The following is a 56,450-nucleotide window of genomic DNA, read 5'->3' on the forward strand; positions in this document are numbered from 1 at the left end:
TCTATTTTGTAAAATTATTCATTTTATGTGTAAAATTATTCTGTTTATACTTTCTTTTTATTTTTTTTTATTTTTCTATATTTACTGTGGTTGTTATCTTGTTTTGTTTTTAGCCCTGAAGAAGGCTAGAAACTCTAGCCGAAACGTTGGTACATTAAAATAAGTTAATCGTACTTATTTGTGTTTTTCATTGACCGCACCCCCAACCATCTTCTCCTCATTCAAAACCATATTTATTTATTTTATGCCGACGTTTCGACCTGAGTTTCAGGTCTTCATCAGGGGTTATGGCGTAGAAGATAGGCCTGTAACTGAACCAGTTAAGCAGGGTCTAATAACAGCCTTATTTTTTTGCAGATTTGCAGCTTAAGTCTGAGCGAGAGCTGCGGAAATTTCAGTAGATGGTACAACCTGTAAGTCTTCTGGCGGGCCAGCTTGAGCCTCTCACTAACATGGATGGAGAAAGTGAGATGGCGATGGAGTGTGACTCCCGATAGATTAAGGAGGTGGAGATCCGTTGGTCGACTTCGTCTGTTTTGAAGTGAGTAGGCAGTGGTTTCTTACCTTTTTGGTATGATATCACAATAACATCTGTCTTGGCGGGGTTCACCTAGATTCCAATGCGCTTGAGTTCAGCAGCGATGGTGTTTGCAGTTTCCTGAGCATGAGACAGCGCCGTTGGAGCATTTAAGCTGGCGGCGTAGATCCCGATGTCATCCGCTTAGGCAGCAACCACTGCCTTCGGATGCTGGATTGATACCACCGGGGCAGTGAAAAGCACAAACAGAATTGGTCCCAGTATCGAGCCCTGAGACACTCCACAAGTGGTAGGTACCTTGTTATCCTAGATCCCGGTTAATTTGGTTCAGAAAACACTCTAGTTTTTATCAGTAAACGATAAACTTAAATCTAATATTAAATACAATGTTACCGTAGGATTGTTAATGTTTTTGTATAAATGATTTTTATATCTTTTTTTGTTCAATTTCTAGGGAAAAGGAAACAAAAAACAGCGCAAACTACATACCATTCGTTTAACTAAAAATTAACATAATATTCGAAACTTAAACTGATAGTTTCTGTTACGGCGGGTAGGGGTTCGAAAGGAACCTTTACTAGCCCAACCGTGAAAAGAAAAGAAATGGTCGAATTTTGTTATTTTTTATTTTCAAACAAGTAAACATAATTAAAGAAACCAAAAAATATATAAACTAGAAGAAAAAAAAGAAAGCTTAATAATATTACAAAATGAAATTAATCGAACACAAAAAATATACAAACTAGAAAAAAAATAAATCTTAGAACTATTGCAAAATTAAATTAATTAGACAAAAAGAGAGAAAAAAAAAGTCTTATTTCACCGGTGATTGGTGGGGCCCCTGTTGAGGTTTTCTGAGAGGATGTTCTCGCGGAAGTAGGGACGTAAGGGACGTACGTCCGCCCGCCTTGTCCTCTTGGAGGATGAGTTGAAGTCCGCCCGCCGTGGCTAAGATGATTCAGCTGTCGAAGAGGAAAGAGACGATACGTGTGTGCGGTGAGACGTTAAGAAGTAGTCTGAGTGTTTGCAGTATAAAAAACAACAGAGAGCGGATTTGTTTTGTTTTTTATATCGTATGTCACATAGTCGATTACCGATCATATGTTGGCCGCAACAGTTTCGAATATTATTATTATTCAAATACCGAACAAGGTTGGTTTCTAATAGTTTTTCATTTAATCACTTAAATTTGATCTCAAATCAAGGATTTTTTTTAATAGCCATAATAAATGTGAAATAAAATGATACTTTAGGCATTAAAATTAAAAACAGAGATTTTAGAGTTAAATTTTAGCGTTATTTATTAAAGGATGATATGACTTGAAAATGAACAAAATGTAGTATAGTATGGTAGATATGTAGTTTGAAATGGTTGGGTTTTCATATTTTTTGTTAATTAACTAGGAATATAAGTTTATCATACCATCATCCGACTATAGTGGAAATTCCTATACGAAGAAGATTTTAATAATTCAAAATAAACTATAAGAGCATAGAGAAGAAACCAAAAAGTTGAATTAAAACTGCAATGTGAAGAAACAAAGAACATAAAACGGTTACTTATAATCACTAAAGATGTATTGTATTTTTTTTAATACAACTAAATATCCAAAAGGACTGATTTAGTACGACTCTATAAACCCGTTGTATTTGGATACACTCACTTCTAATCTTCTGTACTATTACTATTACAAGAAAAATACTTTTTGTGACAAAAATTAATCTCAAGTTAGTTAGTGATACAATCGCTTATAATAATAAGGTTCGATGCCGATACAATCAATGCCCTCTAAATACAGCTGTCCAGTGACACCCATCCAAACAGAAATGTACTAGGTCAGTCTTGGCGCAATCCTCCCACCTACGTTTCGGTCGACCTCTTGGATGCTTACACACATGACATGTCCATTATATTCTCCTACAATTGTATGACCTGAGTGATATATCAATTCTGGTTACCTGACGCTTTTGAAGGAGGATAATGAATGCTACTATGCCTACTGGAGTCAGTGAAGCAGGTGACTTAGAAAGAAATTATGTAATTTCATGGTTGCTCTGATTAACGTTAATCTACACCAACCTAGTTTCAATAAATTCTTGTAACTGATAACTCTGGATAGTTTGTTAAAGTGGTTAATTTTTTTTTAAATTGTTATGTTGTTGGTCACACCAATGCACACACGTTTTCCGCATTTCCTATTGTTTGACCGTAGTCCAACTAAAAAACATTATAATACCAATCAAGTTATTAGTATATTAAATCAAATGTTTTGTGCCAATCCAATTTCTTTTGTCCCTTCACAATAGCCCCGATGAAGACCTACAGGGTTGGTTGAAACGTTAGTCATCAATAAATTTTCTTAAACTATTTTTTTTTTTACCGCAGCCCTGCGGTCTTTTCATAAAATAAAATAAAATCTTTGTTTATGACGATAAATTATGTTCCTTTCATTTCCGATGATGGATATGTATAGACGAAATGTTCACATATATTCTATAGAAATCAGTAGATATCATAAGAAAGCATGAATAAATAAAACATAAGAAAACAAAAAAAAAATTATCTTATAACTTATTGAATTTTCAATTATCAGGAATATATATATTTTTTGCTGATATAATATGCTAGCCTACAACCGCCTTCAAATTGGATTTTATATCTTCATTTCTAATACATGATCAGCATCTGATTAACTGAGTTATATCCAAAATTTATGTGCAAAAATAGAAGGACCAGTCACTCGAACTGACTCGACAGAAATTGTCTTCTGTTCAGTTTTTCAAACCTCGCCTTATCTACAGAACCAACTTTTAAAACTTCACCCTGTTAAACATCATCATAAAAACAATTATGGCCTAGTAATAGGATTTTACTATACCTAAGCTATGGGCCTTAGCGTTGTGAAATAAAGCCTAAGCCTTCCTCATTAAATGGCCTATCTAATACAACAAATATTTCCAAATCGGACTGCCAGTTAAATTAGTGCAATTAAACAAACAATTCTGCTTTATAGACCAATATAAATTAATAAATTTCACTTAATAAACTATAAATCTGTAGTGGTTTTAAATGTATATATGCAATTCACCACAGAACTCCAAACTTATTTTTGTCGCCACTGAATTGTTAAATAGCGTTCTAATAATGAAAATATAAAATTGAGTTTTAGATTGATTTGACACTAGATTTACATCCAGAAACAACACGGAGAAAAGAGAGATAGTCCTAGCATTCATTGTCATAATTCGTTCATCAATTCCTGAACATCTCTTTTACTTCTGGAACACCAAACTTTATAATCATAGGAAATGCGCCGGATAGTATTATTTCGGAATAAAATATTATAACTTATACATCATACAGTAAGCTGTATAACAAAACCATAAGTTCATTTTTTTATTAAAATTTTATTTACATAATTAGAAGGACATAGTCCGGATTGTGGTAAAAAAAAAACAATTAATAAATAGTCTAACTATTTATTACTGGACAACGTTTTGACCCACTGCAGGTCTTCATGAGGACTGTTGTGATTGTTGGGGCTGTACAGAATGAATAAATAAAAACAATTAAATTCTAATTTCAATCAATTCAATTTTTTTTATTCATCTTATATACCTCCACCGATCCGCCTTGCAGTCGTGGTCGAAACGTTGGTCATTAATTAATTGTTGAAACTATTTCTTGATTGTTTTTCTTGCCCATTAACCAGACTTATTTACATTCGATCAATCATCTATATATAATTATATAATCTGACATTATAGAATATAAATGTGTATTTTAAAACGGATAGAGACAAGAAATGTTTGAATGCAATGATTATATTCATAATTATTGTAAATAACGAAATAAATATACCTGTAACTATTATAAAAGCTAATATTATTAAAGCCTGTACACTTTAAAAGTAATAAGCTACGAGTATAGGAATGTTATTCCAGTTCAGCTATTCTAGAAATAACATTTTCTAATATTTCGTTATTTATAAATACCCGTTATTATACCCAACAGTAGTTGGGTGTTTATTTTATTCAATTTTAAAATAATATATTCCTTTTTTTTTTAATTTCATAATCCAATTGATAAGCCGTTTTTGGACATATTTTTCAAAAGAATCCTTCGTACATTGTCATAAATTTATTGAACTTGATTTATTGAACTCGAACCTTTTAATTATACAGCCTATTTACATTATATAGTTATATGGAACTATTGAAGAATTACACTCACTGTGATTAATAGCTGAGGAGCTGACAATAGCGAGGCAGAGGGCGAAGCAGCAGACCCGGAGCATTGCACACTGGAACTGTTACCGGCAATGCCCCCTCCTGGCTGGCTCTTGTTCTTCACGCTCTGTCACCTTCCTCCGGATTCTGGACCAGAAACTCCAATATATCCTCATCCAAGGACGAAGAAAGGATACTTCCACATCGCGGTACAACAGTTCTACCGCTTACCAACACCATATCGTATGCACATTCTGGTTTGTAATATTGGAAAGGATCAATTTAGTTTAGAGAGATCAATGAGGGGAAGAGGGGAGAGAGAAAGGAAAAATTTACCCAATTTAGATTTCACAAATTATCTCTGGTCTGAGGAATATTCCTTGAAATTCGCCCTTTTCCTATCATTTTTTTTTTTTAAATTACCATTATAAATAGCGTTTATAAGAAATTGTGTGCACAATAATCTGGCCTTTGAGTAATGTTTTACCACAATTTTGGTAGTTTGTTGTCGGCTCTGAAATCTCAAAACTTTTCGTGTTTATTAACTGGTATGTAAATGTCGTGCCTCATGTTGAGTTACAGGTTTGTTTTTTTTTAATATATTTAAATAGTTTGTAATTAAAAAAAAATAGGAATTTTTATTAGCACTCTTTTGAACCTGGCAATATGATTAACGTATTTTAGCTAGCAAAACGTAGATTAACCCTTTTAGTGCCAACTGATACAGGATCGTTCGTTATTATATCTAATCTACTGCAAATACTGGAAAATAATACCTAATATATTCTTAAAAACCAAACTATCTAAATAGTATTTATGGGCCAATCTCCCAAAATGCCAGAATTACTGTCCCCAACATTCTAATTAAAAGGTATTGTTAGAATATTCTTCTTCTACTTCGTCTATACCCTTATTTTTATACTAAGTCTTCTAGGCTTGGCCCCCCTTGCTACCAAGACCATAATTTTATTTTTTTGTGATTACTGCTTTCTACTTAATACTTTAAATGATCGATGGAGGAAATAACCAGATGGATAGTCAGAATCAACAGAGATGCGAAAGAGCTGCTTACAGCAATCTGGAAAGCAATAGCCCAAGACAAGCAGACATAGAGAAGGCTGGTTCGGGCGGCGATCTACAAGGTCTATAGTAAACCGAGAAAATTAATACTGTATTTTTAACCTAAATTCATCACGAGAAGAAAAAAAAAGTGACATGATTAGGATCTTGATTGGTCAAGGCTAGGAGGCCTCGTATGGAAATAAAAGAAGTTTGGGTCTGGGATGCTCCTGTCTTTTGAAAAAATAGACATTAACATAAGAAAATAGACTTTGAACTAATTTAGCATTAGTTTTAAAAATGCTTATTATTTAATTTAATTATGATATAATTTAATTATGATATAATTTAATTATTAATTATTAGCAGATAAAATTTATTAAGAATTCAGCCAGTGAAATATGATTTCACTAGGTATTTTCATCAGAGCAGAAAAGTTTAAATAAATATTTTGCCATTAATTTCCAATTAAGTCATCTTATAAATAAACCTGATATCTCAGGAACTATATAGAACATACGATGTCTATTTGTAATGAAAACGAAGCTTTTTAAAATCATCTGAAAGTGGTTTATAATAATTTTCTCCATAGGATTAGCATTTTCCATGACATTAAATAAAATAAAGTCAAAAATTGTGATTTCTTGTTTTTGTAAAAATTGTATGTCGGTTACTAGAAAAGTTTAGAGAGAGCTTAATAAAGCCTCAAATTTGAGCAAACTAACTCTATTTTAAACAAAGTATGGATAATGTTGTTCTTCGTGTGGTTGATAGTTTAGTGTCCATGGAATGAAAAATTAACGAAAATTTTAGTTTTTAGTGAATAAAATATACTTTCGATCGTTGAGATCGATTTGACTATTCAACTTACACTAAGTTGCTCTGTGTATGTCGACCATGAATGATATCAACCTCTCTTAAAACATCAACTTTCACAGTAATATATATATATAGATATATATATATTGATTATTGATCACCAAACGTTGTATAGCATAAGAATAGGGAATTTGTTTAAATTAATTGGTAGTTCTAATTCCAAGAAGTTTAAAGTCAGTTCAGCTTTCTAACCATCAATAATGGTAACTCATAAAAAGTTTAAGTATCTTGATTCTGCCAAACATAAAAGTGGTGAAATCCAAAAGGAAATAAAAGCAAATCCACAGGCAGGAAATGCTTGTTATTTCTCCGCCATGAAATTATTCGGTTCACATCTGATGCCCAGAAAGTAGAATATACTTAACTATTTCTACCATTATCCTACATACCTACTTCCTAAAATTCTTCATGGATGCAAAAGGAGGCCGTTTACATTAAAATAATTACATTGTGCCTGAAAAGGGGCTGTAGTTGAAATAGATAATAAACAAATCATTAACAGAAAAGCTTTGATTTCTTGCTTTTGATAGATGAATAAAAGAATTTGGTTGGTCTGAACTTATAGACTTTGTACAAGAGCCGGGAAGAAAAAAGGTAGTTATCTCACCCCAATTTTTGATTACTTTAATAAAACTGTCGGAGGAAGAAAAACTGCCGGCTGTTGCAAAACCTAAACATCATTCGGAGCTCTAAATCTTAAAAACAACACTAGAAAATCTAAGCCAACGTTATTTAAATAAGAGTAAATTTTCTGAAATATTAGCCCTAAAAGAGCTATTTACATCCAATAGTTCTCGAGATATAGCTTTTTAAAAATTTGGAGAAATCTATATCTCAGGAACTATGGGACGTACAGATATCTATTAGCACTCAAATTAAAGCGAGCTTATGGACTATAAAGAAGTTTATGACCTTTACCTTCGTAGGAATAGTAGTTTTCATGACATTTGCTAAAATCAATTGATTTATAATTGTTCGAACAATAAGATTGATTTATGAAAAACTTCATTTCATAAACCATTGGACGTACAAATGTCTACCAGCGCTCAAATTAAAGCTAGTTAAAGTTACTACAAAATAGTTAATTATGTTTATCTTTGTAGGAGTACTAGTTTTTATGATATTTAACAAAATAAACTCACAAAATGTTAACTCTAGTTGTTCGTATAAAATGTTGGATTTTTAAAAAAATATATCACTAGATCCATAAGACGCACATATGTCTGCCAACACTCAAAATCAATGAAATTTAACTTACTATAAAGTAGTTTATAACACTTATCTTCGTAGGGGTAGTAGTTTTTATGATATTCACATATGAACATAAATTTTGCAAATGAAAATTGGTCCGATAAAATCAATTTATTTTAGCAAATTTCATGTAAACTATTACTCCTACGAAGATAAACATCATAAACTACTTTATAGATCATTAAACTAGCTTTAATTTGAGTGCTAATAGACATCTGTATGTCAAATGGTTTTTGAGATATAAATTTTTCAAAATAAATTCAGTAACTACTGATCTTTCAGTACGTCCCAGACAACATTTTTATGAAATGTTGATTTTTAAAAATCTATATCTCGAAAACTATTTAATGTAAATAACTCTATTAGGGCTCATTATTTAGAAAATTTACTCTCCTTTAAATGATGTTTTCTTAGGTTTTCTTGTGTTGTTCCTACCTTTTAAGATATAGAGCTCCGAATGAAAATTTTTTTTTTTTATCGCTTTGAAACAGCCGCTATTTTTTATTCCCCGTATGTATACTTGGCAGACTCATCAATTTTGACTAGTAATTATACATAGTTTTCATTAAAATAATAAAAAATTGGGATGAGATAACTGTTTTTTTTCTCCTCTTGGGCTCTTGTACTATAGGTTTTGGCGGAGTTCAGGGTGCCAGAGATTTTTTGTTGAAAAGAGGGACTTCTCGGCATCCAACATCTTGGTTTGTTAATCTTTGTTATGATTATAGATAACACAGGTCTTCAACCAAACGGTTGAATTAGATCAAAATATTTGCACGAGAAATAAAGGTTCAAATTGATCTAAGATATTGTGGAAACAAATTCATTCTCCTCAACAAATTGAAAAATCTTATCTTTTGTTTCTGTTGGAAATCTCTACATACAAGGGTTTCATATCCTCAAGCCACATTGAAAAAATATTTCAACATACAGGGAAAATTATTAGTACTTTTTATTATACTTAAATTATAAAAATACCTGTAATACTATAATGTAATTTTGAAGGCTCCTAACAAATCTTTTGATTGCTTTTCCTCCTAAATCATTACCAAATAATCCTCACAAATGTACATTATTTTTTAATTTAAAACTATTAAATAAGTAGATAAGTAGTTTCAATTATTTTACAAATTAAAATAACAGTAAAAAAAATATACATTTTTTTTCGATTAGAAGGTTTATCTTTTTATTTTCGCAAGTTTTTGTGAAGAAGTCCTTCTTATAATTGGTTTGTCGTACACACAATGTTTTTTTATCAGTGTTATATTGATATTGAAAATACCTAAAAGAAGTCTACTTCATAAAATAATTAATTTATAATAAAATAATTAATATGGATATGGAGCACAATGTATCTTCTGAAAAGACAATTCATTCTGAAGATGGGGAAAAGCCCCGAAACGTCAAAAAAGGAACATTTTGTGTGTAATAATAAAATCATAAGAAAGACTTTTCCACAAAAACTTAGAATATAAAATATAACTTCATATGAAATAAAACTAACAACGTGATTGCTATAGATTTTAACTTGAAATTTGTATTACTCATTTATACATTGGCCTAATTCAAATGTGTTGTTAAAATTAGGAAAACTACGTTTTTTTGTCTCTTTTTGATAATAAAAATGCAATATATATACTGGATCTAAAAGAAAAGTCATTATATAACAAAAATGTGTCAAAAAATTGAGTTTTTCGGTTAAAAATAATGTTAGTGTTCGGTTGTTGCTAGATCTCTAGGATTTTAGCCATTCTGTGGTGCCGCAATAGTTCATTTTACTTTATGTTTCTGAAATACCAATGCTCGGATGGGTCTTTGTCAATAGAATATCATCCGCTAAATGAAATTGAAAGCTCCGTTGTCGAACTCTACGTATTTGATTCAGTGCAACAATGCTTAGCTATGAGTAGCATCAGCAGAAAAGGTTATGCGTGAATATCTTTCCCAATATGATTATAATTTTATCTACATTATTCATACATCTGAAAGGCTTAACTGTACTAAAAAACATATTGGTTGACTTTTCCCGGTTTTCCAGGTCTGGACACCCTGAATACTTCCACGAAATAAGGATTTCATTGTTGAGTCTCGTTTTGCCCATTGTTTCTCCTAATTGATTACAAATTGACAAGTAACTCAGATGTCGGTTTTTTTTGAATATGTATTTTGTGGGAAAATATTTATACTTAAGATACTTTTACTTGAAAGTGCATTACAGCCAATAGTCGCTGATAATTTCAAAAAACTATAACATTATTGAAAAAATAAAAACAGCCAATAGGATAAAATTTCATGATCCACAAAAAATAAATAAACAGTATAATAATATTTAATATTACTAATTAGATAGTAAACAAAAGAAGGAAAATTAGTGCAGACATAAATGACAATTTTACTCTAACTCTTACTCCTTCCATTATAAACTCTCTAACCGCTCAAACCCCCTAGTTTCTAATCTTCCATTCCTGACAATCCTCCGAGACGCCTGAAAAGAAGATGGATGGATGGATGATATGTAAAATATCATTAGAGTGCTACCAATAGGTAGTTTCTCTACACGGCTGTAACACTCCAATTTAACTTAGATTAGATTTACTAAATGTATTATAATGTACAGTTGTAAATAGCAATAAATAAATATTTAAAATAAAAACTCTAACACTTCACTAATTTAGGTATTCCCTATGCATGGGCGTAGGCAGGATCAGGATTTCGCCAAGGGGGTGCAGGCCTCAGCCCATTACACATACACATACATATATTCCACTCTGAAACGTTGATTAAAAGAAAGATACTTAATATCTAATTCCGCATTCCAAGAAATACCCCCGCCATTTTATTTCTACTTCGTAAAATTCAATCATTACTTTTTAAATTTCTATTGCCTATAATGACAATAAACTATTGAAAATGAAATGACTGTATTTAAATATTTTACAACAAGGTTTACCAATGGCTCACAAAATGAAAATATAAGGCTGTTTTGCACTTATCTCTGATGATTTTTGGGATGCCACCAACTTTCCGTGTCATCACTTTCCTTATTATAGCATGTTTCCAGAAAGGAACCATGTATCTAAGAAGTTCACTATTTTTTTTTGGTCACAAAAATCTAGTGGGGAGCCGCGGCTCCTTTTGCCTACGCCCATGTTTCTGAGAAAATTGGTTATTGTGGCTTAGAGTTACCATTCAAGCCGCCGGTAACCACTTAACCCCTCCGGCTCGTAAACAAACCGTATTTTTCATATTACGGTCGCTACATACATAGAATAGAATAATGCGGAATGTCTCATTGGCTTCAGTGATTAGTTCTACTATTAGCTATAACTAATCATTAAAAAAAAAAAAGTCGTTTTAAAAAAAACTAATATATTCGCATTTTATGATCTTAATTATTCACTGGATAAATTTAAAACCCAATTAGCGAGAATTCTATATTAACAACACAACATGCTATTTACAGATTTAAAATCTTACTTTTCATCCTGGAGAAAACAACAGGTAAATTCTACTAATTTTGGTGCTTCCCAAGAAGTCCTTAAAGACATTTATCGACGCAGGAGAACGTATCCCTACTGCATCGTAAGGTTGTATTACACCTCCTCGATAAGTCGAAAGTACAGATAGTACACAACTTCTGTATAAAAGACCAAATCATATATTTCCTCACTACTCTTATTGAAGCTGCAGCAATGCCATATTCGCTATGGGTATTATAGCAATGGCTTGACAATAACGATAAGAACCGAGGAATATGGTTGAAAAATCCAGCTAGCAGCTTCACACCCACTCCTCTTCTCTTTTCACAGGTTATTTTAAACCAAACTTATGAATTTCTTTCTAATTTGAGAAACATTTCTGAAATTGGTGCCTCATATTAGCGAATGTGGCAGTAATTAGGGTAGGCTTACATTTTGTCGTAAATATCAAAGTTTACGGTCCTTATGATTTTGACGTTCAAGAGCCAAGCTATGTATAAAAATGTATATATTTTTCAGATTATTTATTTCTCATTCTCAATATACATTATCAAAATTTCTTATTATTCGTTACCCAAACATTATTATATACGAGTCTAGACATGATCTAGACAGAACAGGACCTTGCGGAAATACAGGTTTTTCTAAAATATCCTGTCTTGTTCTAACGGTTACCTAAAAGTTATAGAAATGGAAACTGCTCCACGCATTGTACAAGATTAGACCAATCAGAAAAATCGGTTTGAATATTCACCTTAACAATAAAGCGGAGAGTTTGATACAGTTTGTTTTGATATTAATACATATTATATTATGATATACATATTATATTATATTAATTATTATACAGTAATATAAAAAATGTCTTTCGAAATAAACTATAAATTTCTGTTAATTCTCAAATCTTGGTGGTCTTTTTCAATGAACGAGGTCAAAGCGACAATCCATGCATTTAAATAAGTTTTAATAAAACATAATTGTTTCAACTTTTTTAAAACGTTATAAATAATCTTTTCGCGACGGGTATGGTGTTATGAAACAGATTGCTAACTTATATAAAGATTTTAGTTTTTTATTAATCTCGTTTTTTGTGTCTGCAACAAATATAAAATGTGTAAAGTTTTTTTTCTTCTAATTGGTACGAATGATAAAAAAGTCATTAAAACAGTGCAAAATTCATATGTAACAAATTTTCAAACAACTTGGTTCAGCGTTAAGTCTGTAGGTCCGTCTAATCCTGACCAGAACGATAATCTGACCTCGGTTCGCTAAATTCAAATTGTGATGAAAACTTAGACACTTCTTTAAATTGCTTTAGGGTATATCTTTGTCAAATTTCATCTTACAAGACCTTATATTTCTGGAAATCCAGATATCCAAAAACCCGTATGCTTTATGTCGGGAAAATATTGCGTTTGCTGGTTTTTATCATTTTTCATGCACGTCATTTTGCTTTATAAGATGGAACACTGCCGCGTTGATAAGTTTTAAAATATTTAACCTTACACCAACTGATACTACATACCATCTATGTTATGAAATATCTCAATACCAATATGAATTGATGAAAGAATTATTCGTTAGTTAAACACGTAACTGATCTGATCTTCAAGACGGACATTGACAAAGACATCAGACACTTTTCCATGAATCTTGAAGAAAGTATAAAGGAAATACTTTTACTTTTATTGACCGACGAAAGCGGAAAATTTGCGAAACTCTAATATTTATATCTGGTAAAACTAACGTCGACATAATATTAATCCTAATTGCGGATTTTAAATGACTTAATGAAAAGAAAAAAATAATAAAAATGATAAAGATAGTATGCTTCTATATCTGTCTCAACTTGAAACAGATACAGCTTCCCTGAATTGTCCTAAAATCCCACAATGCTACACACACGCACGCACGCATACACATTTATGAACGTAAACACACATAAACCTTTTCGCTTTAAGGTTATATATTGTGAAATATTTGTAGAAACAAAATAGTCTGTTATTTATTTATGTTTGAATACTTTTTTCCATTTTCATGTTTATTATTATTAGTTAAATCATTTAAATTGAAAATAATAAATTAAGTTGTGCATGATTATAGTTTTCAAAAAATTTGTTTTACCATTTTTTTGTTTTTACGTATCATATTTTATTATTATTGTGCTGTGTGAGGGTGGAGCCTCCAAATAAAAGAAATTCTTCATTATAAATGCCATTAAAAAAAACATTTCATTACAAAAATAATTTGTTTCATAAGTGACATTTATTTCATCCATTAGGTAGTGACGAAGACACCTACCAAAAATTATTGAAATTAATATAATTAAAAAAATATATTTAATTGAAATAAGCTGAGGCTAATGAGAAAAATGCACTGAAATTCTCAACAATTGAATGGAATTAAGTTTTCGTAAACTGAAAAGAAGTTATTAATACTTTATTAATGATAGTTTTAAGTCAGAAAATTTTAATTAAAGATTGTTTCAAATTTGAAAAATTATTAAGAAAGGAAAATACTAGATCTGATAAAATGTCTTCTTAATTTTGTGCTCAATTTCTGTTCTAAAAACAAGAATTGTTAGAAATTGTTTCATTATGCTATGTTTATTATTAACATCAATAAAAAATAAAATAAAATGCAATCTTCTCTTTGAAAATATTTCTATACGGTCTCAAAATCTTTTTATTTAACGCAACTAAAACAACAAAATAATAGAACCCGTAACTATAAGAAGAAAAATTTGAAATAGAATAAAATTTAAACAAACTTTATACACATAAGGCATATTAATATTAGAAAATATAAAAATACTATTAGTAAAAATAAAAAATAAATTTAATATACATGTATATAACTAAAGTATCGGCGAGCCCAAAATGTTAAAAAAGAGAAAAGGGTATAAGATATGACACGCTTGAACTTCTGTAACAGACTGCCTTTATTGGGTTCAGCACACATATATACATATATGTATATATACAAAAGATATTTATATATATACTCGATCAGCTGATCTATTCATTCAGCTGACATCGAAATAACAGCTGATTAGCTTTTATATATATACATATATGGAATTGGAAATTGTTTTTATTAGAATGCCCCTCCTATGATCAATATTAAAAATTACGGCAACACCGTATTTGGTCAATATAGTGAATACATGTGGTGTATATTGCAAGAATAATATTGAAATATGTGATAGATACCAATTTCAAAAATATTGCCCCAATAATCTTGACCCAGCTAGAGTTTCGCTGTGACTGAAGGCGTCATTCCGTCCAGTTACAGTTTTACTTCTATTTGAGGAAATGGAAGGGGGTTACCACACGTTCTTGTCGCAAATTCAAACTTTTTTGATTCGTCCTTCAGTTTTCGGACAACCATCCTGATGAGAACATTAATTTCTTATGAACCCTGATGAAAAATAATTCTTGACAGACCAGTAATGTCATCTAAAACTTAGCATTATCATTCAAAAGGGCAGCAGTAGCAACATCAGCGCAATTCTGATTTAGAACAGATGTTCTTAGAATTCAAAGAGAAAAAACTAGCTCTTCTTGAGTCCGTGGATGAAAATATTCTTCATCATTCACTTTCTCCTCTATAGAAATGGATTTAAATTTGTAGTACGAATATTGTTCTCACACAATATAGTAAAATTTATTAACTGGAAACCAGAAAAAGGAAAAAATGGGCCATATCTTTGCTCCCTCCAAAGTATCATGGAGTAAAGTTTGGCGGAACTCATCCTGTTTACACAAGAAGTTATTTGTTTTACTCCACAACTGCACATTTCCAACAAGTTTCCTAAAGACTCTTGCAAGGTATTCCTAAAGATCTAAAGTAATCCTAAAGACCTCTTGATCTTGATCCTGTAGTTCGCCAAAACATAGGAAACTTTGGAGGCCGGAGAAATTTCCAGTGGTTTTATAAGGTAGGTAGAAGCATATCACTAAATTGAATAAAATATAATATTAGTACAATGTGAAATACAGCGTTCAGCGTTACTGGTAACATCACATTCACCCCTCTTACCGAAGCAACCTACAGTCCACCAACACTCTTACAGGATGTTTGACCTAGTTTAAAAAAAAATAAGGAAAAGCTAAGATTCCTAAAGATCGAGATGGCTATGAACAATTAACCATCTGAACAATTTCAGCCAAGTTTTAATACCTGAAAAATTCTGCATCTAGCATTGAAGAAACTCAAACAAAAAAAAAATATGGTGGGATTGAGGTGCGAATATATCAAAGAAATATCTAGGTAGGTAGCTCAACTATGAAAATATAGAAAGAACTGGGGATTCTAGGAATAGAAAAGCTCCAAACAACATCGGTAAATTTAAGTTGAGATGTTGACATCAGAGAGTTGAGAGTACTGTATTTTTTATTAGCAAACAAGTATAGCAGTAACATCTTTCAAATGATCCCATATCCATAAACTGACTTGAATCCCACCATCCAGTTTAAGTAAATCGGTGAACATGATTTCTCTGGGAAAGAGATTCAACCTTAAATATTTCATTTTCAGCTTGCATACCACAGCATGGTCGGCGGTAGCCATCTTTTTATTCAGAACAATAAATAATACATTTCATAAACAAGTAAATTCCTAATAGAAATCAATAGCGATACGTAGTATAATAAATATATAAAGTAAATAACTGAAACAAATTCTGTTTCTGAAACCACAAGCCGCCTCAGAAAAGCGGATAACAAGAAACATTACACAAGAAACTCCATTCTTTCTTTTGAAGATAACCCGCGGAAATGTAGAAAACCAGCATGACATAATATTTTGCGTCGAATGAAAACCTTTAGTTACTTCGTAAGTTTTTTTCTTTATTAATAAAATTTAGTTTTACAATTAAAAATTGAGAATTTAACACAATTTATTATAATTATTTTATCTTAATTTTGATTAATGAATATATTGTTAATTTAAAACTATTTCTCATCCATATTATTGGATAAGAAGATTGTTCGATATAAGGCCTATGGGGTTGGGTTTTTTGGAGGTATAAGATAGGGTGAGGGGCATTTTAATTAGGTGAAAGATCTAACAATCTACACAAATCAGTGCCACCTATGGTAAACAGCATGGCAATTGCCAGATCATGAGTCTAATCCCTTACAAGTTGGAGCCCGAATACTCTCCAGGGACATCTGGCCTGTTCTCACTGAGTCACAAACCTTAGACGTATAAGATGTGAGGCTAGAAGCAGAAAGCAGAGCGTGGCACGTCCACCATGGAGACAGGACACCCACATCAGCAGATCACAGATCGGGTGACCCATCCCATAAAGGGATCATATCACTAGTTAGAGAGAACTGGTGTTATAAATTTCATGTGCAATAAGCTTTAGCATTCTAATTTGAATAAGGAAAGGAACCGAATATCCTTAAAACATTATAGATATTCTTATTATCAAGTTCTTATATCCTCGGATTATATCAAATAATAAAATGTAATAATAAATCACAAGAAACACCTATTATTTAATGATTAGTATACACGTAAAAAAAACATCTAGCACAGCTAACAGCATGTGGCATTGCTGTAGACACGTTATGACTAGCGAAAGTAGTCCAAGCCCCCATTAATATTCTGGTTTACATTTATAATCAAACACTCCGGCAACTGTGAAGAAACAATGTTTATTGGTGTTTTCCTGGATTTGAATTGAATATGTTAGTTGGACAAATCATTTTCAGAAAGGAGGTGAAAAAAAAAATATTCCAATCATCTCCAGCTTATTATGGATATTAACAAATAATATCTATTTGAAATATCTGTATCCTCAACATCAAAATATTCCAATATTTGATATAGATGTCAAACATTGATTACGATAATCCAAGTATTTACATCGTTATGTAACGATATTAGTGAAAAAATTGATACTTTTGGGTAACTTTTAAAAATAAAATATTTAAATTTTATTTCGATATCGATATTCAACGAATTAGTGTAGATGTCCAAATTAAGAATTCTAAGAATGTTTAATAGAAATATCAATATTTCTTTATTACCAAAATTTTAAGGAAGGTTTAGAATAAAATATTAAATTTTATTTCGATATCGTTATTCCAGATTCTTAAAAATATCGATATTAAAAGTTGGCAACGATATTCTTGGAATATTTAATAAAAAATCGCTATTTCATTAGTGAAAGCTTTTACAATTTTGAGGAAGCTTTGACAATATAATATTTAAATTGTACTCTGCTGTTGCATAACTTGGCACTTGATATCAATATTACAATAGCGAAAGAGAAACTTTATTCAAAAAAAGTTGTGTTGATTTAAAAAAAAAAACACACACACACACACAGCATACTTACTTAAATCTATTTAGACAATTTTTTTCACTCTTACAAAATATAAGCATAATCCAGTTAATCATATAAAAATATTGTTGTATATGACTTTTTTTTCATCACTTTTGTTTTTTTTGTTAATATTTTTTCTTTTCTCTATACTTTATTCTTTTTTTGTATTGATTCCTTTTTTTCTTTTTATTATATTATTTTTCTCATATTTTTTCTTCTAACCTGATGTATCTTTCCTCTTTTTTTTTCTCTCAACATTAAAATAAATAATAGAAACCTAGAGTTTATTACATAAATAGAAGAAAACTAAAGTTATCTTACAAATAATATGCATTTTAAATAAATAACAATTTAAACAAGGAATATATATTTAATAAAAATAATTGATATTGGAATATTGTTGTCAAAAAAGGTTGATATCGATATTAATAAGGAATATCGGAATGAACTTAATAATTTCTTAAAATATCAAAATCATTTGATACTGAGAATGTCGATATTTGAATTTTGATTACAACAGCCTCACCAGAGAACCAGATTAGGGAGGAAACGTCCGCAGAAGAAAGTTCGAACGATGATAGACCGATGGAAATGGAGGAACAGGAGGATATTATAAGCAACAAGAGGTACCAGATTATTTGGAAGACAAAAACCACGGGGTTGCTGAAGATGGAACATAGCAAGTACGGTGGTAGTATCATTTCGACTACCTGGTCAAAACCTGGTGTTAAAGAGTACCAAATATGCAGAGCGCTGGACGAAGCATCCAAAGCCGGTAAGATCCACCATTTATATGTTGGAAATGCGACGGTATGGGAAAAGATCCAGCGGCTATAGAGAACGGATAAGATCGGCGTTGATCGATCGTTTATTCGATGCACATCAATGGTACATACCCTCAGAGACTCGGAACATTAAAAGGAGGTAACATTGGCTTATCACCAAGGAAAAACTAACCATCGTGGGCTGAACGAGACTCTACAAGCATTGCGGCGCAAATATTTCTGGTGTGGCATGAAACGCTCAATCCAAGAGATTTTTGGGAAATGTGAGGTGTGCCTCAGGACGAAATATGATCGGCACCCACCCTGTGCAGCTCAAGAAGAGTCACACAGTTACGGGGTTTGCCCCATTCGAAATTCTATTTGACATGAGAGGGCTTCGACAGGATTACCATGGTACTTTGTGGGGAGAAGATGAAATGGCCGGCGATGGCCTTGCAAATGTTATGGGCAAAAGTCAGGGACAGAATTTGCAGAGAAAAAAGTAGAAGAGGGGCCCAATATAACATGAATGTTAGAGATCTGATGGGTAAAATAAATATTGGGACAGTGGTATATAGGAAAGTGGGGACTGGATGGAAGGAGCTGCAGAGGTATGAGGGCCCATTTAGAGTGACCATCATTCGAAAACATAATATCGTTACAATGGAAAGCGTCAAAGAGCCTAGAAAGAGGAGAACTGTCCACATTGAACTGTTAAAACTTCCAGAAATCACAACATAGAGTATCATCATATCGCCACAGGAAAATTAGACTACACGATATGTATTTATTTTATTTTTTTTGGTATATAGGATTAACTTTAGGTAATTTTGTATGTGTGTTATTGATATATGTATTTTTTTGTGTGTATATGATGGAGTTCTGTATGACTATTGTTTACTGCCTATAGTTCATTGTGAATAGTTTTCAATTTTCTTATCTGGTATAATAATATGCAGTGCAAGTTTACGAAGATTGTTCGTAAACTGGTGGGGGAGGGTTACGGCCGAAGCACGACAACAGCTGACCGAGTCGAAAAGCTGATTGACATGTATGTATAGAAGTATGAAGAGCATTGAGTTTTTTTTTTTCATTTTATATTCATTATATTTAATTAATAATCATTTCCCTTTATAATTTATAAAAAATATTCTCTGTCAGTTTATATATATATATATATTAGTTTTGTTTTATATGTTATCAATCAATCGAATTTATTTATAAATGAACTTTTAATTTAATTGTAGTCAGATTTTTGGATTACACTTTTGTGCATATTCTGAATTGTCTTATAAACAGGAAATGCTGATTTTTATAAAAAGAAAACGGAAGAGGTTGTCGAATACAGGTAGCAGTGGACCGTAGTGGAATCAGCCTGGCCAATGATTCAGTTCACAACCTGGCTCTTCCTCAAGTTTTCACTTCAACCTAGCCATGACCGATAAATGTCTCCCTGCCCACGGGAAGGTACTCTGGTCGCAACTCTGAAGTGTAGTCAATTCGCTATCGATTATAACAGTTTTAGTTTAATTTTATTAAATCATTCTACTAAGTAACAGAACAAGTGAAAATTCTATAAATGTTTATGCAAAAACCATTGTATCACTGATATGATAATAAGACTTATTAAAACCTCCCACTTTTTCAGTAGAGCAACTTCAAACTGTCTACACATTCCAAATATGCCAGTTGTTGTTGGCTGGGGCTTTAGGGCGTAAAACCCTGAGGCCATCAACGCCCATGTTTCGCGCTATTTCATTTATATTTATAATTCTCACTTTATTTTTCTCTTTAAATAATTACTTCTTTTAGAATTATTTAGTACGTATAACAAACTTTCGGGTTTAAATCTTATTCAAAATGCCATTCCTTTTAAAGAAAACCAAAATCATTTCAAGGTTCTTCTGGTCATTATTCAGAGCATCCGATACACTCGGTCTCACTCCCAATCTATTTAAGTTCATGGAATAGAAATGACATTCTCCAAATATGCGACTGATCTTAAGTACACTGTTCCAGTATTGACATTTTGGCGGTGGTTGCTTATTGATCAGATATGCGTAAGTTAGAGTCGGTAATGATAACTATGTTGGTATGCGTCACTGTCATGGAGAAGTGGAGTGCTGAGGCTATTGTATGTAATTCCGCTATTTATGCACAAGTTATATAATAAACAATTTTGTTAATATTCATTACCATTTATTCCAACTATATTTTCTTCCTTTTTTTTTAAACCTGATGTAAAAAAAAATTTTTAGCATTCGGAGGTGAACTAAATTTGTTATACTAATTTGTCAAATTAACTACTTATTTTATGCAGAATACATATGGGTTCGGCAAAATCTATTCTATTCACTTTTACCATATACAAATACAGACCTTCGTTTCGATTTTATTAGTGCCCTCTTACTTCTAGAATTTGTAAAAGTATTATATTGTCTATAACAGTTAGATTTTTCTTTCCTCTTATGTTTGATGAATTACGATTCAATTTTTATGATGATTGCCTGTGCTGTTGCTGTAATACCTTATTACGGAAAAAAACAGAAATTTTTCCAACGTATTGTCCAGATTTCCCAACTTATCGGAGAACTGTGGAGTTTCCTTGATGATTTGCCTTTTTCTAAACATTCTTGGAAATCTGAACTCTTTAAATTGTGCTTGTAAGTAATTTGAAATATAGAAAATATTTGAAATAATGTTTTATCATATTTTTCAAAGTTCTCTAATTTCCAAGTTTTCGGATTTTCAAATTATTGGAAGGATGACGCCCTCCCTGATGTAATTAGGAACTTGATAGCCTCTTCAGTAGTTGAAAGTAATAAATTGGTGGATAAAAAGCAGGAAAAGTTCACATTGGAATTTTTTTTTTGAGAAAAACATTTTAACTTACCTTTTTTCACGATTCGTGGAATCATAGGCAACTGCCTATAATATTCTAATATTGTCTATTGGATAATCCGGTATTACGTAGTAGCGACGCTATATGAGCGAGTGGAAGAACTAGTATTTCATCGTTTATTCAATTCAAATTATCAAAATTCAACCGCACTAGATTCTTATTATCAAGAATATAACCTCAGGCCAGCCTCTTCTCATGGAGATAGAAGCCTCTATTTCTCTGCTATATGCCGGTAATAATGTGGAAGAAATCAATATCCACGATGAAGCCACCCGAGATATAGATATATATTTATATGGAGGTATATGTGGAGGGAAATGGCTTCATATTTCCTTGCTATTCGAACATTTTCCTATAAAGTTGTGTGCGTGATAACCAGAATCCCGCCAGTTGAACTTCTTGTTGAAGAAAGAAATATGGGCGATCCGCAAGTGTTTCAAGAGAAGAGCGGAAAATAACCATTAATCAGTGGCAACAGCCTAGGGAGGCTGCAGATTCCGGTAGATGAACTTGCAGGTTGATCCCCGATGTTGGCTTGTGGTATGGTCGCCGACTAGGTGAGGTAGATTTTTATATGACCCAACTGTTGACCGGACATGGATGCTTTCGAACCTACCAGTACCTATTCAAATTAGACAACAACAAAGAATGCAAAGAATTTTTAGTGGGTAAAAATCCCGCACACGGAAAGGTATAAACGAATGTGATTTGCATTTTCACAAACTAATTTTTTTTACCTACTTTACTGAAATCCTTACTATGCTGTTTTAATTTTTATTGAAAAAAAAAATTCATTTAATAAAATCATTAATATTTTTTTATTATTCTTCAGAAAGAAACAATTCGTTTCGCACATATAAGTGCACTTTCTGAGCTACGAGCCCAAAATGCTTAATTTCTTTTATCTATTTTTTTACTGAAAAAATCGGAATTGCCTTCTCGTGAAAATTCTGAAAATGTAGCAAAAAGCCCCATTATAATTTGATGAACAGTATGGCAGTGCACAATGTACGAACAATCAAATATTTATTTGAATTTATTAGATTATACAGATTACAAATAAAAAAGTCATGAAATTAAATGTACTCTACTAAATATTATTTATCGTGAAAATTGTCCGCCTCCTCGCTACGCCAGTGGTTAAGATAGATATTTTACGTATACTATTATGAAAAAAAATTCTATAATCTATTTTCCTGAACGTCCATTTTTGGTTAATCCCGTTGCTCACGCAAGGGTCCGCAACGGTCAGCAATCACTCAGCCGCTTCAGACTGCAGTACCAGCGAAAGTTTACCAAAAGCCAATTAATAAATATAAAAGAAAAGTCTTGTTTATGGTAAGTTTAACACATATGAGATATATTAAATACACACATATTTAATATATCTCATATGTGTTAAACAGTCTTATATTTATCATAGTTTTGTTCTAATTTTTTCAACCATGCAATGAATTTTATTACAAAAAAAAAAAAAGTAGAAATTGATATTGAAAGAATGTTTAGAAAATGTTTTTATTTAGATATTGCAGGTAAAATATGGATATCATACAGCCTGGAGATTTTCAGAAAGTTTTTTGTATTTCAATAAAACTAAATACTAATAGCAAAGGGAATATGACGAAATCAATAATATAATTTGTCCCTTGTAAGTAAAAGGTAGAAAATAAGATAAAAAAATAAAATAAATAAATCTAGAAATAGAGGATGTTAATATAAAAGTTAAGCTTGAATAATAAACGCTGAAAACTTAAAATCCTGGGAGAAGGGATCCGAATCGATGAATGCACCTCTAGGCACTATGGATGTAAATTCTCAAATGACACACAGTGGAAACAATGTGAGAAATTGGAAAACAACAATACTAGCATAAAACATGAGAAAGTAAAAGCATATGCTTGTAATTACTGTGGTGAAGAGTTTGCTACTGTAAGGAAAAATAGAAAAACAATACCTCATACAGAAAGCCGAAGGAGCTCAACCAATGAAAAAACTGACGAATAATTTCATTCTACAGAACTTTTTAGCCGGAGAGTGGAAAATATGAGGTAGTACATCACCAAGATTGCATCATGGAAACCAGCGAGGGATGCATACCCTATCCAATGGCCCATCCAATTACAGCTAAAATATCTACTAAATTCATGCCAATCAAGCGCAAAAAAGTAGAATCAAGAACAGGTACAATTAAACTAACTAGTGGAGAAAGCAATTCAGCTTCTGGCACACTACATACTTCTGAAGCTATTCAGATAAAGCTTTGTCAAGGACATAACGTAACGACTGTTCTAGAGCTAACGATAGGTACCATAGAGCAAAACTTGTTATCCCAAGCTGCATCTAGAGAAAAACAAGGTTCTATTGATATTACTCAAATACATTATGTAGAAAATAACGTGATTACTTCTCAGGATCAAAGTAGTGAACAGGGTATGACCCATCTACAAACAGTTTGTGGCCCTGAATCCAATCTAATTTTATCCGAAAATACTAACACACAACCACCTACTACTGATTTTTTACAAATGCAACGAGGATTTTATATTACCAATACTAAGAATTTTATTAAGCAAAGTAGAAAGTTAATCATTTCACATAAACAAACTCAAACCCTTATATGTAAAAAATATTTTGTAACAGAGAGTAAGAAAGGAAATTTTTCTATTCAATGCAGTTCAAAACTTTCCAAGCTATGCCAAGCAATAATAAGATTGCCACATCAATGCTTAACCTGTGAACTAAAAAGTTCCAGTGAATATACCGAGGCGAATAGTGAAGAAGAGCTTGAAGAAACAAATGTTCAAGATTTAACAAAGAAACCCTGTCACGAAAGTATAATTAGTACCCTCCATGTATCAATAAAGAAAGATGCTCAAACAACAACTGAATCTACCGAAACCAATAGAAAGGAAGTAACATTACAAGGAATTACACATGAGTAGATCAAGCAAACTAGCAAGGAAAACATATCCTATACACCAACAACTAAGACTTGGAGACGAAAAGGAGAAACACCTAGAACATGAGGAGAGTTCTGAGGGGCTACCGCACGTTGGAGACCAACCATATGAGAGGAGAACACGGCGGTTTGCCTATAATAGAGATTGCAGGAGTGAGGTGTCTGGTAGGCACCGGGAGTTCCAGTACTATCATGTGTCTGGAAGCTGTAGAGAAGTTGTGTAGTGGAGAGAGAGCACACCGGATTCAGGTATGTCATTGTAGGTTAATCACCCGGGGAGGCCCTTGTGAGGTAGAGGAGGAGGCGGAAATAAGTTTGAACCATTAGGAATTTAGTAAGGGCATCTTGAAAGTGCATATTGTAAAGACCATGCCGAAGGAATATAAAGTAATTGTGGGGCGTGACCTGCTAGGGAAGGTGGGTGCTTGGATTAAGAATAGCAAAGGAAAATGGAGGATTAAAATAGGAGGTAAAACCTACAAATGTCGTCAACAGCAAAGGAACGAGGGTGCAAGGATTGGGGCAATCAATCAAGCTGAGGACTTGGAGCCAGCAACAGTGTGACATACGTAAAGGAGAGGAGATACCCACAGGCACTACGTCAACACATCCGGGAGGAACTCGAAAGTTTAAATCGACAGGGAATCATTATTGATAGTACATTCCCATACAATAGTCCATTCTGGGAGATTAAAAAGAAGAGCGCGCCAGGTGAAACGACTGAAAAGTACAGAGTGGTGATAGATTACAGGAAACTGAACGAGAATACCATTGACGAAAAGTATCCGATCCCCAGATTTGAAGACATTTTAGACAGGCTGGGCGGGGCAACGGTATTCAGCCCATTGGACTTGAAGGCTGGGTATCATCAAATTAAAATGCACCCTAATGATCAACATAAGATGACATTCACTTTTGAGAGAGGTCACTATGAGTTTACAAGGATGCCGTTTGGTCTCAAAAACGCCCCCATAACCTTTCAGCACCTGATGGACGAGTTTCTGAGAGGAATTGACGAATTTGACTGTCAGATTTACATAGATGACCTCCTTGTGTTCAGTAAGAACGAGGTTGAACACGTGCGACACTTAAGTAGTGTGTTCCAGAGAATAAGACATCTTGGGCTCAAATTATCAGGGGAAAAGTCGGCGCTGGGGCAGGAACAGATAAACTTGTTGGGTCACACAATTTCTAGGGAGGGAGTTAAACTTAAACCAAACGCAGATAAAGATGCAGCTATTCAGAACATGGTGGTACTTAGTGACATAAAAGGAATTCGCAGGTTGTTGGGGACTCTAAATTATTACAGGAGGTTTGTTCCAGAGATTACGGAGTATCTCCTTCCACTCAACAATCAACTCAAGAAAGGTAGGAAGATGATCGTCACCTTGATGATGGAGGACAATATAAGATGGTACATGGGTAGGTTGCAGCAAGAGCTGGAGCTGGAAGACTAGCTTTCCAGATTTTAATCAGCAATTCATGATAACCACAGGTGCAAGTGAGTATGTGCTAGGAGCGGTACTGTCTCAGGAGGGTGATGGGGGAGAGCGCCCTGTGGCATATGCCAGCAGGCTCCTAATGGAGACGGAAAGTAGATACAGCGCAATGGAGTGAGAACTCCTAGGAATAGTGTGGGCCCTCGATCACTTTAGACCATATGTGTTCAGCAGAAGATTCAAGGTACACACTGACCACAGACAAGTCCAGAGGGAGGGAAAACTGAAGGAATCATCAGCCAGGATAACTCCCTGGAAGGAGCACAGAAAATGTGGTGGCCGATTGGTTGTCTCGAGCCATAACCACGAACGCTGTGGAACAAGAAATGGGGAACCATCCAGTGTCATGAGAGAATGGACGCCTAGAGAGGAAGATCAGGATGAAGCAGAAGATGGTAGGGCAGAATCTTCGAATAATAAGAGTTTGGCTGTAGAACGACAAGGAGACATAGAGGAAATAATTAATGACAAGAAAAGACAAATTACTTTGGAGACAAAAACCACCGGAATGACCAAAATTGAACATAGTGAGTGTTCTCATCTCAACTAATCCGTTGTTTTGTTTTCTTAAGTGGTGATTTAATTTTCGTTTAATTCATCTTCAATTATGGCAATGTACTGAATAAATTATGTTGCATTTTTTTTTAATTGTATAAATTCATGATTTTATTTTGTTTTGCTTTATTTTTAGTTTGTAATAAGAGTTTATGAGGAGTGTCAATCTTTTGTTTTCTTTATTGTATATACTTTATTGTAAATAGTTATTGTTGTTGTATTTTATATTAATTTATTGTAAAGTTGAAGTTTATGAGGATTGTTGTAAACTGGTGGGGGGGGAGTTACAGTCTTAGTCAGCTAACTGAGGAGATCAGCCGATCGAATGTATATAAAGAGATGTACCAAACCCAATAAAGCCAGTATGCTACAGGAGTTCAAACTTGTTAGATCTTATTCCTTCTTCTCTTTTTTGACATTTTGCTTTAGCCGATACTTAACTTATATATATATATATATATATACATACATACATACATGCATTCTCTTTGCAGCAGAAAGAAGTGAATTGGAGAGAGTGCATGGAGGACACGTCACGCCAGAGAACATGATAAGCTATATGCTACTATCAGACCAGCATTGGAATACAGTTTAGAGATTCACCACAGTAGTCCTCAAGAGGTTGAGAGAGGAAGAGAGGGCTAGAAGGCACTCAGCCATTTCCCTCCATTAAGTAATGCCTAGCGGCAGTCCCATGGAGAGGAATGAACAGGTATAGGGCGGTGGTTTTAGTGGGTAAAAATCCCACACATGGATAGGTACGGGCCTATCCGTATCTTTTGAAGATTTCCACCGACCCTCGTAAAAAAAAAAAAAAATAAATAAAACATACATACATATATATAACAGCTATATATTGTATTTTACCTTATTCCTTAAAGTATTTTTTGCATTTAGTCAACTGATTTTAAGAACTCTGTTGTGGGAACTCAACTCTTCTTCAAGGGATATTGAAACTAAAGCATATGTATTTACAAAATTAAATAAATGATGTTGATATTAAGTTATGGTAAGTGAATGCTAATTAAAGTATAACATTGTAATTGACAAACAATTTACCATTATAAAAGTTTTCATTTTTGCTGTTACCATGTTTTACAACTGAACACCTCAAATATTTATTATGGAATAAATATTAGAAGAGTATTCTGAATGAATAATTGATAACATTGTCTGTATTTGAAAATACATGTGTAGTATTACAATTTTAAAGTAAAACCAAACAATCACCAGTCTTGCACATTTCAGCTTATTTATTTTTTTCAGTTTAGATCTTTACATCTTACATAAAGATCTAACACTTCATATTAGAAAGAAAAAACAAATTTTACTATTGATTGCATGCAGCTTTCAAATATATTACTTTTTAAGTTTGGTAGTGTTGATTTAAAGATACCAATTAAATAAAATAAATAAAAATAGTAAATACATATTGAATTTTTATTGAAATTTACATAAATAAAAATTAACATAATATTCATTCTTACAACTTACAAAAATAGAACTGAAACAGATATAAAAAAAATATACAAATTTATAATAAGTTTAATAAGAATCATAATATAAATTTATGCTAAATAATTAATAGAAACTTTTTAATATTAGTAACAAAATAGTATAGATCTTAAATACATTTTATTGTAAGGAGTTATTTAATTGTTGCCCAGTCTCCTCATGATGTTACCTAGAAACACAACACATGTATTAATATTCAATAAGCATTTATTCTTAACTGCATACTCTCAAAAGGTGCATAAAAATTGTTTATGACTTTATTAAAAAAAAAAAAAAGTTTAGAAAACACATTGAATACAAACAAAAAAAGAATTATTTTATATTTTGTGGCTAATCAATCATTCAGTTAAAAATTTAAAAAGTTCATTAGCAAGTAAGAAGTAGATAATTATGAAATTTATTGTATCATGCTAATGTTTTAATACTAACATTAGTAAAATCAGTAAATAAAAGGTTTTCATTTTCAAATATCTTTGTACCTCATTACTATATGTAATATAAGGAAATAAATTCAAAAGCTATGGGTTTCAATGGGGTCCAAAAACCAGGTAATTAGATCTCTTCTATTACTTTACTTCTTTAATGATAACAATATACAAAGTACAAGGAGGTTAGCTAGGCCACTCAATCCATGATCTGATGAAAGGGTTAGTCAAATCATTTATGGCAGAAACGGGATTGAAATCCTTGAATGATCTCCTTTATCAAAGATTCCTCATCATAATACTTTTTACTGAATTCTTCCTCATCACAATCTCTTATAGAGTCTAATTGGATTCCATCATCAAATCCCCTCTTTCAAACTACATTATATAATTATTATAGAAGATTTCAATACAAAATTTCTTTACAATGATTCAGATAATATTTAAGTCTTAAAACTGTTTAGCCCCCTATTTATCTATCCATCATACCTGATTCAAGAAAACCTTTTTATACCTCACAATCATTGACTCCTCACATAATTTACTATCTTCTTTATGAACTATCTTCCTTTCTTTTCATGACCTTACATATGTCACCCACATTTCTATTAAAATAAAAAAGGTGTATGGATGAAAAAAGAAAAAGAGAATGGCCACAACTGGGTTTAGCAAAAGAGGTAAAAGCTAATGTCCAGAAACCCCTTGAAACAAAAGCTTGGCACACTAAAAGGAATGGAAGTGACATCTTGATGGCGCAAAGACACATATTGGGCTGTAGTGCCCATGATAATGATGACAAATCTTTTGAGGGTAATACCACTACAGAGATAAAAAAAAGAAGCACCTCCATGTCATGTTGCAGTACTTAAATGAAGAAAACAAGTTGTACATCAACTAATGTGTAAATGTTTAAAACCTTAAGACTTATATAATTTTTGTGAATTTATAATAAGAAAATATTTATTTTTTAAATATGGTTCAACAATGTTCTACTATGTTTGATCTTATGCTTCTTAACACTTAAAAAAGAAATTAACTATCTTATAAAAAAATAATAATAATAAATAAAGATATAACTGATGTAATACTATAAGTAAATTAAAATACCTTCCACAGCAACTGCCGCATGCTGGAGGGGGGTCAGGTGGAGTTGATCCCAAGCCATGAATGTTGCTGCCAGGGCGAGGACCACCACCAGGAGGTCTAAAACAAGTAATTTCAATAATATAGACAAATCTTTTCCTATAGCCACTTAAACAGTTAAAAACAATACATTTTAACTCTCTAATAAACAAAAGTACATTTGAGGGTTATGAACTATGAAAAGAGGCAAGATCTCTCAAAAATTATCTCTTTCTTTTGTTTTTTATATTAAAAAAAAAAATAGTTACAAAATTCTCTTCATCCAGTAAACAGTTTACTGAATTGAATTTTTTTTTTTAGTTTTTGCCTCCATTCCCTTACCAGCGTATAATAGTAGACATAGTGTGGCATCAATGTAACTTTACCATTTGCCAAGAATATTCAAAAGCTCTACAAAACAAGAAGTCTATGTTTATTTACACACAGAGTGAGAATAAGATGAATTAGCAGAGGCTCTGTTAGAGAAGGCTCTATTAAATTAGCCTAAATAATATTCTACCATTTATAGTACTGATCAATTGAAATTTAGCGTAAAAAATTTTAAGTAAACTATTCTCCGATGACGGTACAGGACAAAACAAAACCACCATCCTCCTTGGTACGTTGTCCCTTCCTACATATATCACACAACACCAAAATGGGTTACTCTTTTCTCACACCCAGCAGCATTTAGGGAGAGTCCAAAAAATAATTAAAAACACATAAACAACTGTCCATCCATCCAAGTATATCAACTTACTTTCAAAATTCGATATTGTTCATCAGTTTAGTAAAAAAATATCAATCTTTGATAGCAAGCCAGTATTGGTGATGTTTATAAAAAAGTAAGGTCGAGTTTATTCCTGATTTAATCCAAGGAAATGATTAATGATAAAAACAATAGCAACAAAAATACTGTAATTAGAGAGAAAGTTCATTATAAATCAGAGTTTGGTGCTTTTATATTGATACTGAAAAAAGTAAAAGTTTCGATCAAATCTCAGATCCTTTACAAAACTTCCAGTAAGTCAGATCTAAAAATCAAAAGATATTAATTATATGGTGGTCCAGACTCCTAACCATTAGCCCTCCTCTCCCATAACCCTTGCAGAATCACACAATTGCACATCATCCCTTGACAAAACTAACAGCAATAATAAATCGTACATACAAAAATAATTGGCCTAGGTACTAAAATATATAAGTAATATTCATAAATTTGTTCAAGTAATTCACATAAACTTTAAGAATTCAAGTGCCAAAAATACAGAAAAAATCTTTAAATGAAATATGTAGAGCAATTATTCTCCTTTAAATAAATATTAATCCTACCCATTACATTTTAAATCACTTAAAGAGGTTCCTTAGAAAAAAGACTTAATTGATGCCAAAAATGGCAGTGGCATATATGCATTGAATCGGATGTCAATGATTACTCATAAATGGGATAGTAATCAGGTTGATCGACATTTTCAAGAAACATAAATGAAATATTCATTATATTAACTATTGGGTCATTTCATATATTCATACATCCGTTTTTATTATTTCAGAAATTCAAAGTAGGATTAGGACTTTTGTTGTTTACTATGTTTATATTTACAGATTGTAATGAACTTTTATTAATCATATCTTTTTTTTATAATATCTACATTCCAATTGATTGCACATTGTTTAGTATGCTATCAAATATGACCATGGAAACATGTGATTTTCGAGTAATTTTTTTTATGAGTTTAAACTTGGACACTCGGCATTACGAGACATGTGTTTCACTGCTTACTAGGCAAAAAAAGAGCCCTAACTCGAAAGGATAGTCACATGTAATGGAAAGTGGATAGTATGTGACAACAGAAGTCAGTCAGGTCAGTGATTAAATATCCACAAAAGATCAGGGCACATGCCGAAATCAAATTTGCATCCAAAAAAATTATTGGTTTCTGTATGGTGATCAATAGCAGGACTAATTCATTTCTCCTTTTTATCCAGTGATCAAGCCATCACATTCACATTCTTTTGCAGTGATCTTGACATAATGCATCAAAAACTTGTCAAAAAACAACCTACTTTGGTTAATCATAATGGACCTAGACTTCTATATGACAACACCAGACCTCATGTTTCACAACAAACAGTGAAAATCTAAACAAGCTGTGTTATCAAGTTCTTCCAAACCCATCTTATTCGCCTGACTTATCTCTTCTAACTGAATTCCATCAATTCAAAAATTTGGACTACAGTTAAAATTTTTTAAAATGATTCTCAGGTCAAATGCCCTTTTTCTGACTTCATTTCTTCACAAAACCCTGAATTTTCAGTTCTGGGATTGAAAAGTTGATAACACATTGGGGAAAATATTTAGGTAATGAAGGTAAATAATTTGAATAAAATTGTTTAACTAAATAACCTTTTCTCTGAAAATTGGAATTTCATTTGAAACAATCCAATAGTTTATATTAGAGCAAACGTTTAAATTCCAGTAAAGTTTATTTTTAACTTCCTGAGGTATAAGATGGGTCCTATCATAAATAGATATATAATAATAACAATAAATCTTGTTTGAGGCTCACACTTCCACCTCAACCAAAATAAACATATATAGATACCCAAATATTGGAAGTAGCATATATAATAGATGGCTTAATCCTGGATTCAGGACCAAAATATGGTACTCATTTCCAGAGATTTGATTGAAAGTGAATTATGAAAATGTACTCTATTAAAAGTAAAAGGGGTTCTGTCTGCCGGTTCTTTCAAAATGACAATTAATTTATGCTTTAAGAAAACGACTTAAGGCAAATTTCATCAAAACCATTGAAACCATTTTGATACATGTGGATTGGGAGCCAAGACCTAACAAAAATAATTTATGCGGTTAAACTCTTTAAGATATGTTGGTGCTACATACTCCTGACCAATGACAGAAAATGTTGTTTTTTCATGGAAAGTTTACCACCTAGGTGGTAAAGAGAATTTTGAAAAATGGCATTAATAATACAAAAAAGATTATTAACACAAACCTTGGATACCACCCTCCTCCTCCTCCTCCACCACCACGGCGCCCAGAACTGCCTCTAAAGTTGTCCCTTGTGCTTGAATTATCAATGGGCAACATTGTCTGAAAACTGAAAGGCAATTTTACAGATCATACAAAATTGTTTGTCTAGAAGATAGGCATCATTTTAGTTCCTACATCATATTATAAATCTGAATTATTTTATCAATCAAATTGAAAATCAAACAAAAGTGGTTTACTAGTGAAAATAATTTGTGATTAACAGATCTGTTGCTAATATGAACAAATGCTCACAAATTCCATACAAATATCTGTAGCCAGTTTATATATATATATAAAATTTCATATTTAAATTTTACTATTAACTAGACTATCTGTTATCTAGATCAGTTGAAACTTAATGGTGGAAGTTGAAAATGTCTCACTTACAAGGCAAATATAAGATTTATGATGCCAGAAAAAATTCCCAAAATTTTATCCATACCCCAGGGTTGTTCTTGGTGAATGGTGCCATCTGTGAACAGTAAAAAAATTATTACTGCTTAACTTTATTAATTACTCATTTGATCTATCAAATATATAATACAGGTAAAGTGAACCAGATTAATAATGTGAGCATCATTTTACTATATGAATTAATAATATAAAATACTTATATTTTAAGATAACTACACAAAAATAAAACAACGTATTAACTAAAAGAAATAAGTAGCCATGCTTAGGAAGGAGATCATGTTCAACTATAGGAGCTGAATAGAAAAATAATTTTCATATAAATTGTTTTCAGGTCAATAAATGTTGACTACTACCCATAGGGTGAGTCATTATAAAATATTTCATAACGAAACCAGAGCTTATTTCCTTCCAATAAATGCCTAAAAAGTTATTCAAATTTTGTATTTATTACAAAATATTAAGTTCATTGAGAGGTGTGGTCATACAGAAAGTATGAAGTGCTTTTTTTGCTGGTTTAAACTCAATAGAGATTGTTTCTAGAATTCAATCTGATGGAACAACATTGATATTAGGAGAGGAACAAAGATTATTATAAAATTGAAAGGTATATGGTCCGGGTGCGGTCAAAAAAACTCAAATAGTAGAATTATACTATTTTATTGAGCCAACGTTTCGCCCCACGTTGCAGGGCTTCATCAGGGCTATTTTGACGGCAGTCAAAACAAAAGTGAATTCACAACAGAAGTGACTGCCGTCAAAATAGCCCTGACGAAGCCCTGCAACGTGGGGCGAAACGTTGGCTCAATAAAATAGTATAATTCTACTATTTGAGTTTTTTTGACCGCACCCGGACCCTATACCTTTCATCTTTACACACGGTCAATCAATAATCTTCCAAAGATTATTATAGTGAGAAAAAACTGCTTGGTGCCAGGTCTCAACTAAGAAGAATAAGAAAACCAATAGTTAAAAAACGTTCAATGAAAATAGTGGTGCACTCTTGCATCACATGCTAAAATGCTAGGGTAGCTAAGATGCACTTCTAAAATATTGAAAGAAAAACCTGACATGTAAATGTGGCTTCAGATGAAAAGTATTTGTACCAGTAGGTACTGGTTAAGGGAACCCCTATGCTGAAATAAGATCAGAATAGATATGAATGATTAAATATTTGTTGTTCTTTGGCACTCCAATCGTATGGTGACTGAGGCTGTAATAAATACACTAAAACTAAGAAGAAAAACATTGGTTTGCCGAAGTAAAATGTAAAATAGAATAACAAAAAAGAAAATATTTTTACACTATGTAAAATGTAAAAGTAAAAACCAAGCATATGCCTAAACATTCACAAAATGGAAGTTTTAATCAGTCATTACACTTATGAAAATAAATAATTTTTTATAAACTCGTAAGCGATCCTTTTCAGTGGAAGTAGAGCCCCATTGAAACCTGTTTTGTACACTTGTACCTTTGTTAATCATACAATGAAAATGAATATTTATATTGATTTTTTTAAATGTTTTAATTTCAATTATTAAATAAAAGCCCTTACCTCTTCCAACATAAACCATATTAGACTATAGTTCATGAAATAACTTGTCTGTTAAATGGATGAGCTTTTAATACTAATTTTGAATTAATAATTACTGTATATCAACATTGAATGAACACCACAAAAGATGGAAGGTTACTACCCACAAGAAAATTGTTATCAGATAACCTTTTGCAACAGATGTGTGATAAAATTATTGGTTAGGAGCCGTTATATACCAATAACCTATTACCGAAACTAGTAGGACCGTTCTTATGGAACAGAAGCAGGAACCGTTCTAGTTACGGGAAGGACTAGACTTCAGTGAATTTGATCCTCATCTGAAAATTTGAAATTTGTTTAAAGTTGTAGCCTCCCTAAGAGTTCTAGTGTTCTCAATTAATTACAAAAATAGTTTTGTTGTTTAAAGCAGGAAGAATACCATTAAATGATATCTACCACGAAACTGGTGCAACTTTGACACCCTATAACTCTTTTGCTTTCAACTTTAGAACTTGGATTATTAAGGTTAATTGTTAGAACTTCCAAAAAATGACAAAACATTTTTGTCCTGAGAAGTGGTGAGAATTAAAATTTTTGAGTTAGCCCCTTCTAAAGTTATCTATAATATTAAGAAATATATCTGTTGTTTAAGACAGGAAAAATACCGTCTAAAAATGGGCGGCTTCTGTGGAACTTTGACATTATAACTCTTCTGCTTTCAACTTTAGAACTTTTTTTGGCGAAATATTTTGGTCAATAACCAACAGTTCTGGTGCCCTCCCCACGTTTCACTGCCATATGCCACTGCAGGGCTGATGAGAGTCAGATATATCGTAAGCTTCGCTTTGTGGGAGTGATTTCGAAAACGTAGTGCCTTTCGGAGAGCATGTAAGCATCCTTTATTATTTCATCTGTCATATGCTGTAAAGCACGGGTTTTTGCCTTTAACTTCTGGAGGATTCCATACATTTTATACGTATCCCAGCATTTTCTAAAATACCAAGTTTATTTGCAACATCCTGGAATTCTTGAGAAGCCTCAGACAATGATAGAAGCTTTCTGCCAGTGATGACATCTTCTGCATAGGTCATGTCTGTGTCAATCTATTCATGATGGTTCCTTGGAGGTTTGCTGAAATGTCTAGCTACCTCTCTGCACTAAATTTATCCGAATATATGAGAAAATGAAGAAGAAAAAAAATCTAGAACAATCTCATCTTATTTTGTAAATTATGAAAACAAAAGAAAAAGTGTACTGATAATTAGATTTTTGGCCGTGGATAATATACATATATGAGATGATTGGAGTGCGGTTACAAAAAAGTGAACATTTTTTAAAAAACATATTTTTTTTATCGCTATATATTTTAGAGCCAATGAATTCTTGAAGCAAGTTTTCGTTGTTTTTTAATAAATAGAACATTCCAATACCTGTTAAATTGAAATTTGAGAATACTTACTCAATATCCTTCGATTTTCAAAGTGAACAAGTTATTGGTTAGTTAACAGAATTTTCTTTACTCTTCATGATGGCATTACATCTCCTTAGTCTATCAATGGAGAGTGTGAAAAACAGAAAAAGTTATAAAATGGCCGAAATAGGTTAGTTTATTTACACGCTGTAAAATTTTGAATAGACATAGCTTTACTATCAAAGCGTTCCACTTTCAGAGTAGATTAAATGAGCTATCTTGGAAGTGCGGTAAACGTAGTACTGATAATTTTAAATGATCTATAACACAAAATGTCCACGCTATTTCGGTCATTTTCTGATTGATTTATATTACTTTTCCGCCTTCCCTAGATAAAAGAAAATATCGATGGTTTACTTCGCAGTGGTGCTAAGTACATTTCCATTAACTTAAAAACAACATAATTAAAGATTCTCTCTTTTAAGAAAATTAATTCAAAAGTGTAATTATCGTAAAAGAGAGTACCTTCAATTTCATTTTTCCTAACCTAACTTAGAAATATGTGCAAATTTTCTAATCTCATGAAAACAAATAAAAATTGCATTAACATAACCTACAATTGCAATGTGTGATTCGTCTTTCCAAAACAATTATTAACAATAAGGTTTTTGCATTGAGATAATTTTTGTTTTTGCATTGGTGCTCAATCGTTAGCTGTATGTGCTGGATGGGAGTACAAGGAGAGGTAAACCCCGCAAAAGATGGTTGGACGATGAGGAAGAAGACTTCCACCGACTTATCATCCGAAGATTGTGTACTAAAGCAATTAACATAGTGGAATGATCGTGACTGAGTATAAATAGTAATCAGTTAATTTAGCAACGATTATAATAAGAACATTACTAACTTCGTTGCAAATTATTTAATAAAAAAATGATAACGGGTCCCAATGGAAGCAACATGCATTGAATGCAACACAATATTTGAGACATACGAATGATGGTAAATAATTTAGTTTTCCTCTATTTTTTCAGACACCCTCTCAAAATTGGATATATGCGTTTCAGCAACGGATCTCATTGTTTAGGATGATCCGTTCAACAATAGATTTCCGATAAACGATAACAAGTGAACTACTGCATGTTCTATGGTGTTCTCTTTTTGAATGGATGTGTTGGTTAATTGGTAATAAATAAAAGGTACTACCTTCAACAACTCTTCAAAACACATTATATTTGATGATCAACTATACAACAAAGCACATGCAACAATCACAATTACAATTGCGTTATGTTTCATCTGTGGAACTTTCATAACAGTGTTGAGAGATCAACCTGACGGACTAGAACTGTGCAGAAAACAGTGCTAGTCCGCCAGGATGGTCCCTGTGTAGTGATACCGCTACCTACTAGTCTATACCATGTGTACTATAGCCGCCTAAACCATTCTGGTCTGGCATGACGCAACCTACCAGCTAGCACGGGAAGTACTACTGGCGACAAGCTAACACCGGATAATAATATTTGTACTATACTTTGTAAATACATTAATACTTATGTAATAATTATGTAAGATATTGTAATATAAATATATGTATCATTTAATTTAATAAAGATTCTAATAGAATCTGCTGATCTACATAAAGATAACGTCTTGCACGTAGTACCTCTCGATGGTATTTAATAGTCCAGAGACTTAACTATGCCAAAATCAGAAGGTCTCAGTGTGAAATTTGCCTTCAAGAGAAATATCTCCTCAGGAGACTTGAGATGCTTAAAGCAGGGTCCACACTATGCCGCGGTAGGCCGGGCGGGCTAAGCCGCGTTGATGTAGACACCCCGGGCGGCTTTGCCGGGTTAGAAAATGCCGGCCTGGGTCGTGCTGATTCCAACCCGCATAACGTCGGTACAGATCAAAGGAAGCCGAGCCGAGCTGAACAAAAATATAGAGTGGGGACGTCCCGAGCGGCTTCAGTTACAATTAAAGCTCTAAAATTCGCTAGCACCGTACAGCTGTCATCCTCTCCTAAGGCTCGGGCGAATCCAAAATCTTCTTTGACGTCTTTTTGGAGGCTCACCACAGCCATGGCTGACATAGCGAAGTCATAGTCGGTAATCATTTTGAATAACACTTTAAGGACACTTTAAAAAAACTTCTAAAAAGTACTCTTCAACGAAGTCACCAGTCTTGGTGTTGAAACTAAAATAATAATAAAATAAGGTAGAAATAACCCGGTCGGCTTCGTTTCGGTGTGGACGTCGTTTCGGTGTGGACGTCGTGCCGGCCCAAACGTGCCCGACCGGCCTACCGTGGCATAGTGTGGACCCTGCTTTACCTTCCAGGAAGATCCGCTGGTTGGCTACCCATCGGGCTTGCATTTCTCTTTGTACCTACAGGAATAGTACCCTGTAGGACGAGGTTACCATTCTTAGAGAACTTATGATTGTAAGTCTCTCCCCAACTATTCTCCTCCTAATCAACTACCTTGCCTATTTTGGACACGCATTGTCAAGGCCCTCCGGTCAAGAGTGCCTAACATTATCAATTGGAGTCAGATCATTAAACAACTCGTACTCTTTCCTGTCTACAGTTCTAGTCCGTCAGGCTCATCCCTGCAACTAGAACTGTTTCCTATCTTTTAGCCTACTTATTTGTCCTCTACCTATGTTAGTGTCACGGTCGTCCTTACTCATTTCCTAAGAAATTTCCTGAATATGGTTTGTCGAGGGCTTTTTATGGAGTAGTCATCAGGCTGGAGTAACACTGTAATCGACCAACCGACACACCTATATAGACATCCTCAACAGACCCATGAATTAATGTGGCACATTCTTTTTTGTAACCTCAGCCCTAGAGAAATCACTGCATCTTACTATGATCAGCATACGAGTTGAGTGGACATGGATTCAGACATGACCAGGCTTGACTCAGTATGTTTGAAATTACAGCCATTGGAACATAGGAGATTCCAGAATTTTTTAATTTTCAACTTACACATGGACGTTGATTGGCATATGATGTTTCATCACATTTACCGAAGTATAGTATAACGACAATTTGTATAAGACTTTAAGTGCGAAATTTCATGGAAAGAGAGAGTCGCTCAAAACCCTTGATTGAGAACGTTACAATTACACCGCCCATTTGGGGTGAAGAATGGAAGTTGTAGTAATGTAACAGAACACCGACAAGTGTAAAAGCCCGCTATTACTGTCACCGTTGACTCCTCATTAATAATTGCTTGTAACCTACTATAAATATACATTTTTATATTTTATGGAACAGAATCATCCAAATCTTATAATGAGTTAAACAGTAATAAAAAAAAAATCGGGTTTTCAATACTCAGATAATATGAGCACTAGCGCCATCTAATATTTGAATCTGAAAATTACGAAGTTTTCTTAACCTGGAGCAAGCACTAATCTGTTTTAAGTCAAGTCCGGTAATTTTTGTGAAGTTGAAGATAGTTTGTTTAACCAACTCAGAAAATGTAGAATTCGCGATATTGTTATATACTTCTCATAAAATATTCCTATTGACCTTTTAATTGACCAGAAATATGTTTTTGTGATTTATTTTTTCTGAAATGTTTCTATTATGATTGAACAGTTTAGACCAAGTATTAGTTTTCTTGAATGAGTTAACATTTTTAAATCAGTAGTATACTACTCCTCATAAGTGACATTTCCTGATCAATTATGTAAACGCATAGAAAACTGTCTTGGAAGTTGTATTTAATTTTATGGGAGATGGCTCATAGCAGTGGCACATCTTCAAGAAGGCAAGATGGTTCTATTCCCTCTCGGGGTTATGTTGAATCAGATTGGGAAGCTAAAGAAGCTCTGCGGCAAAGAGAGCTGGAAGAGGCACGGGCTCGAGCTGCACAAATGGAAAAAACTATGAGATGGTGGTCTGATTGTACAGCCAATTGGAGAGAAAAATGGAGCAAAGTTTGTTTATTTTTACTTATTGGTTTATTGTATTATTTTGTGTAAATAAACCTATGATTATTCAGCTTTTAACTTTTATTTACAGTTAGGTATATCATTATTAAATTTTTAGTTTTTCTAAGGGTACATTTATCTAAATAATCACGGATTATTTGATGAATTATTTACAAACATGTAAATTGAGAAATTTTATTATTTGAATCTTCATTACACAATAGTTGCTCTGTTAATTGATTTTTGTTTACATCTCTTTTCAAATCTGAGTTATAAAAAACTTCCTTTTTATCTTAACTTACTAACACCAATTTTTTTAAAATTATGTTTGTCAGATTTCATTATTCAAATAAGAAAAATTTTATTCATCAATAATATTTTTATCTCCAAGTGTTTAGTGTAAGTACTCACTTTTCAAATTGACAGTTATTATATCGGAGAAGAGGTAAAGTTTTCAATTTTTCAAAACAACTTTTTTCATTTTTTACACAATTTTTTTTTATTCATTTAGAGTACTTTTTTTTTAAACTCATCTTTCCATATCTTGAGAAGAACCATCCTATTTTAAAATCCTATTAATATCTCATCTTTAGAGGCATTGTTATAACAATGAATGGGGGCAAGTACCTACATAAGCTTTTTATTTATGGTTACTGCTCCATTTCTATGGGCATAGCACAGTGCTATATTGCTAAACTCTTCTTCACTAAATGTTGAATCTGACAAAAAAAGATTTTTTCAATTTGGATTTGTAATTTCTGAAATTTGGCTAATCAAACAAACTCTTAAGCTGTAAATTATAGTATAAATTATTGCCTCTCTAAATTTCAAATTGCAGTCTTCAACTTGCCATGATTATCTTGTAAGCCAATAGTTTACTTCTCTGTTAACTTTACAGTGCACCTGTATTTCTATGTTTTTAGGTAAGAAACGAAAGAAACAAAGCTCGGGATGAGGCTAAACTTCTAAGATCAAAACTTGATTCTGCTTTAAAAGATGCTGCTACTTACAAACGTGAAAAACAAGAACTTGAATCCCATAATGAGCAAATGCGAAAAGAGCTGGAGAGGATTCATTTATTGCTTCTGAAACATGCCGGCCAGTGGGATAATCAGCTTTTGGAAGCTCTTGACACTACAGAATCTGATACTCCTAGAGATAGTAATATCTTTGTTTTGTTTTTTATCTAAGCTTAAAATATAAAATGTTTACTATTAAAAACGTATATTTTTTTATTAGCTGAAACAGATGATAGAGAAGCTGAAAAGGATTCTGCTGTTGAAACAGGCAGTGGTGAAGATGTGAGATTAGAAATCAGTAGTTCTGACACTAATTGTCAAGATACAGAAACATTATATCAAAAACTGTCTATGCTTCAACTGAGATTAGATGAAGCTACAAAAACGCTGCAAGCTGAAAGAGAGTTAGCAATTGTCTTTATTCTTATTGTGTTGTTTTTTTTAAATAGTTATGTTTTATCTTTATTATTATTTCAAAAGGGAGAAAAGTCAATTAGACAGAAGGGCAGAGAAAGCAGAGGCAGAAGTAGTCGAATGGCGAGAGCGATGTGAAGAACTTCGAGCCTCAAGGCAAGATGCTGTTCGAGAATTACTTGATATGCAGGATCAATACAAAGATGCAGTGGCTTTAATACAAGCTGACCTTCTTGACGAAGCTACTTCCAGAGAAGGAATGGATCGTAGACTTGCTGAACTGAGAGCCCAGGTTATAAAAATTATTATAGTTTATTGTAATCAGAAAAAATATTTTTAATAATATCCTTTAATTTTAATTTTTAAATAATACTCATATCTATAGCATATGAGAAAGGCACTTTCATTGAACCCTCTTAAACACAAAATGCATCCAAACCCTGGTTTTCATCTTCATAGATCATTTCATAATGAATGAATTAGCATGACGGTTTCAGATGAAAACTTTTTGGAAAAGCTAAGCTATACTCTTAAACAGAACATAAGGTAGATGTGTTAATTAAACAGAACATAAGGTAGATGTGTTAATTGATAAGGCATAGGTCATAGAAAAGTTCTAATGATACAAAAATTAATAGTAGGGAAATAGTTATAAGAAGCGTTTATATCTTATTTATCAGCTTTCCTGTTGAAAGTGTCCTTAAAACAAACCATTATTATTTATTTAAGACCAAGATATAATGAAGGAATAGTAGATTTTAGGGATTAATGTGTGTTATCAGAGAGAAATAGAATGTAAGGAAGGGATTGGTTTAGGAAAGGGTTGAAGTAGGTTGGGAAGAATTGAAGATAGGAGGTAATGAGGTTGTTGGGTTTTTGTAAGTCTTATATTTTCTGTGTGATGTTAGGTGTTAAGCTGTTCATAAGTAAAAAATTTAATGAAGGGGTGTGAGTATAATTTCTCATTCAAAGGTGAAAGTGGAAAAAAAAGGGAGATAGGATTTTAGGGATTCTGTTAGAATTGAGAAGTCGAAAAAGAGGTCGTTAACATTCTTGTTGTTCAGTCATTTCTTGTATCATTGAGGAAGATGTTAAAAATATATGGGATGAGTGAGCCCCATGTCAAGTTCAGATTTTGACTTGGTTGTTCTTAAGAAGATGCTTTAGCTGATAGTTAAATTTGGATATGGGTAAGTGGATGGGATTATGGGTTTTGTAGGTGGTTTGGTTAGATAGGAGTTGGTGAATTTCTTCTTAGTATGTATTGTGTTATCCATAGTAACATTCAAATCACCTATATTTATTAAATTTGGTGAAAATAAGGTAGTCATTAGATTTAAGGGAAGTACTGATTTTTAGGGAGAAAGGATGAGGGGTTTCGAAGGTGATTGGAATCCTGCTACATTGGTTGAAACTTTTGTTATAATAAATAGTTTTCTACTGTCAGAGTACTTTTTTTTACCACCATATGGACCTTCTTCCTTCAATTAAAAATAAATAAATAAATGCCTCAGCATTTCACCATAAAAATGTTTGGTAATATACATAATTAGGTAATCCTTTATGCTAGATCCCCCAAAATGGCGGAAAACTATTTTTTCCAGACCATAGTGTACCAAGATAACCAGAACAATCCCGACTATGAATGACTTAGGTTAGTCTACAATATTAACCGCCTTTCAAGAGGAAAAATTTCTGTCCCTACTCACTTACTCCTTTCCCCTTTAGTTAAAAATTAGCTTATAATGCACGACAATTTTTGGCAGCAGTTCCTAAATGTTTACTTCTTCTAACTTATAAATATTTAATACATCTTTTGTACTTGTCCTTTTATTTTGTATTACCTGTATTTTTTTGGATTATTACTTAGTATGATTTTAATACTTCAAAAAATCAGTGCACCATTTTGTGGGACACCTTTGTAAGTTTTTCTTACTTCGAAAATTCCTTTGGGATGTCTCTGATATTTATTCTTTTTAAATGGTTTAAAGTATTTTTCTAAGTTACGAGATATCACTGTTTAAGGGATGATTAATTATGTAATTTTCAATATTTGAATTATAAAAATGATATAGCAAAGTTTACTTTTCTAAGCATTAAACTTGTTTTCTTGAATAAATTTAGAGAAATGTCAAACTGAATTATTTGGATTTTTTTGTATTTGTCTTTTATGATGGCAAGGGCAGATTCTATTATAAGGGAGGATCAAGCAAGGGACCTTAAAATGATTAGAGGGCAGATATCCATCTACAAGACTAATACAGGAGATACCAAGAGGGTAATCAGACATGAAATACATATGTACTATGGGTATATAAATTGGATATAAATTCGAAAGAACATTTGAGCTCAACACTCGGGAAAGTTTAGAATAATGATTTATGAAAATAAATATTACTGATTATTAGAAGAAACAGGATGGAATTTAGTTTACAAGAAATTTGGTTTACAATAAAATTTAGTTACACCAGTCCTTGTATAAATTATATTCATGTTTTTTATTTCCAATAATTGTAGTAATAATATTAGATATTGGATCAAAAACAATTTTGGACTATATGGTCGAAATAGATATTGATTTATTTTATCTATCCAATTAAAGAGTTCAGATTATTTTTTTTCACCTTTTTTAAAAGAATATAGTTTATTTATTTACAAGTCCTCCAACCGGTTTTTACCCAATAGCAGGAGTTCGTTCATTATCAGATATATGACAAAATGAAAAATAATTTAAAATTAGTCCTTTAATAGTTTATTAAATCTACTGTTATTTATATAACTTCCATATCTAAATTGATGATTGCGCCAGACCATTATCCCTTCCTTCAAATTTCCTTTATTTGTTATAGCTTGAAAGGCTTCAGGCTGAAAATGCTGCTGAGTGGGGTAAAAGGGAAAGATTAGAAACTGAAAAACTTACCCTTGAACGTGAAAACAAACGCCTCAGGGCAGAAGTGCGAGATATGCAAGAAAGGCTGGAGCGACGAAGTCGACCCCAAACTGCTGCTGATACGGATTTAAGACATCTCCAGCAAGAACTGAATGATAAATCCAAAGTAAATGTTTTTTATGGTATCATATTTTTTTATCAACTAATTTACATTAATATTTTTTTATTAAGAATGAAAGTTTATTTCTTAAAATTCATAAAAGTTATTTCTACAGATATCATTATAGTTATTAGGATGTACTTGTTTGTCAAAATGCCATTAGAAAATTTTTAAATTTTATATCTTGGTTATATAATTTTTTAAAGAAGTATTTTTAGTCAAGCTATGAACGTTTTGAAATAGTTCAGAAGTTGTTTGTTCCTTATTCCCCTGTCTCCCCTTCATATTGATCAGCTGACCTCCTGATTACTGCCCCTTTTACTTGCAGTACTCTGAAACAGCTAAGTTTAAATCACTCTCTTATACCCACAAAACTCCCGGATAATATTCTTTTTTTGTCTAACAATATGATACAAGATAGAGAACATGAACAAGTGTCAAAGATAACTTATAAGAACTCAAATTAATGGAGAAATGCCCTTCATTCAATTAAAATTATGCTATACAATATAACAAATGATTAATTTCTTAAAGTATTTGTTATGATTGTTTAAAAGACATAGAATGATTATTAACTTTTTTATTTAAAGTGATACATGACTAAGAAAGTTTAATTTTTTTTTAATACCATTATGTTTGATTAATTTGCACTGGAAAATAATATATATGGAACTTGAGAATGATTTAATTGGCTCGAAATGTTCTGATTTAGTAATTTACTTTATTCAATTTTTAAGTATTGAATTTTCCTTAATGTTTAAAAAACAAGAAAATATAGAACATCCATGGAATAATTATTTCGCTACTAAAACAATCTGATAATCATCATTTTATTTCTTTATACTATTTCTTCAGATTCTACCTTAACTGTATTGATTGTTATTCATGGATAATGAACATTTTATTAATTGTTTTCATATGATATTATATTTGTATTTTTACGTTTCAATTTAGGAACTGTCTGACTTAAAACATAGTCAGAATAAACTAAAAAAAACTCTAGCTGACAAAACAACTGAATTAGCTCATACAACTCGCCGAGCAGAACAATATGAAAATGAAGTTAAACGACTTAGAGGGAGAGTTGAGGAATTGAAAAGAGAGTTAGCCGTGGCTGAAGATGAAGTGGATTCCGCTACCAATAATATAAGGTATTTAGGAATTGAAGTAATATTATTATGTTTTTTAATACCCTTTAACAATCCGTCATTTTAATGGACTTAAATTTCCTGACTTAATTACAATGCATGATAATGAACTATTGTACACAAATTAGCTAATCTAAGTAAGCGACAATATACCTTAGTAATGTTTCGATATTCTATGTTTACTGATCTAATTACTTCACTAGTATATTATTTGATCTTGTATTAGTCTTTTCGATCATTTGCATTTCAAAACCAAAACTATTGAGTCATGGATTCGACTCAAAGGCCATTTAGAAATGTCTCCAGAAGGGTTAAATATTTCATAGAGTAGTAATATATTTGTAAATAAATAATTAAATATTAAGTAATAAATAAAGAAACAGAAAACAAATTAGTAATAACTAATAAATAAAGAGTAACTCAAACAGTAAATATGAAATGAATGTTATCGACAATTCTGAGCTGTAATTATGATTAAATAAAATGAACCAAAAAAAAAAATCATTGAATTGTAGTGATAAGAGTTGCAGACTTTTGCCATTTACAGTGTTTAGAATTTTGAAATAATCGCTTTCTCAAAGTGGAGAACAATTTTATTGTTTTTTTTTAAATATTTATTTTCCATAATTTAATTTAAAGCACCCAATATATGATGTAACTTGGTTGGCCAACCATGTATGTTGCCCAACTTAGTAGATAAGTTAAATGAAGTCAAAATCAAGTTGTCGAACAACATTGGACTAAGTGTTGCCAAAGTTCTCACCATGTTTTATCTTCTTAATTGAAGCATATTACTTTTTAATTGAAGCATTAACGTTATTCTGATAATTTGATTGAAATATAGTGATTAAGTGTTTATTTTTTAAACAGAAAACTTCAGAGAACTAACGATGAACTCCAAGAACAGGTTGAAGGCCTCCAGGTGCAATTGCAACATTTACAAACCAGGTATATATTGTCTTCAGTTTATTTTACAATCTGATGAATACTTTAAAGCTCCAAACCGGCTACAAATCTAGAAATTTATTATTTTTATTTCGTTACATCTAAAATTATGATACCAAGGTGAATTAATTGATAGTTCCTAACTAAATTTTTATTTTCCTTAACCCACCCTAGGTAAGGAGAGTATTGTAACTGGATACAAATTTGTGGTGTATAGTTTTCAACAGATCTATCTATTTAAGAGAACCCTGATTACAAAAAGATCAATTCTGTCTATGCCACAGTTATCTCTTTAACCAATGGGCCGATTCTGTTCTTTCTTTTTTTATTTTGTAGGATTTTGACTTTCCATGCATTTGTACCAAATTAGACACCTTGTTTGTATAGCTGTTATACTGCAGATGAAAAATGTGTTTTTATCTAAACTGTAGCACTGAAACAACTCCAATGATTATGTTGAACTTCCTTAAAGTCTTTTACTTAAAGCCCTTTACATTTTCATATATGTGTGAATATTTGAGAAAAAAAGGAATGAAGAAAAGAGAATTTCATTTGTGCATAACTCAAGAAGTATGGTAAGAAATAAGAACTTCTGTAATTTTAAAGTTCACTTAATCAGGGAACGAAATGATGTCATTCTTTGAAGTAAAAATGATCTAAGGCTGCAATAAAATAACAATAATGCAAATTGATATACATCATATTTTTAAAAATTAACTATTATAATGAACTAATTACTGTATTATTGAACTAAACTAGTTTGAAAAATTCTAAATTTGTTTGTCAAAGTGAAGAATACATCACCCTTGAAGCCAAATTATGTAAGCTCCTCATAGTACAGGAGGAGAAACCCAATCACACATCTGCAAATAGTATTAAAAATTATTACCTAAGTCCTAAACGATAGATTCTATCAAAAAAGTTATAGTTAAAGAAAGAGCATTAACTTCTGTGCCAAACGAGTAGCATAACTTAAAAATACAGTCAAGTATGATTTTAAAATATCTGTTCTGGGTTGCTTATGGACTTCATAACACTTTAGCTCAGTTATTATAGTTTTTATTTAATTTTTTCTGTACAACTGTTTCTATCTGCTTCCTAATTTAGTTTAACTTATACTATGTACTTGGTAGTATTCCACTTTCTTATAACCCAGTTAATCGTTAGATATGGTTATCTTTAGACAAATCTTGTTTGATAAATCATGTAATCACAGGTTATTATGTTATTTAAGTTTATTTTAAAAATGATTTTACTTTATCCAAAAAATTTGTTAATCCGGTATGGATTTGGTCTCAATAATTTTGGGTAATTGGGGCTTCAAAGTATCTGAAATACTGAGCATCATGACTTTATTTTAATTTATAGAGGAACATGGGTGTGTAGAAATTTAAATTGTTTATGTTTTGTAGCATAAATATACATATCTTTCATAGTTCATCAATGTATTTATTTTATGTCTTTTAAAATAATTTTGTACACCTATTTTTTGTAATGTCTTTCAATTCTATTAACATTTTTCTCTTTTAATGTTTTGCTTCCTTTTGGGATTAAATGGTAACGTATAGTACTTGTATAATAATACCTGAAGTGATCACTACCGTCGAAGAAGATCTTAGACAAGTTGAAGACATACTTGTAGATCATTTATAATATAATCTAATTTTGAATGGCTTATATATTTTTATAATTAAAGCAGTGATCTGTTGATTCAGTATTAATGTATAGAACTAGTTCAGGCTTTAGAACTAGTTATATAAAGACTGCTATTGGGGACTTGTTAGTTATTAAATTGTCAGGTAGTTGTTATAATTTGTTGGTGCTGATCACCAGCCCCTCGTATTTATTAAATTGTTTATTTCTCCTATATTGTTCTGGTTAATATCCTTAGTATTATAACATTTATATTTACTGTCTTTGCTTTAACTCAAACGAGGTTCAAAATAAAAATATAAGTAATTCATATTTTCATTTGTATTTACTCTTCTGAGATTTTGAAATCAAAATTTTTAGCTCAATATTTTTTGCATTTGTATGCAGTTCATAACTGTGAACCATAATTAAAAGAAGGTACATACCATATCTTAAATGCTTTTTTTATAAAATCGGTTTGTTCTTTTTTAAAATAATTTAATTTGCAACCACTCTTAGAGTTAGATTTCTTCAAGAAGTTTTCTTTTTTTTATATATTATTATATTATTGTTTTCTCCATTACTCAACTTATTAGAAGAAGTCTGTTACAACTATTAAGCTCTTAATTGACTGCAGGAGCCCTAAACCATTGGAAAGATGTACAATATGTGTATTGTGCAATTTTAAGGATAAAGATAAATTATTCAGATAACCCATATGGACTTTAGTTTTTTATCCTGGATTACCATATAGGAATGAGTCCATTTTCATGGGGTTAATATTATGCATATGATGATACAGTAGACCCTTGCTAATCCGACTATTAACATTAATTCATCTGAACCCATTTCTATCTAGTCATTTAAAATGATATTGGTATGAGAAACCTTCAAAAAATCTGATAACTAGAAATCAGTCACGCCTTTACTAAGGAAACTTATGAGATTGTGTTAAAATATATTGAAGAACATGAAGAATCAACAGCTGGTGAGATATAGATGCTTAAGAGATGGTGAAATATACCAGTAAGACCCCGAAAATTGGATTTGATTAAAATCAAATAATGAAGATTTTTAAGCATTCATTTTTTATTTCTTTTAACTTTTACGTACTTACTCCTTTTTTCAAGAATTATAAATGTGATAATAAACTGCTTATTATGAAAAATATTGCATATTGTATTTGTTTTATGCATCTTTGTAATTATGTAAACTATTTTCTCATAAATTAAATAAAATTTTTGCATGGTGAATGTACATTTTATTATAAATTCACTATATACAGTGAAGGGACCTAAATTTTTTTTTAATATTTAAAACGTGTAATTTTTTCATTTCTGGTTAGTCCAACCCTGGTCCTTTTGTGGTCAAATGAATGAGGTTCCCCTGTATTATAAATCCAAACTCTGTTTTTTTGTGAATGGTCTCTCTGGCCAATACAGATTCCATTTGAAAACTTATTAAACTTTGTCTTTTATTCCTAATTTTTAGATTCAATCTTCTCAATTCCTAGTAACCAATCAACAGTTAACAGAAATTTGTGATAAATAAACTCTACTTGAGCTACTTTTATTATAAATGAAGCCAACCATTTATAATTTATTAATCTAAATAAAATGTTCTGATATATTTCATATATTTTAATTTTTTATAAACTTATAACTATTTGATTTAAATAGAATGAGAAGTTCTGTTGGTTCTCATCGAAGTCCCAGTATTCAGGAAGATGATCAAAGTGATGAAGATACATACTGATAAGTAACATTCATTTTCAAACGTTATACCAAAGATTTTATATATTTTAAAATTTTATTTTATTTGATCAAAAAAAAAAAGTATTTTATATTGTAAAATATTTGCTCAAATTAAACTATATGTTGTTATTTTTATGAAGATAAAAATAATTATAGAACTTTGTACTACTATTCTTTAGATTCAATTTTTTCTGTTATTCAATGTTTCAGGTTCTGTTCCTTAATGTATGTAATATAAAAAGGTACTTATATTTAAGTTATGAACTAGCAAAATCCCTTAAAAGATTTTTTTTAAAACTTTATATTAATTGTTACAATTTATTGGACTAAAAGCCTACATTTAAGTCTCTGCTGCATTTCAAAGAACTTAATGATCTTTTTATGTTTTACTTGTTGTTTTAATTATCTTTTTATGTTTTTTTTATTTTTTATGTTTTACCTAGTGATATTAAATTAAAGTAATGGATTGGAATAAATGAAATGTTGCAATGGTATGAGGTAAATGAAAGAAACAAAAAACTTTTTACTATACTATGTCATAAATTCAATTCTTCCAATGTCCAACAAAATTTCTTATCCATTGTTCGAAGAAATGTTTTGGGTTTGAGCCTATAAACTTGGGAAATGAAAGTTTTATCTCATTTTCATTTTGTTTTTAAAATTGTGTTTAAGGAATATTCCCCGATTGCTATGTATGAGATACCAATAAACAAGGTAAAATTCAATAACTATGGTTAGTAAGATAATTTGGGGCAAGTGCAGACTAAAATTTTAAAAGTTAGACTGTTGTAGGCTCTTGATAATTTAACTTTGACATTGTCACTAAATATTTCATACTATCCCTTACTAGAGAAAACCTTGAAAATAATTAATTGGTTCATTCTATAATAAAAAAATTCCTGTGAAAGTGAGTCAGGAGAAAAGGAGGATATAACGGTAAACAGGTTAAATGAATAATAAAACCAATTATTTTTCTAGAGCTTTAAGAAACTGAAGGAATTTTTTTTTATTATTTTAAACAAAGTGTACTCAATTACATTGGGAAAAAAATTATATTAAGACTATAAAATAGGTGGGTATGTTTCGCTCTTGTCTCTTCAGTTATATACGCTCTTACCTTAAACACAAAAAGTTTAAAGAGTAAGTGCTGATCTTAGCTTAAAAATCTGTAATTTTAAAATATTGCTATTATTAATATTTCCACAAACTAACTGTATTTAGCATCTATATATCGTAAAAAAAAAATTGGAAAACAGTTCTATCTTTAATGAATTATGCTCAATTGCTTTAAAGTTGCATTGTAAGATGCATGCTATCCACTGGTACTGGTACTGGTATTTGGTGGGGGAACCAAGTCCGGCAAGTGGGCCTAGTGGTCCATTTTGCTAACCCCTGACGGCTACCTAAGTTGGTGCCGCATACTAACCAAGGTGGGAGTGTCAAGATTCATTCTTTGGGACCGCCAAAAAATGAATGTTAACTGCCCCAGGTGGGAATCGAACTCACAACGTTCCAAACCGAGTGCACTGGAACCTGCGCTCCAACCCACACGGCCGTCACATCCCTTGTATCAGGAGGTAAATAACAGTACAAAGATCAACATCTGTCTGAATTTTCTAACTACAGGCCATTCAAAGGGAATGCACGTGTCTAGCTTTCCATTGCACCTCAGCACTGCGACATGACAAAGATTGCCTGACCCCGAAAATGCACTTGCCCTGATTTAGCTTAGTACAATTTTTATAGCAATGTTTTACTTAAAAACTATTTTCACATCTACACCTGTTTTCAATAAATATTGCTGTTCTTCACTGTTAAGTACTCTAAAAAAATGTTAGCTATTAAAGAGTGAGATGAATTCCTATGCTTCCTTTCCTTTGGTTTATATATATATATATATTTAAGAGAATGGTCGAATCTTTGTCCACCATGGGAAGGTTTAAGATACTGAAATCCCTGAATTCTTGAATAGAAAAAAAAGTTATAAACAAAACTAAGCATTTTTAGTATATAGCTCAGAAAGTATACGTTTTCTTCACCATTATTGTACACCAATCAATCCATGTCTTTCCAAATTATAAGAAAAAAGTATTACTGATTTTATTAAGCTATATTATATTTATGAAAAATTATAAAAACCTAGTGTGGCTCGGGGTGAAGTAGGTCAGCAAATTTTTTTTAGAAAAGACCATTTCATATTTGTTTTTGGTGTCGTCTAAGACCATACCAAATACCATTTTTCAAAGAAATTTTTCACCTCGATTTATTCAGAGGTTGTTTTTTTTTCTTCCAGTGACTATTGTTCATATAATCTTTCATGATTCCTGTGCATTTCGTCGAATCCCCACGTTATTAGAACTGTTGGAAAGCTGGATGTTTGCTCTTTCAGCCTACATCAACTAAACGTTGATCCCTAACCCACCGCCAAATTTGGTGTAGATTGCTCAAATAGTATTGAAGTTATTTATATTTTTTTGATTTTTAAACAACCTTCTGTTCAACATTTCGCTTTGAACAGCCCTGATGAAGCCCTGCAAAGTGGGGCGAAACGTCAGACATTAAAATAGTTATAAACTATTTGTTCTTTTCTTGATCGCAAACCTGACCATCTTTTTATATACAAATTATTTCATGTTTAATTACTCTTTTTTTTTAACTGGATATTTGGATTTTTGCTGATTTTTGGACTGGACTCTAATTTTTTGATGTTTCATAACAAAATTAAAAAAAAAAAATTTTTATTACAGTTTGAAATCTTTCATAAGTAATTATTAATTATTACCTTTTGAATTTTTTTTTTTTATTATTATTAATTAGTATTGTAATAATAAACATTATACGTGTAATGTGCCTTGTAAAGACGACCAAAATTCCTGAATTATTTTTAAAAAAAGATGAAATTTACGATAGTTGTCAGTTTGCTTCTTTCTTGTGTTTATACTGTTTAATTTTTTTTTTTTTTTTACATATTTATATATATTTGTGATAAATGAGCATCACATGTTACATGATAAAAAGTTTCCCTAGGTTTATTTTAAATGTTTAATTAATCTCTCTTTTTTATTTTGTGTATTATATGATATTTAGGTATTCCATTGATTTTATCTGATTTTTATGTCTAATTTGGTTTGTAAAAAATTTAATTCTGTTTATGAATTATGTTTCTTCATTAAGATATATCTTGTTCTTGTTTCTAATGATTATGACAGTGCTAGTCTATTTGATATTCAATTGTGGCTGTTAATACATATTAAAGTAATTTTTATTTTTAAAATATTTTTTTCACAATTAATGTCAGTATTATTGATTTTTTTTTTTTTTACTCAATATTGTCATTGAACCATTAGTATTTAGAATCTAACAATAAAATATTTAATAGTTACTCAATTGTTGAAGTTAATATAGAATTAGCTCTTGTTAAAGATAAGTAGTAATAAATAACTTTAATTCACTCACCAAATCTTGACACATAGTACTAGGGACGTTGCTACAACAATTTTTAGGGAAGAGAGTATAAATCTAAAATTTTCTGAATATCGTATGAAATATTTTAATATTCCCAATTCTTTAAGATTTGAACATTTCACTTAGTTATTGAGAATGTTAGAACTGAACCCCAATCATTTTCTTTTCTGTTTAAACACAACATGGTATTGATGTAATACAATGTCTAGAATGTTATTTTAAATTTTATAACTTTGAATAAAATGGCTAACCAAGATTTTCAATGTTTGAAGTAGGTCCTTGAATTTCCCAACTTTTTGAGTTTTCAAATTAGTGGGGGAGGAAAGGTAGAGTAGGTACTTTAACTCTCCCATGATAACGTCCCTGTCTAGTTCTTACACACTGGCACGCTTCTATGTGAAATTAAAAAAAAAAAATAAGAATATGTTTTTTGACTATAATTATTTAATTTTTATTATATCCCAGGCTTTCAAGTGTTCTGTACCAACTGTTAGTAAGGTGGTTCTTTGTTATAATGAGACTTGTTTGTTAACTTGTCAAAGAATAAAGTAATTTATATTTTTTCTTTGTAACTTAAATGGATAATAGTTATGTAGCCTATTAGTTTCTTCTTTACGTATGATTAGGCAATGGAACTATATCACAACACTTTTAATTAGTAAATTAATTCCATTATATAAATTGATTCAAAATGTTACAATTTAAAGATAACCATCATTAATATGTACTGTAAACATTAATTTTATTTATTTAAACCAATTAAAGTATTAAATTAAATGTATTTGTAATTATACACTTGGAAAGGATGCTACAGATTTACTGTCTTTGATTTTTCTTAATAATTCTAAATTTCCTTTTAACAATTGACTAGTTTGCTCAACTATGTGAGATTTGGACTTCTTTATTTTTTAAACATATTACATGAATCCTCCAAAGTTTTGCCTTCTGTAAAAATATTATATGAAGCATTGAACCTTCTAGATCAGTTACTGGTTGCTATATTAGTTATAATATAATTATTTTTTGAATAATTACTCCAAATTTTTGCACTTTAAGATTATAATTTGCACAGTTATGATTATTATCTATTCTTTTGAATGTCTATAATCGTTACATTTACTTTATAATTATGGAAGATTATTGATGATTGACCATGTGTATAGATGAATGGAATATGGTCCGGGTGTGGTAAAAAAACAAACAAACTCAAATAGTATAATTATTTACTATTTGAGTTTTTTTTTTAACATACTCAGACTATATTCCATTCAACTTTATAATTATGATAGCTCCATGCTTACCCAGAGGATCTGAGTCCAAATCCTTAAGTTTAATTGTTTTTTACTTTACCAATCTATCTTATTGAACAAAAATCAAAGATAATTTTAGAATTCAGTTTTACTTTTTATAGAGGTAAAAGCTTACCAATATCATCTACAAGATCAACTCCTATAATCCTAAATTAATTTATATATGATATGGAGAATCCCAAAACCAGCCATGTCCATTTTCAATTTTTTTTTTTAATTTACAGTTTTAATACTAGATTATCATAAGAAACTCTTTTATTAAATCCTCTATTCTTAGAATAATCCAGAGTTTATTTATTTGTATCTTCAGTGTTTTTATTTATTTATTTATATTTAATTTTTTTATGATTAAGTTCGATAAATTAAATTTTATATTTATGTAAATAATGTTGTTAGTAAGCTGTGGTATGTAACATTAAGTATTAGTTGTTAAATACTGTGTAAATTTATTATATTTAATGACCTATAAACATTTTCCACAAACCTACGTTACCTGTATAATTTTCATTCCATCCTAAATTGATTATGTATATATGTACATATATTGTTATCAATATATAATGTTACAATAATACTAATTATTTTCCTTCTGCATTGTTAAAAAAAAAAAAAATGATTTTCATATAAATTGTATGATTTCTGATTTGTAATTATTGGTGAATAAAATAAAGTAAAACTATAAGTTAATAATTTTTAACAATATTAATATGTAAATAGATCAGTACCACAAGAGACTAAGGAGGGCACTGACAGTGTGGCCAGAACAGAATTATAACCACCTTATTTATCCTTTTTCTCATGAGTAGTTTTAGAGTGGATTGTGTGGCGGATCAGGGAGGGTTTTTTAACATAAGAAAAAAATAGTATGTGTTGCACTAAGTTGCTACTAGTGAACAGTCCCAAAGGAAATAGCCTAGCTGCTCCATGATCTGAAAAGTCTACCGACGCATATACTGTTTACCAAGAGAAAATTTACCTGCCTAAGTTCTTTAAGCTTAAGAAACTTCACTATTCTTTTTTCAACTAAGTTGTAAATACTTCTATTTCAGGAATAATAATTTCAAGCCCCTTTAAATTAAACAATAACATTATTCCTAAGTTTGTTAAATATTTTTGAATATTAATAGATTATGTGAAGGGGTGCTTACATTTCCGTTGTACCTAAAAAGTTTTTATCACTTCTAGAATCTGCCTAAGTTGTTAATTAATAAGTGGTTTTTAATCAGATTGAATGGCACATAGTTTAAGCATTAAAAGTATAGAGGACAGTGTATATATGTATTTATATCCAATTGAAAATTTCGTTGAATAAACAAAATTAAAATTTTGATACTTATAGCACCATTTTCTCCTCAGAATCAATCTATGTGAATTCTCTTAGTTGCGATAATAGAAAACATTTCTAAAGCTTCAAAATCCTGTTATACTACAGTATCCATCTTCCCTACAGTTGCATAACTCATAGAATTTTGATTTGATTTGGATCAAAATCAATATCCTCAGCTGTTTTTGTACTTAAGTTACTTTGGCAGTGAAACTCTTGATATCCAGGCTTTTTTCTCCCCAGCCTGCTATCAACGTTAGTGAAATATTTGTTTTTATACTTAGGAACTTTAATGTACATATACTATTACAAAACTTAATAAATCCTTCATATTGTAGATAAGCTCCATAAATCCTATAAAAATAAGTCAAAATTATACAAAATTTAGGAAAGGTACTGTTGAAATTGGATTTGGAATGAACTATTTTCATAAAAAAAAAAGCAAAATGCCATGGAATCTCAAAAAAATTTGTATGAAGCTTACTAGTCAATTAATCTATTGTAATAT

The 56,450-nt window shown here is 31.4% G+C and overlaps 3 protein-coding genes across 7 annotated transcripts in view; 1 reads left to right on the forward strand and 2 right to left on the reverse strand.

The window, feature by feature from the left end:
- The window catches only part of LOC106687827 (ABC transporter F family member 4), a 30,365-nt gene extending 25,384 nt beyond the window's left edge, over positions 1–4,981 (reverse strand). The window contains exon 1 of the mRNA XM_014431958.3: positions 4,773–4,981. Coding sequence (XP_014287444.1) covers positions 4,773–4,836 — 64 coding nt within the window. The 5' untranslated portion in view covers positions 4,837–4,981. The remainder of the gene's footprint in view (positions 1–4,772) is intronic.
- Positions 4,982–27,877: 22,896 nt separating this feature from the next.
- On the reverse strand, positions 27,878–36,473 carry LOC106687831 (glycine-rich selenoprotein). Of its 3 annotated transcripts, none has more exons than XM_014431964.3 (5): positions 35,983–36,473; positions 32,963–33,047; positions 32,538–32,642; positions 29,503–29,598; positions 27,878–28,139 (listed from the first exon to the last, which is right to left on the reverse strand). In XM_014431964.3, exons 2-5 carry the CDS (start codon positions 33,013–33,015, stop codon positions 28,136–28,138), a joined length of 258 nt encoding a protein of 85 aa, XP_014287450.1. In that variant the 5' UTR covers positions 33,016–33,047; positions 35,983–36,473; the 3' UTR covers positions 27,878–28,135. The 3 variants fall into 3 exon arrangements, with proteins under 3 accessions (XP_014287450.1, XP_014287448.1, XP_014287449.1); XM_014431962.3 differs by lacking the exon at positions 35,983–36,473 and adding an exon at positions 35,189–35,742; XM_014431963.3 differs by lacking the exon at positions 35,983–36,473 and adding an exon at positions 34,542–34,723.
- A 112-nt stretch (positions 36,474–36,585) lies between these two features.
- Positions 36,586–50,741, forward strand: LOC106687830 (coiled-coil domain-containing protein 102A). Of its 3 annotated transcripts, none has more exons than XM_067052056.1 (8): positions 36,586–36,936; positions 40,805–41,042; positions 41,121–41,304; positions 41,381–41,606; positions 44,164–44,370; positions 45,319–45,515; positions 46,383–46,460; positions 48,026–49,727. In XM_067052056.1, the coding sequence occupies exons 1-8, from the start codon at positions 36,931–36,933 to the stop codon at positions 48,108–48,110; spliced, it is 1,221 nt and encodes a 406-aa protein (XP_066908157.1). In that variant the 5' UTR covers positions 36,586–36,930; the 3' UTR covers positions 48,111–49,727. The 3 variants fall into 3 exon arrangements, with proteins under 3 accessions (XP_066908157.1, XP_066908156.1, XP_014287447.1); XM_067052055.1 differs by lacking the exon at positions 36,586–36,936 and adding an exon at positions 39,017–39,887 and having other exon boundaries at positions 48,026–49,724; XM_014431961.3 differs by lacking the exons at positions 36,586–36,936; positions 48,026–49,727 and adding exons at positions 39,023–39,887; positions 49,769–50,741.
- Positions 50,742–56,450: the final 5,709 nt, after the last annotated feature.

This window comes from Halyomorpha halys, unplaced genomic scaffold (genome assembly GCF_000696795.3).
Source record: "Halyomorpha halys isolate HHAL.00 unplaced genomic scaffold, Hhal_1.1 Scaffold1015.1, whole genome shotgun sequence".
NCBI classification, from domain to species: Eukaryota; Metazoa; Arthropoda; class Insecta; order Hemiptera; family Pentatomidae; genus Halyomorpha; species Halyomorpha halys.

Bases quoted from the DNA above. Each gene is read 5' to 3' on its own strand.
- LOC106687831 (XM_014431962.3), bottom strand. From the start codon at position 35,225: ATGTCAAAGTTCCACAGAAGCCGCCCATTTTTAGACG. The intron at 33,048-35,188 runs GTATTTTTCCTG...TACTGTTCACAG, and splicing joins AAGCCGCCCATTTTTAGACG to ATGGCACCATTCACCAAGAA. The intron at 29,599-32,537 runs GTTTGTGTTAAT...TACTTGTTTTAG, and splicing joins GGAGGAGGGTGGTATCCAAG to ACCTCCTGGTGGTGGTCCTC.
- LOC106687830 (XM_067052055.1), top strand. From the start codon at position 39,687: ATGGCTCATAGCAGTGGCACATCTTCAAGAAGGCAAGATGGTTCTATT. The intron at 44,371-45,318 runs GTAAATGTTTTT...GTTTCAATTTAG, and splicing joins AACTGAATGATAAATCCAAA to GAACTGTCTGACTTAAAACA. The intron at 45,516-46,382 runs GTATTTAGGAAT...TTTTTTAAACAG, and splicing joins TCCGCTACCAATAATATAAG to AAAACTTCAGAGAACTAACG.